The sequence below is a fragment of the Dendrobates tinctorius genome, unplaced genomic scaffold (assembly GCF_039654945.1).
Source record: "Dendrobates tinctorius isolate UK_male_01 unplaced genomic scaffold, ASM3965494v1 ptg000367l, whole genome shotgun sequence".
In the NCBI taxonomy this organism is placed as follows: Eukaryota; Metazoa; Chordata; class Amphibia; order Anura; family Dendrobatidae; genus Dendrobates; species Dendrobates tinctorius.
In genome coordinates this window covers 4107925-4180013 of record NW_027362033.1, presented here as the reverse complement: position 1 = coordinate 4180013, position 72089 = coordinate 4107925, and the positions used below count along the sequence as shown (strand labels likewise).

Genomic DNA, 72089 nt, shown 5'->3' with positions numbered 1-72089 from the left:
CACCATCACTCTACTCACCCCACAACTGTAGGAAACAGAGATAAAGAGAAGCTGGAGGAATCATAGAGAGAAAGAGAGAAGCTGGAGGAATCACAGAGAGAGAGAAGCTGGAGGAATCACAGAGAGGGGAGCCGAGTGCTGAGGATGGGAAATATCACCATTGCTCTACTAACCCCACAACTGCAGGAAACACAGAGAGAAAAAGAGAAGATGGAGGAACCACAGAGACAGAGAGGAGCTGGAGGAATCTCAAAAAGAAATAGAGCAGCTGGAGGAATCATTGAGATAAAAAAGGAGTCAAAATAAAAGAAACTAAAATAAAAAAAAGAACTGGATAAAGGAGGAGCCAAAAATAAAGGGAGAAGCTTAAATAAAAGGAGAAAAAAGGAGGGGCCAAAATAAAAGGCGACTAAAATGAAAGAAGCCTAAAAAAAGGAGAGACAAATTAAAAGAGAGAAGCAAATTAAAGGGAGTAGCCTCAATAAGAGGAAAAGGGACTGCTAGCAGTAACTGGTGGCTATTACTGCTCTCTCAGGACTATGAATGGGCAAATTTGCTCGATTTTAGCCAGGAAATTCTATTTGAATGAGCCCTAATTACAGACCCCAAAGTACAATAAGAGGATAATCTGGGAAGGAGATAAAATACAATACAATGTCCTCCTGACCTCGCCCCGCTGCTGTCGTTGCCTCTGGAGATCCCCAGCCGTCCTGCGCTTCCTCCTGGAGGCACCTGCTCCAGCTCATCCTTTCTTCACCGGTGTTTTTGACGCCACTGACTAGGCCTCAGCACATCGTGACGTCATGATATTATACCTATGTCGCCGCATGTACCACAATGTCATAATGTGCATCAAGACCTAATAGGTGGCCTGACAAAATGTCACAGAGGACTAAAGAGAAAACCAGAGCGGGTGCCTAAAGGAATGAGCGGAGGACGGGCAGGAGGCGGCAGCAGGGGCAGCTCAGGGTGGGTGACGAGGATATATTTTATAGCTTTTGTGTTCCATATGAATCCAGGAAAATGTAATCCCAAAAAAGCCGCAAATTTTGGGTAATTTTAACCTCATTTGATTAATTAAGAATTGATTCGTTCGTCCTCGTTCAGAACTGGCCTCACTTTCCGAGAAGCCTGAAAGGTTGATCTTCTAGGACTGTTGGGTGACAACAACACAGGGAAGATCTTATGGCTGTGCCCAGTTGTCACTCAATTCCGGCCACAAACATAAGTTCTTGCAGCAGAAGGCGATGGCGGCTCTCAAGACTGACAGATAGGAGGGGGAAGAGTCCTGATTACCAGACCCACCTGTGGACATTGGAGGTGATCGTCTTCTCCCGACTCTTCGTGTAGACACTGAAGTCACATGTCGTCCTAATCATAATAACCTGCCGACTCCACCTCCACCGCTGAGGATACGGAACAGTGTTATCTACAGACAAGACAGGGTGAAAGGTCTAACACGGGGGATGGTGGGATTCCTGCCCAGAAGTGCTGAACGCTTCCACACCCATTAACTCTTTTAGAACCTCTGGTAGATAAGACAATTTCTACACCTCACGTATTAATACCTCATCTCTATAAATGCCCTGAGAGCTGACAACCGAAGAATATAAGGGCGTATTAGCTGCAGTAACCCACTCAGAAGCTTCTTCATGCAACTCTGATGCACAGTGATGAGTTAGGAACCTGGAGGGAAAGAGGAGCCCGGAGAGGACAGGGGAGCCCGGAGAGGTCAGGGGAGCCCGGAGAGGTCAGGGGAGCCCGGAGAGGTCAGGGGAGCCCGGAGAGGTCAGGGGAGCCCGGAGAGGTCAGGGGAGCCCGGAGAGGACAGGGGAGCCCGGAGAGGACAGGGGAGCCCGGAGAGGTCAGGGGAGCCCGGAGAGGTCAGGGGAGCCCGGAGAGGACAGGGGAGCCCGGAGAGGTCAGGGGAGCCCGGAGAGGTCAGTGGAGCCCGGAGAGGTCAGGGGAGCCCGGAGAGGACAGAGGAGCCCGGAGAGGACAGAGGAGCCCGGAGAGGACAGGGGAGACCGGAGAGGACAGGGGAGACCGGAGAGGACAGGGGAGACCGGAGATGACAGAGGAGCCCATAGAAGACCGATGAGCCCATAGAGGACAGGGGAGCCCGGAGAGGACAGAGGAGCCCGGAGAGGACAGGGGAGACCGGAGAGGACAGGGGAGACCGGAGAGGACAGGGGAGACCGGAGAGGACAGGGGAGACCGGAGATGACAGAGGAGCCCATAGAAGACCGATGAGCCCATAGAGGACAGGGGAGCCCGGAGAGGACAGAGGAGCCCGGAGAGGACAGAGGAGCCCGGAGAGGACAGGGGAGCCCGGAGAGGACAGGGGAGACCGGAGAGGACAGGGGAGACCGGAGAGGACAGGGGAGACCGGAGAGGACAGGGGAGACCGGAGAGGACAGGGGAGACCGGAGAGGACAGGGGAGACCGGAGAGGACAGGGGAGACCGGAGATGACAGAGGAGCCCATAGAAGACCGATGAGCCCATAGAGGACAGGGGAGCCCGGAGAGGACAGGGGAGCCCGGAGAGGACAGGGGAGCCCGGAGAGGACAGGGGAGCCCGGAGAGGACAGGGGAGCCCGGAGAGGACAGGGGAGCCCGGAGAGGTCAGGGGAGCCCGGAGAGGACAGGGGAGACCGGAGAGGACAGGGGAGACCGGAGAGGACAGGGGAGACCGGAGAGGACAGGGGAGACCGGAGAGGACAGGGGAGACCGGAGAGGACAGGGGAGACCGGAGAGGACAGGGGAGACCGGAGAGGACAGGGGAGACCGGAGAGGACAGGGGAGACCGGAGAGGACAGGGGAGACCGGAGATGACAGAGGAGCCCGGAGAGGACAGGGGAGCCCGGAGAGGACAGGGGAGACCGGAGAGGACAGGGGAGCCCGGAGAGGACAGGGGAGCCCGGAGATGACACAGGAGCCCAAAGATGACAGAGGAGCCCATAGAAGACCGGAGTCCACAGAGGACAGGGGAGCCCGGAGAGGACAGGGGAGCCCGGAGAGGACAGGGGAGCCCGGAGACGACAGGGGAGCCCGGAGAGGACAGGGGAGCCCGGAGAGGACAGGGGAGCCCGGAGAGGACAGGGAAGCCCGGAGAGGACAGGGGAGACCGGAGAGGACAGGGGAGCCCGGAGATGACAGAGGAGCCCATAGAAGACCGATGAGCCCATAGAGGACAGGGGAGCCCGGAGAGGACAGGGGAGCCCGGAGAGGACAGGGGAGCCCGGAGAGGACAGGGGAGCCCGGAGAGGACAGGGGAGCCCGGAGAGGACAGGGGAGCCCGGAGAGGACAGGGGAGCCCGGAGAGGACAGGGGAGCCCGGAGAGGACAGGGGAGCCCGGAGAAGACAGGGGAGCCCGGAGAGGACAGGGAAGCCCGGAGAGGACAGGGGAGCCCGGAGAAGACAGGGGAGCCCGGATAAGACAGGACAAGAGGACCCTGGAGAGAAGAGCCTGGGGAGGACAGAGGAGACTGGGAAGGACAGGGGAGCCAGGAGACGACAGGGGAGCCTGGCGAGGACAGGGCACCCTGGGGAGGAGAAAGGAGCCTGGGGAGGACAGGAGAGCCTGGAAAGGACAGAGTAGCCTGGAGAAGACAGGGGAGCCTGGCTAGAACAGAGGAGCCTGGGGAGGACAGGGGAACCTGGGGAGGACAGAAGACCCTTGAGAGGACAGAGGAGCTTGGGAGGACAGAGGAGCCTGGAGAGGGCAGAGGAGCCTGGAGAGGACAAGGAACCATGGGGAGGACAGGAGAGCCTGGTAAGGACAAAGTAGCCTGGGGAGTACAGAGGAGCCTGGGGAGGAAAAAGGACCCTGGAGAGAAGAGCCTGGGGAGGACAGAGGAGCCTGGAAGGACAGATGAGCCTTGGGAGGACAGGGGAACCTGGAAAGGACCCAGGAGAGAAGAGCCTGGGGAGAATAGAGGAGCCTGGGGAGGCCAGGTGAGCCTGGGGAGGGCAGAGGACCCTGGCTAGAACAGAGCCTGGGGAGGACAGAAGAAAGTGGAAAAGACTGAGTAGCCTGGAGAGGACAGAGGAGCCTAGGGAGGAGAGGGGAGCCAGGGGAGGAAAGGCGGAACATGGGGAGGACAAATGAGCCTGGAGAGGTCAGGGGAGCCTGGGGAGGACATGGAAGCCTGGAGAGGACAGAGGAATCTGGGACAGGGGGACGGACGACTGAAGAGTCTGGAGGAACCACAAAGCATAGAGAGGATAAAGGAATGTGGAGTAGTCAGAGAGGTGGGGGAGGGTGATAATTGAAGAGTCTGAAGGAACCAGGGAATATGGAGACGACAGAGTAGTCTGGAGACATCAGTCTTGAGAAACCTACAGAAGACTCTCGATTCTTTATGGCAGTTGTCCACACAGGATACACACCACACTAAGCCTACGTCACGTGTACTGAGCATTTAAGAAAGAAAACCTGGGTGTGAAGTCATCAGTGGTGTCTTTGGATCACTTTGTTCTCCATCAGAAGCTGATGACACTCAAGACAAACCTCGAGCTTCTAATACACATATCTTACTGAGGTTCATCAGAAATATAGAGGGTCCTCCGATGTGAAACAACTCACCCATGGGTATCCAGCTGATATGCTGCTCCTCACAGATGAGAGCTCTCAGCCTTCATGGTTATGGAGAAGCCAGCGATCATGGGTGTTGGTGGGATCTGCAATCTCTGTATATATCAGAGAAATGATCTGACAACACTAAAAGCAGAACTTAGGAGAGATTTTCCCAAGAAAGTAAGTTATTCCCTATTGATAGGACCCCAGCGATCCTGAGAAAGGGGCTCAATCTTTGCGGCTGCTGGAAGAAGCCACTGCTTACCGTTTTTGGGATCTTTGGGGTTCAGTTGGACCTCCAAAGATCAGTAAGTTACGTCTATTCTATGGCTGGAAAAAACGCATTATATAAGAAAACCCCTTATATTCATAGCATAAAATATGAAGACAAAACCAACAGATATACAGTGGATCCAAAGCTGGACACTATGAGAAAAGGGCGATCAACTCTCTGGAGGTAAATTTCTGCCTTTCATCGTGCTCATCTTATAGAATGTAATGTATTAATGTCTCATTACTAGAGTTGAGCGAAACAGGTCGGCCAGATTCATGTCGCCGACTTATGCTAAAGTCAGGTTTCGCCGACCGAAACCCGACCATAGCGTGAGGTCGGCCATGCAGTCGTCGACCCGAGCGACAAAGTCGCGTTTCCTATAATGTTTGCAGGCACCTTTTCTCAGCCAATGAGCAAGGGCGCACACTGTGGGCAACGAGATGACATGTGTAGGAGAGAGTTTTCACGCACTTTAAAAAAGCTGTCCGGCATGTAGGTGTGTTTACTGTCCTCCACTCCCTGCCGACTTTGCTTCCCCATTGACTTGCATTGGGTTTCGTGTTTCAATCGGACCGTCGACTTTTCACAATAGTCGGCCGATTTCGTTCGACTCGACTTTTGAGAAAGTAGGGTTTCATGAAACCCGACTCTACCCTAAAAAAGGCAAAGTCGCTCATCTCTACTCATTTTACATGATTTCTGCATTTCTGGTCATGATCGTGGTGGTCCTGTTCTTGCTTCCATTCTCAGAGCATTGGTGTTCATGGTCCTGCCTCCATCCTCATAGCATTGATCTTCATATGACCCTGAATTCATCGCGTGACACCACCATTAACCATTTCAGACTCCGCTCAACACACAGGATATTTTTTATTGATAAGTTTTTACTAACATCAGTTACGACTGTGGAAAATAAAATCTGTGCTCAGAAGTGTCATCCGCCCTCAGCTGTGATGGGATCATGGGGACCTCATCACTTATATGAGGTGAACCGCGTCGCCCGCCATATTGCCGGACTTTCTGTACTTTGCCTTCAAGCAATGGTATTATTGGTTGGTATCAGTCCAGCATTCGGTCCATGAGACGTCTCTGTCCCACTAGTCTTTAATCTGATATTCATAGGTCTGGATGGAGAAATTGGTGAATCTTCCAATCAGTGATGGAACGATCTTCACATCTGTTTTTTCGAAGCCTAATTTTTCATACAATTTATGAGCAGCGACTTGTATCATTGACGTTTCCAGAGTCACCATAACCGCCTATAGTACCCTGCAGTGCCCAAGAAGGACTTCACCTGTTTCTTGGTCCTGGGGGTGGGCCAGGACGCGACTGCGTCCACCTTTTCCGGGTGTTGGTGGAATCTGCAATCTCTGTGTAAATCAGAGAAATGATCTTATAAACACTAAAAGCAGAACTCAGGGAGATTTTCCCAAGACAGTAGTTATTCCCTATTGAGAGGACCCCCAGAGATCTTGAGAAGGGGGCTGACCCATTTTTGGGATCTTTGGGGTTTGCAGTCGGAGCTCCTACGATCAGTACGTTACCTCTATTCTATGGTTGGAAAAAACATATATTAAGAAAACAATGTTACACAAATGCCCAAGATATCATAAACAACAATGAGATTAACTTATGAGATAGAACATAATAACACCAAAGAAAGAACAGACAAAGCTCTGAGTATAATCCTTAAAATAGTTTTTATTAAAGTTGAATAAAGTCAGCAACAGGTAAAAACAGAGACCACTGTGCAATGTGCAAAAAGATTGATCAACTAAAGTGCATAGTGCAGCACAATAACTAAGTCAGCCATACACAATAGCTGAAAATAGTAAGAACAAAATTAAAAAATGGAGTCCGCCTAATAAATGCACAGGTTAAACCACCTGCTAAGACCTAACACAGAGTGACTGGCTAAACCCAGGCATAATAGTGGCCGGCAGAGAGAGATCTCTAAACGGAGTAAATCACGTGCATAGGAGGAAATACTACACCAAGAAAAAAAGTCAAAAAGGCTTATTAAATAATAGTGTACTTACAGCAGAAGTGTCAGTCTGGATGGTCACCGTCGCCCCAACGCACGTTTCGTCAGAACTTCATCAGGAGGCCCTGTAGTGGTCTCTGTTTTCACCTGTCTCTGAGTTTATTCAACTTTAATAAAAACTATTTTAAGGATTATACTGTGAGTTTTTTTCTGCTCTTTCTTTGGTGCTATTATATTAAGAAAACACCTTATATTCATAACATAAAATATGAAGACAAAACCAACAGATATACAGAGGATCCAGAGCTGGACACTATGAGCAAAGGGCGATCAACTCTCTGGAGGCAAATTTCTGCCTTTTATCATGTTCATCTTATAGAATGTAATGTATTAATGTCTCAATCATTTTACACGATTTCTGGATTTTTGGTCATGATCGCACCGGTGATGGTCCTGTTGTTGCCACCATCATCATAGGATTGGTCTCCAAGATCCCTCCTCCATCCTCATAGCAATAGTCTCCATTGTCCCTTCTCCATCCTCTTAGTAATGGTGTTCATGGTCCTGTTGTTGCCTCCATCCTCATAGCTTTGGTGTTCATGGTCCTGCCTCCATCCTCCTAGCATTGATCTACATTGTCCCTCCTCCATACTCATAACATTCGTCTTCATGGTCCTGCCTCCATCCTCATTGCACTGATCTTCATGGTCCTGCCTCCATCCTCATAGCATTGTACTTCATGGTCCTGCCTCCATCCTCATAGCATTGGTCTTCATGGTCCTGCCTCCATCCTAATAGCATTGGTCTTCATGGTCCTGCCTCCATCCTCAGAGCATTGGTCTTCATGGTCCTGCCTCCATCCTCATAGCATTGGTCTTCATGGGCCTGTCTCCATCCTCAGAGCATTGGTCTTCATGGACCTGCCTCCATCCTCATAGCATTGGGCTTTATGGTCCTGCCTCCATCCTCACAGCATTGGTCTTCATGGACCTGCCTCTATCCTCATAGCATTGGGCTTCATGGTCCTGCCTCCATCCTCATAGCATTGGTCTTCATGGTCCTGCCTCCATCCTCATAGCATTGGTCTTCATGGTCCTGCCTCCATCCTCAGAGCATTGGTCTTCATGGTCCTGCCTCCATCCTCATAGCATTGGTCTTCATGGTCCTGCCTCCATCCTTACAGCATTGGTCTTCATGGTCCTGCATCCATCCTCAGAGCATTGGTCTTCATGGTCCTGCCTCCATCCTCAGAGCATTGGTCTTCATATGACCCTGAAGTCATCACGTGTCACCACCATTAACCATTTCAGACTCTGCTCAACACACAGAATATTTTTTTATTGGTATTTAATAACATTTACCACTGTGGAAAATAAAACCTGTGCTCAGAAGTGTCATCTGCCCTCAGCTGTGATGGGACCATGGGGACCTCATCACTTATATGAGGGGGCAAATAATGCAATAATGTGATAGAAAAATCCACAAGTCCATCTGAACTGCGTCGGCAGCCATATTGCCGACTTTCTGTACTTTGCCTTCATGCAATGGTATTATTGGTTGGTATCAGTCCAGCGTTCGGTCCATGAGACGTCTCTGTCCCACTAGTCTCTAATCCGATATTCATAGGTCAGGATGGAGAAATTGGCGAATCTTCCAATCAGTGATGGAACAACCTTCACATCTGTTTTTTCAAAGCCTAATTTTTCATACAATTTATGAGCAGCGACTTGTATCATTGACGTTTCCAGAGTCACCATTTTGTAGCCACGTTGTCGAGTGAAGTCCATGACCTTCTGGCACAAAGCGCTGGCGATTCCTAGATGTCTTTTGTCCTTAGCCACTGACAGCCGTCTCAACACCATGACTTCAGTAGAGTGGGGGGCTGACTGGACGCCCACCATGCCTATGACCCTGCCATTATTCTCCACCACCCAGAAACAAGAGTTGTTACTTGACATGTAGGACTCCTCAATGTCAAGCAAGTCTTCTCTCTGACACTTGTCCACATACTGGTGGTACTCGGAGGTCAGTAAGCGCCGTCCCGCAGTGAACACAATGGCCAGGCTTACTAGAGAGAGCAGGTAGGACCTGGAGATTAGGAGCAGGGTGATGAAGGATATGAAGAGCACAAACTGGCCCCGGGGAAGCTTCAGCAAGTAGGCACAAGTGGCCGGGATGTGCTCCACCATGCCTTCAGAAAACAGCATACGGACGGCATTGTAGTCCCGGTTCTTGTACACTCGTATGGTGTAATCAGCCATGGTCCGACAGTGCTATACGTGGAAGAACCTGTGGAGACAGAAGACAGGTAGGAGAACCTCAATCTCAGACTTATATGTACCTTCATGATGAAATTATGTAATACTTACACAATGCTGAGCATAAATGAGTACACCCCCTATCAATAACTCCTCCATCTAATGTGTGTGACCTCCAAGATGTGTGAGGAGGCACCGAACCTTCTCTGCCTGGAGGGTACAAGGTGGCGACATATTACAGTATCCATCTTTCTCCATCTCCAGCACGAGCTCTAGAGCCTGGATGCCGGATGGAGAGGGATGACAACTTGTCTCCAGAACTTCCCATAGGGGTCTGGTTGTCAGGAGACATTTGGCCACTGAGTCATTTGGGAAAATGCCGTCTACTGAGGGCCGGAGTGACGGCGGCATCTTCTGTCACTATAGAGCAGCACATCTGTGACTTCATGATGCCATCAATGACATGCAGCCCCTGACACCGGCAGTTCATGAGCCCCCCCGACACCAGCAGTTCATGTGCCCCCCCAACACCAGCAGGGATCATGTGTCCCCCCGACACCAGCAGCTCATGTGCCCCCCGACAACGGTAGCTCATGTGCCCCCCCCCCCCCCCCCGACACCAGCGGCTCATGTGCCCCCCCCCGACATCAGCAGCTCATGTGCCCCCTGACACCAGCAGCTCAAGTCCCCCCGACACCAGCGGCTCATGTGCCCCCACCAAAACCAGCAGCTCATGTGCCCCCCCCGACACCAGCGGCTCATGTGCCCCCCCCCCCCCCCCCGACACCGGCAGCTCATGTGCCCCCCCCGACACCAGCAGCTCATGTGCCCCCCTGACACCAGCAGCTCATGTGCCCCCCGACACCAGTGGCTCATGTGCCCCCTCGACATCAGCAGCTCATGTGCCCCCCGACACCAGTGGCTCATGCGCCCCCCCTGACATCAGTGGCTCATGTGCCCCCCCGACATCGGCGGCTCATGTGCCCCCCGACACCGGCGGCTCTTGTGCCCCTTGACACCAGCGGCTCATGTGCCCCCCGACACCAGCGGCTCATGTGCCCCCCGACACCAGCGGCTCATGTGCCCCCCGACACCAGCGGCTCATGTGCCCCCCGACAACAGCAGCTCATGTGCCCCCGACACCAACAGCTCATGTGCCCCCCGACACCAACAGCTCATGTGCCCCCCGACACCAGCAGCTCATGTGCCCCCCCGACACCAGCAGCTCATGTGCCCCCCCGACACCAGCAGATCATGTGTCCCCCGACACCAGCAGCTCATGTGCCCCCCCGACACCAACAGCTCTTGTGCCCCCCGACACCAGCAGCACATGTGTCCCCCGACACAAGCAGATCATGTGTCCCCCGACACCAGCAGATCATGTGTCCCCCGACACCAGCAGATTATATGTCCCCCCGTAAGGACACTACCACCAGGTCTCACTGGAGTCATCAGGCATTTTTTCATCCTCACCTATGTCATGTCATTTCTCTTGGTCTCACCCCCCGGAGCAGAGACCCAATGTCTCCATATTTCTCACCCTGGCCCCGGCACATTGTAGGAGGCTTTTTTGGGTCTGGGCTTTAGGAGCAGTGTCTCAGTGGACGCCCCCCATGCTGTTGCTCCTCTGCAGTGTGCTCAGGATAGTGTTCCCCGGCTCGGCTTTCCACTTCTTTAGATAATGGCAGGGAGCTTACAGATGGATTTTCTTCGCCCTTCTCACCAGAAGACTCTCCTCTTAGGTGGTCAATTTCATGGTCGCTTGACCACCTCGGTGAGATTCTGCAGCTCCAGCTTTCTTACATTTTCTATCTCTTTTGCTCCAGTATCTGACTGATCAGTAAGGTTTCGCTGATCTTCTAGTAGCCTTCACCTTTCTTGTGTACAATGAGAAATGATTTTTCTTTCTCAGGCTTTGTGACATTTCTCTTCCCTGTGGTGCCATTGCTGACAGTATGAAATGGTAAAAGGTTTTCTTTTTCAGTGTCACCCTCTTATGGTCGCCCATGTTCTGGACACCAGTGTAATGAAGAATACCGATCTGCGGGGACATTCTTGCTTAATTAGAATTTTGGAGTCTAAACTTTATCTCTTCTGCTAAGACTTTCATTGGGGTGTACTCATTTTTGCAACATTGTCTGGAATCAATTTGTTAGTAAAATTTCTTCTTGGGGTCCAAAATAACAAATAGTGTTTGCAATCAATGGCCGACATTTGTGGGAGTATTCTGTAGTATTGTATCCCAGAGAAAATGTGGAACTAATGGCTTTCTAAAAATTCTGTTCGGGTGTACTCATTTATGCTGAGCACTGTATGTGGAAAGCTGAGGAGAATGTTCCTGGTATACTGGCCATGATGAAAATCATACAAAAGTAAGGAGCCATGAGTAAATCAGGATGGATCTCGGAAGATCTACCTCATCATGGAAGGAGGAGAAGAAGTGGAAGATCATGAAATGGCAGAGGACAGAAAGAAAAGGCGAAGGAGGACACAATGAGAAGGCGGAGGAGGACAGAACGAGAAGGCAGAGGACACAATGAGAAGGCGGAGGAGGGCAGAAAGAAAAGGCGGAGGAGGACAGAACGAGAAGGCGGAGGACACAATGAGAAGGCGGAGGAGGGCAGAAAGAAAAGGCGGAGGACGACAGAACGATAAGGCGGAGGACGACAGAACGATAAGGCGGAGGACGACAGAACGATAAGGCGGAGGACGACAGAACGATAAGGCGGAGGACGACAGAACGATAAGGCGGAGGACGACAGAACGATAAGGCGGAGGACGACAGAACGATAAGGCGGAGGACGACAGAACGATAAGGCGGAGGACGACAGAACGATAAGGCGGAGGACGACAGAACGATAAGGCGGAGGACGACAGAACGATAAGGCGGAGGACGACAGAACGATAAGGCGGAGGACGACAGAACGATAAGGCGGAGGACGACAGAACGATAAGGCGGAGGACGACAGAACGATAAGGCGGAGGACGACAGAACGATAAGGCGGAGGACGACAGAACGATAAGGCGGAGGACGACAGAACGATAAGGCGGAGGACGACAGAACGATAAGGCGGAGGACGACAGAACGATAAGGCGGAGGACGACAGAACGATAAGGCGGAGGACGACAGAACGATAAGGCGGAGGACGACAGAACGATAAGGCGGAGGACGACAGAACGATAAGGCGGAGGACGACAGAACGATAAGGCGGAGGACGACAGAACGATAAGGCGGAGGACGACAGAACGATAAGGCGGAGGACGACAGAACGATAAGGCGGAGGACGACAGAACGATAAGGCGGAGGACGACAGAACGATAAGGCGGAGGACGACAGAACGATAAGGCGGAGGACGACAGAACGATAAGGCGGAGGACGACAGAACGATAAGGCGGAGGACGACACAATGAGAAGGCGGAGGAGGACAGAATGAGAAGGCGAAGGAGGACAGAATGAGAAGGCGAAGGAGGACAGAATGAGAAGGCGGAGGAGGACAGAATGAGAAGGCGGAGGAGGACAGAATGAGAAGGCGGAGGAGGACAGAATGAGAAGGCGGAGGAGGACAGAATGAGAAGGCGGCGGAGGACACAATGAGAAGGCGGCGTAGGACACAATGAGAAGGCGGCGGAGGACACAATGAGAAGGCGGCGGAGGACACAATGAGAAGGCGGCGGAGGACACAATGAGAAGGCGGCGGAGGACACAATGAGAAGGCGGCGGAGGACACAATGAGAAGGCGGAGGACACAATGAGAAGGCGGAGGACACAATGAGAAGGCGGAGGACACAATGAGAAGGCGGAGGACACAATGAGAAGGCGGAGGACACAATGAGAAGGCGGAGGAGGGCAGAAAGAAAAGGCGAAGGAGGACAGAATGAGAAGGCGGAGGAGGACAGAATGAGAAGGCGGAGGAGGACAGAATGAGAAGGCGGAGGAGGACAGAATGAGAAGGCGGAGGAGGACAGAATGAGAAGGCGGAGGAGGACAGAATGAGAAGGCGGAGGAGGACAGAATGAGAAGGCGGAGGAGGACAGAATGAGAAGGCGGAGGAGGACAGAATGAGAAGGCGGAGGAGGACAGAATGAGAAGGCGGAGGAGGACAGAATGAGAAGGCGGAGGAGGACAGAATGAGAAGGCGGAGGAGGACAGAATGAGAAGGCGGCGGAGGACACAATGAGAAGGCGGCGTAGGACACAATGAGAAGGCGGCGTAGGACACAATGAGAAGGCGGCGGAGGACACAATGAGAAGGCGGCGGAGGACACAATGAGAAGGCGGAGGACACAATGAGAAGGCGGAGGACACAATGAGAAGGCGGAGGACACAATGAGAAGGCGGAGGACACAATGAGAAGGCGGAGGACACAATGAGAAGGCGGAGGACAGAATGAGAAGGCGGAGGAGGGCAGAAAGAAAAGGCGAAGGAGGACAGAATGAGAAGGCGGAGGAGGACAGAATGAGAAGGCGGAGGAGGACAGAATGAGAAGGCGGAGGAGGACAGAATGAGAAGGCGGAGGAGGACAGAATGAGAAGGCGGAGGAGGACAGAATGAGAAGGCGGAGGAGGACAGAATGAGAAGGCGGAGGAGGACAGAATGAGAAGGCGGAGGAGGACACAATGAGAAGGCGGAGGAGGACACAATGAGAAGGCGGAGGAGGACACAATGAGAAGGCGGAGGAGGACACAATGAGAAGGCGGAGGAGGACACAATGAGAAGGCGGAGGAGGACACAATGAGAAGGCGGAGGAGGACAGAATGAGAAGGCGGAGGAGGACACAATGAGAAGGCGGAGGAGGACAGAATGAGAAGGCGGAGGAGGACAGAATGAGAAGGCGGAGGAGGACAGAATGAGAAGGCGGAGGAGGACAGAATGAGAAGGCGGAGGAGGACAGAATGAGAAGGCGGAGGAGGACAGAATGAGAAGGCGGAGGAGGACAGAATGAGAAGGCGGAGGAGGACAGAATGAGAAGGCGGAGGAGGACAGAATGAGAAGGCGGAGGACAGAATGAGAAGGCGGAGGAGGACAGAATGAGAAGGCGGAGGAGGACAGAATGAGAAGGCGGAGGAGGACAGAATGAGAAGGCGGAGGAGGACACAATGAGAAGGCGGAGGAGGACACAATGAGAAGGCGGAGGAGGACACAATGAGAAGGCGGAGGAGGACACAATGAGAAGGCGGAGGAGGACACAATGAGAAGGCGGAGGAGGACACAATGAGAAGGCGGAGGAGGACACAATGAGAAGGCGGAGGAGGACACAATGAGAAGGCGGAGGAGGACACAATGAGAAGGCGGAGGAGGACACAATGAGAAGGCGGAGGAGGACACAATGAGAAGGCGGAGGAGGACACAATGAGAAGGCGGAGGAGGACACAATGAGAAGGCGGAGGAGGACACAATGAGAAGGCGGAGGAGGACACAATGAGAAGGCGGAGGAGGACACAATGAGAAGGCGGAGGAGGACACAATGAGAAGGCGGAGGAGGACACAATGAGAAGGCGGAGGAGGACACAATGAGAAGGCGGAGGAGGACACAATGAGAAGGCGGAGGAGGACACAATGAGAAGGCGGAGGAGGACACAATGAGAAGGCGGAGGAGGACACAATGAGAAGGCGGAGGAGGACACAATGAGAAGACGGAGGAGGACACAATGAGAAGGCGGAGGAGGACACAATGAGAAGGCGGAGGAGGACACAATGAGAAGGCGGAGGACACAATGAGAAGGCGGAGGACACAATGAGAAGGCGGAGGACACAATGAGAAGGCGGAGGACACAATGAGAAGGCGGAGGACACAATGAGAAGGCGGAGGACACAATGAGAAGGCGGAGGACACAATGAGAAGGAAAAAGAAAGAATTACCATAGGAGGAAAGAAATGAATGAGAAAGGGGAGGAATGAAGCAACATGGGAGGAGAAAAGAAAGAAATAAGAAAACAGAAGAAGAGGCGGAAAGAAAAAAAATATAACAAGTGGAAAGAAGAGGAAGGGAGAAGTCAGAAGTAGTATAAGAAAAAAAAAGAAGGGAAATGATTGTGAAGGGGAATGAATGAAAGGAAAAAGAGGAAGAAAGTAGAGGAAAGAAGAAAGATCGTGAACAGGAAAGACAAAGAAGAAGAAAGGAAAGATAAGTAAGAGGAAAGTGTCCCTGTGATCAGGATTGTGCACGGTGTCGTTATACTGATTACACTGACACCTGGTGATGGAATCCGTCTTATGGTTGTTGTGGAATCGCTATTTTCAGTTTTGAGTTAATAATATGCTCGTGCTCTGGGGCGGGGCTGTGGGTGGAGCTTCCTGTGGTGCTCTGATTAGGTATTCATAATGCAGCCTGCTGACAGGTCACTGATCCCTCATTGATCCGCCCCCTAGTTTACATAATGAATATATGTACATACTGGGAAAACCCCCTTCTGCAGGCACCGGCGCTGCAGCAGCTACCGGCGTATATAGAGGTGATCCAATAACTGCACCGCGCAGGTGCCGGCGCCGCCATCTTGGAGGAGGAAATTTTTTTTTCTCTAGCAAGATGGCGCCTGAGTGGTAGCAGCTATCGGATCACCTCCATATACGCCGGCAGCTGCTGCAGCGCAGGCGCCATTCATAGAATCATAGAATCATAGAGTTGGAAGGGACCTCCTGGGCCATCTGGTCCAACCCCCTGCTCAAAGCAGGATTCGCTAAATCATCCCAGTCAGATGTCTGTCCAGCCTCTGTTTGAAGACTTCCATTGAAGGAGAACTCACCACTTCTCGTGGCAGCCTGTTCCACTCATTGATCACTCTAACTGTCAAAAAGTTTTTTCTAATATCTAATCTGTGTCTCCTCCCATTCAGTTTCATCCCATTGCTTCTAGTCTTTCCTTGTGCAAATGAGAATAAAGTTGATCCTTCTACAATGTGACAGCCCTTTAGATATTTGTAGACAGCTATTAAGTCTCCTCTCAGTCTTCTCTTTTGCAAAAATACATTTTCAAATGTATTTTTTTAATGAATATCAGGATTACATTAAACCAATGAATTCCATACACATCACTCCCGCGATCATGCTGCACCGCTGGTGCCACCGCCGAGCCGGCCTGCAGAAGGGGGATTGTATTTTTCCAAGATAGATGTATAAAATACTCATTATGTAAAGTAGGGGGCGGGTCTGTGAGTGACCAGTCAGAAGGCATACTGGTGGATACCTAATCAGAGCACCACATGAAGCTCCGCTCACAGCCCTCACCCCCACAGGCCGCCCACATCCCCCCAACAGGCTGCTCCGGAGCATGAGCAGATCATTACCTGCAAACTGAAAGTCTAGAATCCACAATAACCAGCAGTGAGAGCTAGACCCTGTAGGATCTGGTGGGGGGACCCTGCAGGATCTGGTGGGGGGACCCTGCAGGATCTGGTGGGGGGACCCTGCAGGATCTGGTGGGGGGACCCTGTAGGATCTGATGGGGGGACCCTGCAGGATCTGGTGGGGGGACCCTGCAGGATCTGATGGGGGGACCCTGCAGGATCTGATGGGGGGACCCTGTAGCATCTGATGGGGGGACCCTGCAGGATCTGATGGGGGGACCCTGTAGCATCTGATGGGGGGGACCCTGTAGCATCTGATGGGGGGGACCCTGTAGCATCTGATGGGGGGACCCTGCAGGATCTGATGGGGGGACCCTGCAGGATCTGATGGGGGGACCCTGCAGGATCTGATGGGGGGACCCTGTAGGATCTGATGGGGGGACCCTGCAGGATCTGATGGGGGGACCCTGTAGGATCTGATGGGGGGACCCTGTAGGATCTGATGGGGGGACCCTGCAGGATCTGATGGGGGGACCCTGCAGGATCTGATGGGGGGGACCATGTAGCATCTGATGGGGGGGACCCTGTAGCATCTGATGGGGGGACCCTGCAGGATCTGATGGGGGGACTCTGTAGCATCTGATGGGGGGACCCTGTAGCATCTGATGGGGGGGACCCTGTAGGATCTGATGGGGGGGACCCTGCAGCATCTGATGGGGGGGACCCTGTAGGATCTGATGGGGGGGACCCTGTAGCATCTGATGGGGGGACCCTGTAGCATCTGATGGGGGGGACCCTGTAGGATCTGATGGGGGGGACCCTGTAGGATCTGATGGGGGGGGACTCTGTAGGATCTGATGGGGGGACCCTGTAGCATCTGATGGGGGGGACCCTGTAGCATCTGATGGGGGGGACCCTGCAGCATCTGATGGGGGGGACCCTGTAGGATCTGATGGGGGGGACTCTGTAGGATCTGATGGGGGGACCCTGTAGCATCTGATGGGGGGGACCCTGTAGCATCTGATGGGGGGACCCTGTAGCATCTGATGGGGGGACCCTGCAGGATCTGATGGGGGGACCCTGCAGGATCTGATGGGGGGGACCCTGTAGCATCTGATGGGGGGGACCCTGTAGCATCTGATGGGGGGGACCCTGTAGGATCTGATGGGGGGGACCCTGCAGGATCTGATGGGGGGACTCTGTAGGATCTGATGGGGGGACCCTGTAGGATCTGATGGGGGGACCCTGTAGGATCTGATGGGGGGACCCTGTAGGATCTGATGGGGGGACCCTGTAGGATCTGATGGGGGGACCCTGTAGCATCTGATGGGGGAACCTGTAGCATCTGATGGGGGGACCCTGTAGCATCTGATGGGGGGACCCTGTAGCATCTGATGGGGGGACCCTGCAGGATCTGATGGGGGGACCCTGCAGGATCTGATGGGGGGGGACCCTGTAGCATCTGATGGGGGGGACCCTGTAGCATCTGATGGGGGGGACCCTGTAGCATCTGATGGGGGGACCCTGCAGGATCTGATGGGGGGGACCCTGCAGGATCTGATGGGGGGGACCCTGCAGGATCTGATGGGGGGACTCTGTAGGATCTGGTGGGGGGACTCTGTAGGATCTGGTGGGGGGACCCTGTAGCATCTGATGGGGGGGACCCTGTAGGATCTGATGGGGGGGACCCTGCAGGATCTGATGGGGGGACTCTGTAGGATCTGGTGGGGGGACTCTGTAGGATCTGATGGGGGGACCCTGTAGGATCTGATGGGGGAACCTGTAGCATCTGATGGGGGGACCCTGTAGCATCTGATGGGGGGACCCTGTAGCATCTGATGGGGGGACCCTGCAGGATCTGATGGGGGGACCCTGCAGGATCTGATGGGGGGGGACCCTGTAGCATCTGATGGGGGGGACCCTGTAGCATCTGATGGGGGGGACCCTGTAGGATCTGATGGGGGGACCCTGCAGGATCTGATGGGGGGGACCCTGCAGGATCTGATGGGGGGACTCTGTAGGATCTGGTGGGGGGACTCTGTAGGATCTGGTGGGGGGACCCTGTAGCATCTGATGGGGGGGACCCTGTAGCATCTGATGGGGGGGACCCTGTAGGATCTGATGGGGGGGACCCTGCAGGATCTGATGGGGGGACTCTGTAGGATCTGGTGGGGGGACTCTGTAGGATCTGGTGGGGGGACCCTGTAGCATCTGATGGGGGAACCTGTAGCATCCATGGAAGAAGAGAACAGAGGCACAAACCTGATCTCCTCCCTGTGCAGCCCTGCGCTCCCAGCATGCCCAGCGCGGCCCTCCTCGACCCACAATGCCCCGCACAGTCTTCCGCTCCCAGCATGCCCTGCGCGGCCCTCCTCGACCTACAATGCCCCGCACAGTCTTCCGCTCCCAGCATGCCCTACGCGGCCCTCCTCGACCCACAATGCCCCGCACAGTCTTCCGCTCCCAGCATGCCCTGCGCGGCCCTCCTCGACCCACAATGCCCCGCACAGTCTTCCGCTCCCAGCATGCCCTACGCGGCCCTCCTCGACCCACAATGCCCCGCACAGTCTTCCGCTCCCAGCATGCCCTGCGCGGCCCTCCTCGACCCACAATGCCCCGCACAGTCTTCCGCTCCCAGCATGCCCTGCGCGGCCCTCCTCTACCCACAATGCCCCGCACTAGTCTCAGCCAGGGGGAGAGGAGCACTGTGCGGCCCCCATATACAGTGCGCGTCTCTATACACGTGGCCGGGTGTCGGAGAGCTGCAGCACCGATCACATCTACACCCTGCACAGCCTCATCAGGAGCCCAGCAGGGTTCATACCGACCACCGCACCACTGACCACATCTACACCCTGCACAGCCCCATCAGGAGCCCAGCAGGGATCATACTGACCCACCGCACCACTGACCACATCTACACCCTGCACAGCCTCATCAAGAGCCCAGCAGGGATCATACTGACCCACCGCACCACTGACCACATCTACACCCTGCACAGCCTCATCAGGAGCCCAGCAGGGATCATACTGACCCACCGCACCACTGACCACATCTACACCCTGCACAGCCTCATCAGGAGCCCAGCAGGGATCATACCGACCCACCGCACCACTGACCACATCTACACCCTGCACAGCCTCATCAAGAGCCCAGCAGGGATCATACTGACCCACCGCACCACTGACCACATCTACACCCTGCACAGCCTCATCAGGAGCCCAGCAGGGATCATACCGACCCACCGCACCACTGACCACATCTACACCCTGCACAGCCTCATCAGGAGCCCAGCAGGGATCATACTGACCCACCGCACCACTGACCACATCTACACCCTGCACAGCCTCATCAGGAGCCCAGCAGGGATCATACTGACCCACCGCACCACCGACCACATCTACACCCTGCACAGCCTCATCAAGAGCCCAGCAGGGATCATACTGACCCACCGCACCACTGACCACATCTACACCCTGCACAGCCTCATCAAGAGCCCAGCAGGGATCATACTGACCCACCGCACCACTGACCACATCTACACCCTGCACAGCCTCATCAGGAGCCCAGCAGGGATCATACTGACCCACCGCACCACTGACCACATCTACACCCTGCACAGCCCCATCAGGAGCCCAGCAGGGATCATACTGACCCACCGCACCACCGACCACATCTACACCCTGCACAGCCCCATCAGGAGCCCAGCAGGGATCATACCGACCCACCGCACCACTGACCACATCTACACCCTGCACAGCCCCATCAGGAGCCCAGCAGGGTTCATACCGACCCACCGCACCACTGACCACATCTACACCCTGCACAGCCCCATCAGGAGCCCAGCAGGGATCATACTGACCCACCGCACCACTGACCACATCTACACCCTGCACAGCCCCATCAGGAGCCCAGCAGGGATCATACCGACCCACCGCACCACTGACCACATCTACACCCTGCACAGCCCCATCAGGAGCCCAGCAGGGTTCATACCGACCCACCGCACCACTGACCACATCTACACCCTGCACAGCCCCATCAGGAGCCCAGCAGGGATCATACCGACCCACCGCACCACTGACCACATCTACACCCTGCACAGCCCCATCAGGAGCCCAGCAGGGTTCATACTGACCCACCGCACCACTGACTACATCTACACCCTGCACAGCCTCATCAAGAGCCCAGCAGGGATCATACTGACCCACCGCACCACTGACCACATCTACACCCTGCACAGCCCCATCAGGAGCCCAGCAGGGTTCATACCGACCCACCGCACCACTGACCACATCTACACCCTGCACAGCCCCATCAGGAGCCCAGCAGGGATCATACCGACCCACCGCACCACTGACCACATCTACACCCTGCACAGCCTCATCAAGAGCCCAGCAGGGATCATACTGACCCACCGCACCACTGACCACATCTACACCCTGCACAGCCCCATCAGGAGCCCAGCAGGGATCATACCGACCCACCGCACCACTGACCACATCTACACCCTGCACAGCCTCATCAAGAGCCCAGCAGGGATCATACCGACCCACTGCACCACTGACCACATCTACACCCTGCACAGCCTCATCAGGAGCCCAGCAGGGATCATACCGACCCACCGCACCACTGACCACATCTACACCCTGCACAGCCCCATCAGGAGCCCAGCAGGGATCATACCGACCCACAGCACCACTGACCACATCTACACCCTGCACAGCCTCATCAGGAGCCCAGCAGGGATCATACCGACCCACCGCACCACTGACCACATCTACACCCTGCACAGCCTCATCAAGAGCCAAGCAGGGTTCATACTGACCCACCGCACCACTGACCACATCTACACCCTGCACAGCCTCATCAAGAGCCCAGCAGGGTTCATACCGACCCACCGCACCACTGACCACATCTACACCCTGCACAGCCTCATCAGGAGCCCAGCAGGGTTCATACCGACCCACCGCACCACTGACCACATCTACACCCTGCACAGCCTCATCAAGAGCCCAGCAGGGATCATACTGACCCACCGCACCACTGACCACATCTTCACCCTGCACAGCCTCATCAAGAGCCCAGCAGGGATCATACCGACCCACCGCACCACTGACCACATCTACACCCTGCACAGCCCCATCAGGAGCCCAGCAGGGTTCATACCGACCCACCGCACCACTGACCACATCTACACCCTGCACAGCCTCATCAAGAGCCCAGCAGGGATCATACCGACCCACCGCACCACTGACCACATCTACACCCTGCACAGCCCCATCAGGAGCCCAGCAGGGTTCATACTGACCCACCGCACCACTGACCACATCTACACCCTGCACAGCCTCATCAGGAGCCCAGCAGGGATCATACCGACCCACCGCACCACTGACTACATCTACACCCTGCACAGCCCCATCAGGAGCCCAGCAGGGTTCATACTGACCCACCGCACCACTGACCACATCTACACCCTGCACAGCCTCATCAAGAGCCCAGCAGGGTTCATACCGACCCACCGCATTACTGACCACATCTACACCCTGCACAGCCTCATCAAGAGCCCAGCAGGGTTCATACCGACCCACCGCATTACTGACCACATCTACACCCTGCACAGCCTCATCAAGAGCCCAGCAGGGTTCATACTGACCCACCGCACCACTGACCACATCTACACCCTGCACAGCCCCATCAGGAGCCCAGCAGGGTTCATACCGACCCACCGCACCACTGACCACATCTACACCCTGCACAGCCCCATGAGGAGCCCAGCAGGGATCATACCGACCCACCGCACCACTGACTACATCTACACCCTGCACAGCCCCATCAGGAGCCCAGCAGGGTTCATACCGACCCACTGCACCACTGACCACATCTACACCCTGCACAGCCTCATCAAGAGCCCAGCAGGGTTCATACCGACCCACCGCACCACTGACCACATGTACACCCTGCACAGCCTCATCAAGAGCCCAGAAGGGATCATACCGACCCACCGCACCACTGACCACATCTACACCCTGCACAGCCTCATCAAGAGCCCAGCAGGGTTCATACCGACCCACCGCACCACTGACCACATCTACACCCTGCACAGCCTCATCAAGAGCCAAGCAGGGATCATACCGACCCACCGCACCACTGACCACATCTACACCCTGCACAGCCTCATCAAGAGCCCAGCAGGGTTCATACCGACCCACCGCACCACTGACCACATCTACACCCTGCACATCCTCATCAAGAGCCCAGCAGGGATCATACCGACCCACCGCATTACTGACCACATCTACACCCTGCACAGCCTCATCAAGAGCCCAGCAGGGTTCATACCGACCCACCGCATTACTGACCACATCTACACCCTGCACAGCCTCATCAAGAGCCCAGCAGGGTTCATACTGACCCACCGCACCACTGACCACATCTACACCCTGCACAGCCCCATCAGGAGCCCAGCAGGGTTCATACCGACCCACCGCACCACTGACCACATCTACACCCTGCACAGCCCCATGAGGAGCCCAGCAGGGATCATACCGACCCACCGCACCACTGACTACATCTACACCCTGCACAGCCCCATCAGGAGCCCAGCAGGGTTCATACCGACCCACCGCACCACTGACCACATCTACACCCTGCACAGCCTCATCAAGAGCCCAGCAGGGTTCATACCGACCCACCGCACCACTGACCACATGTACACCCTGCACAGCCTCATCAAGAGCCCAGCAGGGTTCATACCGACCCACCGCACCACTGACCACATCTACACCCTGCACAGCCTCATCAAGAGCCAAGCAGGGATCATACCGACCCACCGCACCACTGACCACATCTACACCCTGCACAGCCTCATCAAGAGCCCAGCAGGGTTCATACCGACCCACCGCACCACTGACCACATCTACACCCTGCACATCCTCATCAAGAGCCCAGCAGGGATCATACCGACCCACCGCACCACTGACCACATCTACACCCTGCACAGCCTCATCAAGAGCCAAGCAGGGATCATACCGACCCACCGCACCACTGACCACATCTACACCCTGCACAGCCTCATCAAGAGCCAAGCAGGGATCATACTGACCCACCGCACCACTGACCACATCTACACCCTGCACAGCCCCATCAGGAGCCCAGCAGGGTTCATACTGACCCACCGCACCACTGACCACATCTACACCCTGCACAGCCTCATCAAGAGCCCAGCAGGGTTCATACTGACCCACCGCACCACTGACCACATCTACACCCTGCACAGCCTCATCAAGAGCCAAGCAGGGATCATACTGACCCACCGCACCACTGACCACATCTACACCCTGCACAGCCCCATCAGGAGCCCAGCAGGGTTCATACTGACCCACCGCACCACTGACCACATCTACACCCTGCACAGCCTCATCAAGAGCCCAGCAGGGTTCATACTGACCCACCGCACCACTGACCACATCTACACCCTGCACAGCCTCATCAAGAGCCCAGCAGGGTTCATACCGACCCACCGCATTACTGACCACATCTACACCCTGCACAGCCTCATCAAGAGCCCAGCAGGGTTCATACCGACCCACCGCATTACTGACCACATCTACACCCTGCACAGCCTCATCAAGAGCCCAGCAGGGTTCATACTGACCCACCGCACCACTGACCACATCTACACCCTGCACAGCCCCATCAGGAGCCCAGCAGGGTTCATACCGACCCACCGCACCACTGACCACATCTACACCCTGCACAGCCCCATGAGGAGCCCAGCAGGGATCATACCGACCCACCGCACCACTGACTACATCTACACCCTGCACAGCCCCATCAGGAGCCCAGCAGGGTTCATACCGACCCACTGCACCACTGACCACATCTACACCCTGCACAGCCTCATCAAGAGCCCAGCAGGGTTCATACCGACCCACCGCACCACTGACCACATGTACACCCTGCACAGCCTCATCAAGAGCCCAGAAGGGATCATACCGACCCACCGCACCACTGACCACATCTACACCCTGCACAGCCTCATCAAGAGCCCAGCAGGGTTCATACCGACCCACCGCACCACTGACCACATCTACACCCTGCACAGCCTCATCAAGAGCCAAGCAGGGATCATACCGACCCACCGCACCACTGACCACATCTACACCCTGCACAGCCTCATCAAGAGCCCAGCAGGGTTCATACCGACCCACCGCACCACTGACCACATCTACACCCTGCACATCCTCATCAAGAGCCCAGCAGGGATCATACCGACCCACCGCATTACTGACCACATCTACACCCTGCACAGCCTCATCAAGAGCCCAGCAGGGTTCATACCGACCCACCGCATTACTGACCACATCTACACCCTGCACAGCCTCATCAAGAGCCCAGCAGGGTTCATACTGACCCACCGCACCACTGACCACATCTACACCCTGCACAGCCCCATCAGGAGCCCAGCAGGGTTCATACCGACCCACCGCACCACTGACCACATCTACACCCTGCACAGCCCCATGAGGAGCCCAGCAGGGATCATACCGACCCACCGCACCACTGACTACATCTACACCCTGCACAGCCCCATCAGGAGCCCAGCAGGGTTCATACCGACCCACCGCACCACTGACCACATCTACACCCTGCACAGCCTCATCAAGAGCCCAGCAGGGTTCATACCGACCCACCGCACCACTGACCACATGTACACCCTGCACAGCCTCATCAAGAGCCCAGCAGGGTTCATACCGACCCACCGCACCACTGACCACATCTACACCCTGCACAGCCTCATCAAGAGCCAAGCAGGGATCATACCGACCCACCGCACCACTGACCACATCTACACCCTGCACAGCCTCATCAAGAGCCCAGCAGGGTTCATACCGACCCACCGCACCACTGACCACATCTACACCCTGCACAGCCTCATCAAGAGCCAAGCAGGGATCATACCGACCCACCGCACCACTGACCACATCTACACCCTGCACAGCCTCATCAAGAGCCAAGCAGGGATCATACTGACCCACCGCACCACTGACCACATCTACACCCTGCACAGCCCCATCAGGAGCCCAGCAGGGTTCATACTGACCCACCGCACCACTGACCACATCTACACCCTGCACAGCCTCATCAAGAGCCCAGCAGGGTTCATACTGACCCACCGCACCACTGACCACATCTACACCCTGCACAGCCTCATCAAGAGCCCAGCAGGGATCATACCGACCCACCGCACCACTGACTACATCTACACCCTGCACAGCCTCATCAAGAGCCCAGCAGGGATCATACCGACCCACCGCACCACTGACCACATCTACACCCTGCACAGCCTCATCAAGAGCCCAGCAGGGATCATACCGACCCACCGCACCACTGACTACATCTACACCCTGCACAGCCTCATCAAGAGCCCAGCAGGGTTCATACCGACCCACCGCACCACTGACCACATCTACACCCTGCACAGCCTCATCAAGAGCCAAGCAGGGATCATACTGACCCACCGCATTACTGACCACATCTACACCCTGTACAGCCTCATCAAGAGCCCAGCAGGGTTCATAGTGACCCGCCGCACCACTGACCACATCTACACCCTGCACAGCCTCATCAAGAGCCAAGCAGGGATCATACCGACCCACCGCACCACTGACCACATCTACACCCTGCACAGCCTCATCAAGAGCCCAGCAGGGATCATACCGACCCACCGCACCACTGACCACATCTACACCCTGCACAGCCTCATCAAGAGCCCAGCAGGGATCATACCGACCCACCGCACCACTGACCACATCTACACCCTGCACAGCCTCATCAGGAGCCCAGCAGGGATCATACTGACCCACCGCACCACTGACCACATCTACACCCTGCACAGCCTCATCAAGAGCCCAGCAGGGATCATACCGACCCACCGCACCACTGACCACATCTACACCCTGCACAGCCTCATCAAGAGCCCAGCAGGGATCATACCGACCCACCGCATTACTGACCACATCTACACCCTGCACAGCCTCATCAAGAGCCCAGCATGGTTCATACTGACCCACCGCACCACTGACCACATCTACACCCTGCACAGCCTCATCAAGAGCCCAGCAGGGTTCATACCGACCCACCGCATGTGCTCTCTCCCCCGAGCTCACACACTGCGCTGTTCTCTTCTCCATGCTCATATAGGTACGTGTGCAGACTAGGGGGTGGTCCGTTTTCCGCTGCAGACAGACTTAAGACAGAGAATGTGAAAAATGAGGATGAATGAACTCATGGAGATCAACATCCAACACTGCGGAGACACCATCACGTGTTTCTCAACGCAGTGATTCTAGAGCACTGCCCCCATCCCTTATGGGAAATATGTAAAACATGCAAAACACAAGTCACGGAGACACCATCACATGTTTCTCAACCTGAGCAATGACTAGCCAGGTCTTTCCCCGGGAAGGAACAACCACGGGAAGGGCAGTCTCCAATGAAGGAAACACCTATGCCAAAACATGGTATCCATCCACAGACAGCTGTTTCGGGGTATTGCTCCTCATCAGTGTGGTGTAGGAAACACAGAGTTCATCAATGTTTTTGCATATTTCCCATAAGGGATGGGGGCAGTGCTGTAGAATCACTGCGTTGAGAAACACGTGATGGTGTCTCCGCAGTGTCGGATGTTGATCTCCATGAGTTCATTCATCCTCATTTTTCACAGTCTTCTACTAGGCATTGCTCCTACTAGCCAGTTTCCTACTCCACACTGATGAGGGGCAATACCCCGAAACAGACTTAAGGCAGAGACTGATGAGTGTTCAACAGATCCTTCTTTATTGGCCGTCCTCTCAATGACCCCAGCATTACAGCTTCGACACACAGACCCGGGTACCTCTGCTCTCTGCCCTGCACTCACATACTGCGCTGCTCTCTGCCCTGCACTCACATACTCCTCTGCTCTCTCCCCCACGCTCATCGCTCACATACTGCGCTGCTCTCTCCCCCTGCAATTTTTCCTCCAAGCAGGAAAAGCCTCTTTATATGTTTTATCACTTTGCCAGAATACTTTTAACCTATACTTTATTTTATGTTGTTTTTGCACTTGGTATGGTAATTGCTGTTGTGCAATGATGTTAAGATCTTCATTTCCTTTCTTTTTCCCTTCTCTCCTCTTCCTCCCTCACCCTTTCCTCTTTTCCTTTCCCTTCATCCCTTTCCTGACCCCTGATCTCCTATACTGAAAAATCCCCTAATAAAATCATTTTGAAACAAACAAGGCATTGCTTCCTCTGGACCATCCCACCACCATCTCCCCAGTCATTGTTGATGGGAATCTGGAATTTCAAATAGATAAGAATTCTCACTTGGTTCCTCGGCCTCTTCAGTGTCTGGTACACTGGATACGGTCCTGAGGAGACAATGTGGGTACCAACGTCTGACATCCATGCAATCAGGTTGGTCCAGTCTTTTGACATGGCAGTCCCTGATAAACCCGGCCCTGAGGTTCCGAAGGTCCCTCTTGGAAGGGGGGGGGGGTAATATCACGGGGATACTGCGACAGAGAAAAGCTAGAAAACCGCAGCATCCGGCTTCACAAACTCCTGCACTGATTATAAGCACTTTACCTTCTTATTAAATGGTGCAGTTTTTTTCTTGCTGGCAGTGCAAGGGTTAATCTGTTCAGTTGATCTCCTGGAACTTTCCTACCTGGATTGTCTCAGCTGTTCAGTGTTGATCAGTCCCCTCTGCTATATATGCTTACCTCTGTCACTTAGGAATTGCCAGTGTTAGTACTTGCTGCCTGGTTTGGAGTTGGTTGTGAGGTTCGTGGTTGGAGTTGGTGTTTAGAGATTTGTTCAGGAGATTGTTCCTTGGAGTTTTGTTTGTGTGCATATCCTTATCCTCTCCTATTTGGTTTTCCCTTCCTTTCCCTCCCCTGTGTTCCACTCTGTTGTTTGATGAGTGAATTTTGTTTGATTATTTTCATTTATCCCTGTCCATCTTCCCTTGTTTGTCTGGTTAGTGTTATCCTATATACTTTGGGTTTCTACTACCTTGCTCAGGGTCGATATAGAAGCATAGAAAGGCACATGAACCCAGCATCTCCACCTTCAGGAGTATCCAGGGGACAAGGATAGACTAGGGCGCCTGTAGTTCTAGGCACCTGGTTAGCGTCCACAATCCCAAGGCACTGCATGACAAGAAGTCTTTAAACAGAGTGTCATGATCTGCTGTGTTTGTGTGATCAGGTAGTTCAGAGGTTAATCTGGACCGCCTCACTCTGAGATACTGGGAGGCTTTTTATAGCCTCATTGTGGGCTCTTTCCTCGTCGCTTATACTCAGACCCTTGGCCGAGTGTGTGACCCTGGTGTGCTTTGTGGCTGTGATACTTTGTGCTAGCTTGGTTTTGATCCGGTTCTGTCCCTGTTACGAGTTCTGCCTGTTCCTTTTGTACTGCTCTGCTATTCCCGTGTATGACTCTTTTGCCTTGGACCTGGCTACTCTCTGACTGCCTCCCTTGTACTGCGTTGCTATCTCTGTACAACCAATAGCAGATTCATCGTAACATTAACACCGGGTATACACACACCCTATAAGTGCATTTAACCACTCCACTGTGAAATATTAAAGAGCCAGAGAACCACAGGAGTTTTTAGAATAAAATGTAGTCTTTATTAACATATACAAGAGATAAAATTACAAGACACATGCATAGACAATGAATTCAATGTGTACACCAAAGCCGGGAAAATGTGATGCTGCGCTCAGCATAAATACCAGCCACAATAGTGTGACCCCAGTAGCCAATCTCCCATGTCTTAAAGATCAAAAATAGACCAAATAGAATCCCATTGTGAAAGTAACTCATGGTGCCATAATAGGATCAGGCTTACCATATAACCTGATTATCCTGCTTTAAAGTATAAGCAACCACCATGTAAAGGTAGATGCACGAATGGGGCAAAAAAGTGGAAGAGACAGCATGAGGGGCGGCAGAAAATACGTCAAGGAGTGCAGACACCTCAGCCCGGGACACCCCAACGCGCGTTTCGCCAACCAGCGTTTAGCTTTCTCGAGGGGAAGTGCACTGGACGTGGGTGCAGGGCCTTTTAACAACGTCACAATTAGGTCACCTGATCATCAGCTGATCTGTTCCTCAAGCACCGTGTGTAGGCGGCGCATGCGCAGTTCCCCGGCATCCCCCAACCCCGAACACCCGGCGGTGCCTGGCTGGAAAGTGAGTGAGGACGGGAAGTACCCAGTCACGAAGAGACACAGGCTGTGCCGGATAGTCAGGGCCGGGAAGACCCGCGGAGACGCGCAGGCGCACAACAACAGCGCCAACCATAAACCCAGTGCCATAGTGAATCCATATAAGGCAAAGACAATAATGCTAAAAAGGAAAAGAGACAAACAAGTCCTCTGAAGAATCATTATCCGCTGAATATATCTTCATATTAATTGTTTCCAATGTTTTTCCAGTAATCAGCTTCACTTGTGCAGGAATCAGCTCTCACCAATAGATGTAATAGATTTTCTAGCGTCAACTGACATATAATCACAAATAACTAAAGGAAAAGGAAAAGAAAGATTATATGATTAAAACCACACAAACAACCCACACATCAATTAAAAATACAAAAGTGGAGGAAATAAATCCGCAAATGCTCTTTACAAAAAAGGGCCAAAATTCAGGGAGTCATTAAGGCCAGCAGGCTCCATTGTTCCTAAAGTCACCACCCATTTTAATTCTCGTTGGGCGAGCAGTTTTTTTACATTACCCCCCCCCCGATCCCAGTGTGGACTAGATCAATTCCCCTTACCATAAAGCTAGACGGGTCACAACCGTGAGCCGCCCTGAAGTGTCGGGGAATGGTTCTCTGCTTTTTTAGCTGCCACTATATCACGGACATGTTCCCGTACGCGGAATTCCCTTGATGTTAATCCAACATAAATAAGGGAACCTCCACAAGGGGCCTAATAAATCACATTTACGCTACTACACGAGATATCCATTAATCATGAGACCATCAGCAGAGAGAAACGAATCCGGTCGCAGGATGTTATTGCACGCCATGCAGTGCCCACATTTAAACCAGCCCCTCACCTGTCTAGTGTGTCCAAAAAGGCTTTCCCTTGGGGGCACATAATGACTCTTAGTGAGTCTTTTAAATTTTTAGACCTCCGGGGGGTCATTTGTGGCCAATCAGTCAGAAAAGGTCTCAGAGAGGGCTCGGTGTACAGAGTGGGCCAATGTTTTTGAAGGACACCTCTCATACTGTCCCATTCGTGCCTCTTTGGGCACTTTTTTGAGTATAACAGCTGATCGCGTGTTGTGAACTTGGCCCTCCGGTACCCATTCCTAATATTTCTTCTACTATAACCACGTTGCCTGAATCTTTCCCTCATATCCAACGCCTGCTTCTCAAATCTACTCTCAGCGGAGCAGATGCGCCGTATCCTCAAAAACTGTCCGACCGGCACGGCCCTCACCGTGGCTTGGCCGCGTGTAATAATGCATTCCGAAAAACATCAGTCTGGATCAAAGATGAGTCATCTACCTCCAGACTGATGTCCAAAAAAATCTATATTTTTATAGTCATATTTATAAGTCAAATGTATATTAAAAGAATTATTGTTCAACACAGCCATGAAATCCTCCAACTGCCACTCCGCCCCCCACCAAAATAACAAAACATCATCTATATAACGCAACCAATGCAGCACATGGTCAGTGGCCTCCACACCCGCGTCCCCAAACACCAACCGCTCCCAAAACCCCAAGAGAAGGTTGGCGTACGCGGGTGCACAGGCCGCCCCCATGGCTGCACCGCGTTTGCTATCTCTGTGTATGACTCATTGCTTACGTTCTGACTGTTCTCTGCTTGTCCCCCTGGTACCGCGCCGCCCTCCCCGTGTATGACCCCCGTTTGTCTGACCTGAGGTTTCCGAGCCTGTACTCCAGGATTCCTGTTATAGAACTCTATTGCCATCTCCAGCAGCAGGACGCTAAGCCACGCCCCCTGTGGTCACATGATCGCAGGTCCTGGTGCTGCTAAGCTACTTTCAGTGTCGCAGGTCCTGGTGTCAGAATTCTCCCTACAGTATCGGACCCCGTGTCTCCCCATAGTCTGGGTGAGTTACCCTGTCAGCCGCGGCAGTCCGCCGGCGCTGACAGGATCCTGATACAGAGGCTGGACAGACCTCTATTTGAGCAGGGGGTTGGACACGATGACCCTGGAGAGCCCTTCCATGGATACTGGAGGCTTATTCTGTGGGCTCCACAGTTGATCTGCCCCTTTATGATGGGATTTCACCCAGTCTGACCCTGCTTTATGGCCTGATTTGTAAGGACATGTTTTGGTCCTGCTCTTCAGAGATACAGTCTGCAGGATGTGAGGATTTACTCCACAGGCACAGCCAGATGTCCAGCCAGGTACGGACTGGGGCCGAAATTCAGCCCTGGCACATGAAATCACACAGGTCCAGCTGTCCCTGCCCCCGAGCACCAGATGGGATATATTACTAATATTACCCTGGATGGAGGAAAGGAAGATTTACTACAAGACCAATGTCTCTAATGATCCCCGTGGCTGCTGGGTAAGTGACGGGGTCAGCGACTTTGGGCTCCGTCACACCTCTTCACAGTATGGGAGTCTTGAGAACACTGATTCTGTTAACAACATAGCAGACAAGGCGGCCCATGACCAGACAGGCCCTTCTGACATTTGCCAGAATTGCCAGATGGCCAGTCCGGCCCTGTGTCCAGCTGAGCCCAGGGGTGATATGGTGGCTCGTGCACTAGTCGTGCTCCACAGTGAAGCACACGGCCCCACGTGACACTGTTTCCGGCAGTTCTCCATCCTGCTGACCGGCCCCTTATATACAAGTGATATCAGATTCCTCCATCTATCGCTCTTCTCTTCGGCCATAGCTGCTGTTATCTATGACCCGGGACACCATGATCTACAGATCTCCATTGTTCTGTGCTCTCCTGCCCGTAACATCTGTGATCTCTCAGGATCTTATGAGGAACGAGGTTTCTCGTTGGAAAGTTGTGTCGTAAGTGACGTAAGTGGAGCTGAACACTTCTGATCGTCATTACTCTGCCTTTACCGCGTGATACAATGTAACGCTCTGCGAGACTTCTTGGTTTGTCTGCTCTCGTCACCGAGGCTCAGGTAGGACGGTGGGTATGAGAGTCCAGCATGCCACCCGAGAGGGGAGCAGTGGTCAATAAACTAAAACAGTCAAAACGGAGACATTAGAAGACCCTACAGCTGCACGGTGGCTCAGTGATTAGCACTGTACTATATATAGGACAGAACGGTGGCTCAGTGATTAGCACTGTACTATATATAGGACAGAACGGTGGCTCAGTGGTTAGCAGTGTACTATATATAGGACAGAACGGTGGCTCAGTGGTTAGCAGTGTACTATATATAGGACAGCATGGTGGCTCAGTGGTTAGCAGCGTACTATATATAAGGCAGCATGATGGCTCTGTGATTAGCACTGTACTATATATAGGACAGCACGATGACGCAGTCGATAGCAGTGTACTATATAATATAGGGCAGCATGATGGCTGAGTGGTTAGCAGTGTACTATATAGGGCAGTATGGTGGCTCAGTGGTAAACACTGCAGCCTTGCAGTGCTTGGGTCCTGGGTTCAAATCCCATCAAGGATGTATGTTCTCCCCATGTTTCGTGGCTTTCCCAAGGTTCTCTGTTTCCTTCCAAAGACAAAGTGATAGGGAAATTATAGTGTGATCCCCGATGGGGACAGTGATGATAATGTCTGTACAGCGCTGTGGAATAAGATAGCGCTATATAATCATGAATTAATGGAAGAGGACAAACCCCATGAATGAGCTGGACAGTTCTGTAGTGTACCTGTGTTCCTGATGAAAGAGATTCCTCATGATCTTATACACAATCGATCCTGATCTACTGAGTTACATGCATGAACTTATATCTATGGACCAAGGAGCAGGTGTGGACATCTCTGGCATCGCTCCTCTGCAGGACCATGGACAGAGATTATTATTCTCAGAGAGTGGGATCCACCTGCAAGATCTGATGTCCTTGGGAAACTTTAAGGCTGGGTTCACACGTAGCGAAACTCTCGCGGAAATTACCGCCGGAATTCCATCCAAAATCGCATTTTAAATTCCCGTGATTTTCCCGTGGAAAAACTAGCATTTTGGAAGCGTAATTAGCTTGCAGAATTGCTAGCGTTTTCCAAGCGATATAGAGCATCACTTGGAGAACTGATTGACAGGTTGGTCACACTCGTCATACATAGTGTTTGACGAGTGTGACCAACTGTTTACTATTGAGGCCGCCTATGCGGCATCAATAGTAAAAGATAGAATGTAAAAAATAATAATAAAAAATATATATTGTTATTCTCACCTTCCGACGTCCCGCGCAGCCTTCCCGCCTCTCTCCACGCTCCCGGTCCCAGTAATCCTTTGCGAGAATTACCGCAATGACGTCTGTTCTCGCGGGATCGCGACGTCTCGCGGTCATTTGCAATGACGTCGTGCGAATGACCACAAGACTTCTCAATCCCGCGAGAACGGACGTCATCGCTCGCAAAGGCTTACTGGGACCGGGAGCGTGGAGAGAGGAAGGAATGCTGCGCGGGATGTCGGAAGTTGAGAATAACAATATTTTTTATTTTAAATTCTATTTTTACAGGGATATGGTACCCAAAGCCCGGGGGACAGTCTCCTCTCCTCCGGACCGTGGGTACCATCCGCAAATGTTCTGCTTACTTTTCGCATGGTGTGCACAGCCACATGCGGAAAATAAGCGGAACAATGCATTCCTATGGGTGCAGGATCGCAGCCATTCCGCAAAATTAATGAGCATGCTGCGGTTTTACCGCGAAGCGATTCCGCCGCGGTAAAAACCGCAGCATTAGCACAGCATTGCGGAATCCCATAGGAATGCATGGGATGCTTATTTTTCGCGTTTTCACGGCAAAATCGTGCGGTTAAAACCGCCGCGGAAACGCGAAAAAAACAGCACGTGTGAACTCAGCCTAGGCGGCCTCAATAGAAATAAGTTGGTCACACTCGTCAAACACTATGTTTGACGAGTGTGACCAACCTGTCAATCAGTTCTCCAAGCGATGCTCCAGATCGCTTGGAAAACGCTAGCAATTCTGCAAGCTAATTGCGCTTGCAAAATGCTAGTTTTTCCACGTAAAAATCACGGGAATTTAAAATGCGATTTTCCGGCGGAATAGAATTCCGGAATTCTCACGGTAATTTCCGCGAGAGTTCCGCTACGTGTGAACCCAGTCTAAGAGAAACTCATTCATGTTGAAGGCACCAGACTTGGCCAAACAAGGAGCGACTCATATCAGGTCTGAAGAAAGAGGACGGAGGAACCATGGAAGCGACACAAGGAGGACTCGACACTTACACAATGAAGAAGGAAGCTTTTTACAAAGAGATGTCAGAATGCAAAGACAAGACGTTGGGTCACCTCTTGGGTCATGGTGGAGGAACCTTTCTGTTATTTGGGTTTATTAGATACAACCTGAAATCTGGAGCTTGTTAGGACTTTTCAAGAGAAGACAATTTGATGTTTTTAGTCTGGTTTGAAGACTTTTCTATGGAATAAGATGTTGCTTTCTCTTAGTCCCTCAGATGAAGGTTGTAATGACTGAACGTGTTCTCAGGACCATCCATTCCCGGAGGTCATCAACCCAATGTCCTGTCATGTCCCAGCGCTAGACGCCATGTACACCTTCCTAAATGTCAGACACTTCTACTTACACTATTAACAGGGCCGTCTGGTGACAAAGGCTCAGGTGTCAGAGGGGATGTCGTATCGGTAGCTCACCCAGGCCATTCCAACCAGGCCGAGCCATGCATTGTATACTGTTGGGGCTGTTCGCCTGAAGCCCACCTTCTCATACATGTTTACAGCATGGACCTGGACGTTGGTGGTGGACAGGACGACGGCCTTACAACCACTCCTCCGAGTATAGTCAATCACCGTCCTGCACAGCACTTTAGCGATCCCTTTGCCTCGGTGGTGATCAGCTACAAACATCCTCTTCAGCTCGATGTTCTTCTCGTGAGGGGTCATGGCAGGGATGGCGGCCACCATGCCGATGACTTCTCCTTCCAGGTCCACCACCCAGAAGCAGTGATATTCCCTCTGCAGATAATGTTTTCTGATGTCCTTCAAGTCTCCGGCCAGACCATGCCTGATGTGGTAAAGGTAAAACTCTCTGCCGGGCAGCCATAAAACCATCAGCACCCCGGTCACACCCAAGATGGAGAGCGCGATGGACCCCAGAGTGACCAGAGGGAGAATGAGCCCCACCAGCAGGAGCAGCCAGTTGTGAGGTTGTCTTAAGCCCCGGTAGAAGGCTCTAGGGATGTGCTCATGGCAGCCAGAGATGAAGATCTCCTGGATCCTGCGGTGGTCACTGTCCTGGTACAGACGGATACTGTAGTTCGACATGTGGCCTCCTGGAGAAGAAGGAAAACGATCGCAAGAAACCATGAGAACAGGAAAAAAATCTGTATTCTTAAAGTAACATCACAGGATATCATTCTGCATCACAAAGGTCCTTAAAGGCAATGTGACAGCTGCAGGTGTGCACACACTCTACAGGAGGTCACTATATAGGTAGGAGGAGGTGAGCTGTGTCCATCACTACTGACATAGGGGAGAGGATTGTGGGAATGTCCTGAGCCTGACGGCATTATACAGGGAGGAGGAGGAGGTGAGATATGTCCATCACTACTGACAGGGAGAGGATTGTGGAAATGCCCTGAGCATGAGGTCATTATACGGGGAGGAGGAGGAGGTGAGATATGTCCATCATTACTGTCATAGGGGAGAGGATTAAATTCAAGCTCTGTGATCAGTGGTGAGGAGAGGAGGATGGAGGCGGTGAATTGTGACATCACCAATGGTGAATGCTGAATCCTGTGTTATCTACCTTATATAGAGGTGTTATTATCAGTCATTGTACAGGAGGAGGAGGAGGTGAGCTGTTACATCACCTATTGTGAATGGTGGATCCTGTGTTATCAGTTGTATATAGAGGTGTTATCAGTTATTGTGCAGGAGGAGAAGGTGAGCTGTGAGATCATCTATTGTGAATGGTGGATCCTGTGTTATCTTCTGTATGTAGAGGTGTTATCAGTCATTGTACAGGAGGAGGGGGTGAGCTGTGACATCACCTATTGTGAATGGTGGATCCTGTTTATCTACTGTATATAGAGGTGTTATCAGTCATTGTACAGGAGGAGGTGAACTGTGACCAGGCTTGGTCTGGCCCTCCGGAGAACTGGAGGATTCTCCCGTGGGCCCAGGCAGGCACTGACACCTGCTGGCATACTGGCCAGCAGCTGCCTAGGGCCCCTAATGCTCCAGGGGCCCCCAACTAGTGGCTATGGGGCCCTGGAGTCAAGGGGGCCCGCTCTGTGCCAGCTTAGCAGCAGCTGGAGACAGGATCCTGTCCCTGCTGCTAAAGCGAAATGAATAGTCACGCTTCCCCACTCCCCTATGGGCATGGAGAGGAGTGAATACCATTTCTCTTTAATAGCGGGCATCGTTAGCCGCAGGTTGAGGCTCACACTGCCCGCATGTAAAGCCCGACCACCGCACCACATACACACACGCAGGCACACAGACACACAGCGCAGCACATCCCGGCGTCCTGCTTCCTGTCCGGCGCTTCCTGTCTGAGACAGCCCAGCTGGATGATGTCATCATCCAGCGTGCTGCCTCAGACAGAAAGCTGCCGGCGAGGAAGAGGTTGCCAGGTGCTGCGGCTGCGGGGAGATGAGTTGTACTGTGTGTCTGTGTGCCTGTGTGTGTGTATGTGGTGCGGTGCTTTGTGTGTGGGTGAGAGAGAGGGGTGGTGGGGAAGGACAATGATATTGGTGGGGGGAGGCAATGATGGAGTTGATTGGCAATGAAGGTGGTGGGGTGAGTGTTGTGAATTCTCTTGATCTGACTTCTGAGTCGGGGCTCCCTCTGGTTGTTACTGCGGGTAGTGGAGCTGGCCGGGTTGACAGAAGTCTGCCGCCTGACGACGATGATTGGAAATCAGGGATTACTGACTGAGAGGATATAAGTGAGCAGGCTTCCCTCAGTTGTTGCTGGTGATTAGTTCTTCCTGTGCATTTTGAGATCTGCTGTCTCCTGCCTGATCCTGCATTTTTCAGTTAAGTTGTTCATTTGCTAATCCTTTGCATCTGATCTGGTTTTGCCTCTTTCTGCTTTGCTGTGAGGGTTCAGCGTGCTCCCTGCTCGGGCAGTGCTGGACCCCGCTCCATATGTTACAGCTTGTGTCAGTTTGTTCAGTCCCCTGTTATATTAGTCTCTTTTGCTTTGCTGCCAGTTTACACCAGAATGCTGATATAGTGGGGGAGAGGTCGTGAGACCTCAGTGTTTTTTGTACATCAGACGTGTTGGATTTTTTAGGGTTTTTGCGTGATTGCAGACAGTGTCTTTCCTTTCCTATCCTATCTAGACAGTTTGTACCCCACCATTTGCGCAGTCTTTTTTTTGCCTGTGTTTGTGCCTCATCTTGTCTCACCGACAATATATGTTTGGGGGCTACGTATTTCTTTGGGGTCTGCTCCGGGGCAGTTTAGATTTCACCTTTCTTGCTTTAAGCTTAGTTAGTTCTCCGGCTGTGCCGAGGCGTCTAGGGCATCATAGGTACACCTCACGGCTATTGCTAGTTGTGTTGTTAGGATTAGGGGTCTGCAATCCGCTGAGTTACCAACCTTTCTGGTTTCCTGGTGGCCTAGCCTATTCCTGCTATCCTCCTCAGTGACCTATTCATAACAGGTGAGGCAATGATGGAGGTGATGGGCAATGAGGGTGGTGGGAGGGAGGCAATGATGGAGGTGATGGGCAATGAGGGTGGTGGGGGAGGCAATGATGGAGGTGATGGCCAGTGATGGTAGGGGGAGGCAATGATGGAGGTGATGGGCAATGATGGCAGTGGGGGAGGCAAAGATGGAGGAGGAGGAGGTGATGAAATGGGCAATGATGGTGGTGGGGGAGGCAATGATGGAGGTGATGAGCAATAATGGTGGTGGGGAGGAGGCAATGATTGAGGTGGTGGAATGGGCAGTGATGGGGGTGGTGGGGGAGAATGATAGGGGTGGTGGGGGAGAAGGCAATGATGGAGGTGGTGATGAGGACAATGATGGGGATGGAGAGGGGCTACATCATACTTTATGAGGGGGCTACAGTATTCTCAGGGGACTACATTATATTCTGGGGGGCTACATCATACTATATGAGGGGGCTACAGTATACCCTATGGGGGGCTGCATTATATTCTGTGGTGGGGCTGCATTATTTTACTAGGGGACTACGTTATATTCTGTGGGGGGACTGTATTATTCTCAAGGGACTACATTATATTCTGGGGGGCTACATCATACTATATGGGGGCTGCATTATATTCTGTGGTGGGGCTGCATTATTCTCTCAGAGGACAACATTATATTCTTGGAGCTACATATTACTATATGAGGGGGCTACAGTATACTCTATGGGGGACTGCATTATATTCTGTGGTGGGGCTGCATTATTCTCTCAGGGGACTACATTATATTCTGGGGGGCTACATCATACTATATGAGGGGGGCAGCAATATGCCCTATGAGGGGGCTACAATATACTCTATGGTGGGGCTGAATTATATTCTGTGGTGGGGCTGCATTATACTATATGAGGGGGGCTGCGTTATACCCTATGAGGGTGCTACATTATATTCTATGGTGGGGACTGTGTTATACCTTATGAGGGGGGGGCTATATTATTTTATGAGGGTGGCTACATTATATTCTATGAGAGGCTACATTATATTCTATGAGGGGGCTACATTATATTCTATGAGGGGGCTACATTATATTCTATGAGAGGGCTATCCCTCTATGATTCCACCCCAACCCCTGCTACATAATTAAGACGTGTACTACCTTATATTATACCCTGATATTAGCGTGTTATATCGCACAGTTGGTGGTCTTGTATTTATTTCTATGTAGCTACATAATGGGCCTCAAGAATGATTTTCTCTGGTGGGCCCAAGGTGCTCCAGCCCGACGCTGGCTGTGACATCCATTGTGAATGATTGCTGTGTTAACAGCTGTATATAGAGGTGTACCAGTCATTGTAGAGGAGGAGGAGGTGAGCTGTGACATCCATTGTGAATGGTGTTATCACTGAGAAGTGATTTGTACGGAGCAGCAGCCTAATATTTGGCTTAATAGAACAATCCTCATATCCACAAGTCTTCACTCTATGTGTAGACCGCGGCATTGGAAATAAAAAGCTTCACTATGAGATCTCCTGAGTTGCCCCCGACGTGGTGTGACGTGGCTGGTGAAAGCGCTGCTCTGGAGAATGGGGCTGGTGAGAATGCTGCTCTGGAGGTTACGAGGCTGGTGAGAGTGCTGCTCTGGAGGAGACGGGGCTGGTGAGAGTGCTGCTCTGGAGGAGACGGGGCTGGTGAGAGTGCTGCTCTGGAGAAAACGGAGCTCGTGAGAGTGCTGCTCTGGAGGAGACGGGGCTGGTGAGAGTGCTGCTCTGGAGGAGACGGGGCTGATGAGAGTGGTGCTCTGGAGAAGACAGGGCTGGTGAGAGTGCTGCTCTGGACCAGACGGGGCTGGTGAGAGTGCTGCTCTGGAGGAGATGAGGCTGGTGAGAGTGCTGCTCTGGAGGAGACGGGGCTGGCGAGAGTGCTGCTCTGGAGATGACTGAGCTGATGAGAGTGCTGCTCTGGAGATGACGGAGCTGATGAGAGTGCTGCTCTGGAGGAGACGGGGCTGGTTAGAGTGCTGCTCTGGAGGAGACACAGCTGGTGAGAGTGCTGCTCTGGAGGTTGCGGGGCTGACGAGAGTGCTGCTCTGGAGGAGACGGGGCTGGTGAGAGTGCTGCTCTGGAGGAGACGGGGCTGGTGAGAGTGCTGCTCTGGAGGTTACGGGGCTGACGAGAGTGCTGCTCTGGAGGAGACGGGGCTGACGAGAGTGCTGCTCTGGAGGAGACGGGGCTGGTGAGAGTGCTGCTCTGGAGGTTATGGGGCTGGGGAGAGTGCTGCTCTGGAGGAGACGGGGCTGGTGAGAGTGCTGCTCTGGAGATTACGGGGCTGACGAGAGTGCTGCTCTGGAGGAGACGGGGCTGGTGAGAGTGCTGCTCTGGAGGTTATGGGGCTGGGGAGAGTACTGCTCTGGAGGTTACGGGGCTGGTGAGAGTGCTGCTCTGGAGGAGACGGGGCTGGTGAGAGTGCTGCTCTGGAGGAGACGGGGCTGGTGAGAGTGCTGCTCTAGAAGTTATGGGGCTGATGACACTGCTGCTCTGGAGGTTACGGGGCTGGTGAGAGTGCTGCTCTGGAGGAGACGGGGCTGGTGAGAGTGCTGCTCTGGAGGTTACGGGGCTGGTGAGAGTGCTGCTCTGGAGGTTACGGGGCTGGTGAGAGTGCTGCTCTGGAGGTTACGGGGCTGGTGGGAGTGCTGCTCTGGAGGTTACGGGGTTGGTGGGAGTGCTGCTCTGGAGGAGACGGGGCTGGTGAGAGTGCTGCTCTGGAGGAGACGGGGCTGGTGAGAGTGCTGCTCTGGAGGAGACGGGGCTGGTGAGAGTGCTGCTCTGAAGGAGATGGGCTGGTGAGAGTGCTGCTCTGGAGGAGACGGGGCTGGTGAGAGTGCTGCTCTGGAGGAGACGGCGGCAGCGCTGAGCTCTGTTCTCAGGGTTCACTGGCTCCTGACCTGCGGTCCGTCATTCTCTGCAGATGGTCTGTGATGAGGGTGAGATACATTGTGACGCCGGACCCCATTATTCGTATTATTTGGCTTCTTGGAGCCGATACATCTTTACACTGAAAGAAATCTGCTTCTAAATCAGAAAGTCGCACAAGAAAGTGAGAAATCCCCGGGAGATACGCCGGAAGAGTCCGCAGGTCATCGGCATATAGAGAATATAGAGATGTGACAAACCTGGGGCGTCAGGGCTTTGGGGGCTTCAGGGGCTTCTGGAGCTCGCGCCTCGGTCTGCAGCTTGGGGACAGCACAGTATCCAGCTCTCACAGCCTCCAGTAATCATTAATGCGCCCTGTCTGAAGTGACTGTCAGCGCCCCGTCCTTTCCACCCAGGTCTATTAATGTATTAACTGTGTCCTAATAATTCCAGGAACTGAGGTCACTCATCGGCCGCTCCGCAGAGAGGAGTCACGCACCTGCGACTCCAGGGAACGTTCTATGGACTTACTGTATGTCCAGGAGCATCACCACCATTGCTGGGAGGAGGAGGTGATGTCTGATCTACTCATTAAATGGGAGAAACCCACCAGGTCCAGACGTGCCTAGCACTGGGTGGTCCGGGGTACTGGTTGCAATCAGCCTCGGACTGGCCCACTGGAGAACAGGAGAATCCTCGGGTGGGCCCCCATGCAGGAGTGGCCACCGCCCACTTATAAGAGCAATACTTGGCACTATATACACGAATCACGATGTACAGACAGAGGCGGCGTCTCATTCATTCACAATCTGCCCCGGTCATTGTTATATAGATTTGTGAATGAGGAGAATGTCACATTTGCCTGTAGTGGGAAAGTGGGGCCCTGGAGTTGGATACTGGTGGGCCCTTGGCACCCCACCCCATTCCGACACTAGTTGTCGTAACTGAGGTACCACCAGCATAGGTCAGAGGAAGTAAAAGCCATAGGGGTCCTAGAGCCCCTGATATCATCCTGAGGGTAAAATGCGCAGCGTTCTCCTGCCATTAGACGTTAGGCAAGCAAACAAGATGGTAATGGAAAAAGCTGTGCTGCAGAGAAAGCCTGCATAATAGCTAGCTAGAAAGTGAGGCAGAGTAATCCTCGCTCTACTTCCCCCAATGGGAGGCGAGGTGCCACATCAGAGATGTCTGGAAACTGGTGTCATGGACTGATACACAATAACGAAGAAGATTAGTCAGCAAGTGTGTGCAAAGTGCAAGCAGCTCCAGCACTGCATTGCTGCCACATAGAGACACTGAGAGGGGCCCTGGCCAGTACCGTGAGTGACAAAGAGGCTGTGACACAGCGATGGAGGTGCTGGCACGAGAAGCGCAAGAGACAGTGTGAACCCACTTTTACCAATAACGATTGACTATCTCTGTTCTATCAACTAGAAGACCGATAAAACCCATTGCGTTGTCCCCTCCCTGTGAAGCTGAACGGTTTCCTCAGCATACCTGCACCTCTCCACCGTACCTGCACCTCTCCACCGTACCTGCACCTCTCCACCATACCTGCACCTCTCCACCATCCCTCCACCTCTCCATCGTACCTGCACCTCTCCACCATACCTGCACCTCTCCACCGTACCTGCACCTCTCCACCGTACCTGCACCTCTCCACCATACCTGCTTCTCTCCACCATACCTGCACCTCTCCACCATCCCTCCACCTCTCCATCGTACCTGCACCTCTCCACCGTACCTGCACCTCTCCACCGTACCTGCACCTCTCCACCGTACCTGCACCTCTCCACCATACCTGCACCTCTTCACCATACCTGCACCTCTCCACCGTACCTGCACCTCTCCACCGTACCTGCACCTCTCCACCGTACCTGCATCTCTCCACCATACCTGCACCTCTCCATCATCCCTCCACCTCTCCACCGTACCTGCATCTCTCCACCGTACCTGCACCTCTCCATCATCCCTCCACCTCTCCACCGTACCTGCATCTCTCCACCGTACCTGCACCTCTCCACCATCTCTCCACCGTACCTGCACCTCTCCATCATCCCTCCACCTCTCCACCGTACCTGCATCTCTTCACTGTACCTGCACCTCTCCACCGTACCTGCACCTCTCCGTCATCCCTCCACCTCTCCACCGTACCTGCATCTCTCCACCGTACCTGCACCTCTCCATCATCCCTCCACCTCTCCACCGTACCTGCATCTCTCCACCGTACCTGCATCTCTCCACCGTACCTGCACCTCTCCACCATCTCTCCACCGTTCCTGCATCTCTCCACCGTACCTGCACCTCTCCACCATCTCTCCACCGTACCTGCATCTCGCCACCGTACCTGCACCTCTCCACCATCTCTCCACCGTACCTGCATCTCTTCACTGTACCTGCACCTCTCCACCGCACCTCCACCTCTTCATCAAACCTGCACCTCTCCACCGTACCTGCATCTCTCCACCATACCTGCACCTCTCCACTGTACCTGCACCTCTCCACTGTACCTGCACCTCTCCATCATCCCTCCACCTCTCCATCGTACCTGCACCTCTCCACCGTACCTGCACCTCTCCACCTCTTCACTGTACCTGCACCTCTCTACCATACCTGCACCTCTCCATCATCCCTCCACCTCTCCATCGTACCTGCACCTCTCCACCATACCTGCACCTCTCCATCGTACCTGCACCTCTCCACCGTACCTGCATCTCTCCATCATCCATCCACCTCTCCACCGTACCTGCATCTCTCCACCGTACCTGCACATCTCCACCATCCCTCCACCTCTCCACTGTACCTGCACCTCTCCACTGTACCTGCACCTCTCCACCATACCTGCACCTCTTCATCAAACCTGCACCTCTCCACCGTACCTGCATCTCTCCACCATACCTGCACCTCTCCACTGTACCTGCACCTCTCCACTGTACCTGCACCTCTCCACCATCCCTCCACCTCTCCACTGTACTTGCACCTCTCCACCATCCCTCCACCTCTCCATCGTACCTGCACCTCTCCACCGTACCTGCACCTCTCCACCGTACCTGCACCTCTCCACCATACCTGCACCTCTCCACTGTACCTGCACCTCTCCACTGTACCTGCACCTCTCCACCATCCCTCCACCTCTCCACTGTACCTGCACCTCTCCATCATCCCTCCACCTCTCCACTATACCTGCACCTCTCCACCATCCCTCCACCTCTCCACCATACCTGCTTCTCTCCACCATACCTGCACCTCTCCACCATCCCTCCACCTCTCCATCGTACCTGCACCTCTCCACCGTACCTGCACCTCTCCACCGTACCTGCACCTCTCCACCGTACCTGCACCTCTCCACCATACCTGCACCTCTCCACCATACCTGCATCTCTCCACCGTACCTGCACCTCTCCACCGTACCTGCACCTCTCCACCGTACCTGCATCTCTCCACCGTACCTGCACCTCTCCACCATACCTGCATCTCTCCACCGTACCTGCACCTCTCCACCATACCTGCACCTCTCCATCATCCCTCCACCTCTCCATCGTACTTGCACCTCTCCACCATACCTGCACCTCTCCACCATACCTGCACCTCTCCACCATACCTGCACCTCTCCACCTTTCCTGCACCTCTCCACCATACCTGCACCTCTCCACCTTTCCTGCACCTCTCCACCATACCTGCACCTCTCCACCATACCTGCACCTCTCCACCATACCTGCACCTCTCCACCTTTCCTGCACCTCTCCACCATACCTGCACCTCTCCACCATACCTGCACCTCTCCACCATACCTGCACCTCTCCACCTTTCCTGCACCTCTCCACCATACCTGCACCTCTCCACCTTTCCTGCACCTCTCCACCATACCTGCACCTCTCCACCATACCTGCACCTCTCCACCATACCTGCACCTCTCCACCTTTCCTGCACCTCTCCACCGTACCTGCACCTCTCCACCATACCTGCATCTCTCCACCGTACCTGCACCTCTCCACCATACCTGCACCTCTCCACCATACCTGCACCTCTCCACCATACCTGCACCTCTCCACCATACCTGCACCTCTCCACCATACCTGCACCTCTCCACCTTTCCTGCACCTCTCCACCATACCTGTGTAGGGTCGTGGGCTGGACTGGGGGGTGGTCCATCTGTATACCGCACAGTGACGTAACAGACACAAGATGGAGGCAACTTTCGGGTGCAACAGGTCCAAGTTTATTTCTCGGTGTCCGTCTGACGGCCCCAGCAATACACCGCAATCCTTTTCACGGCCCTCCATTTCTAGGCCCCGTTACACACACCGTACTTTGCACTAGAGACGTAAATATACGCACCGTCCCTTTTTCAAACTTAGTGACGTTCCTGACAGCTCAGTCACTGTGGCTGCCTTAGGCCTGTACACCGACAGCAATTTTACTGATCTGTTGTCGTCCTTAATTCGGTATGTTTTCCCCCGGGGCCTCGTCTGTGCTGCGGTACTTTGTGTCAGGACCACCCCCCTGACTTCCTTTCTCCTCAGTCCCCTGGTTTAGCTCTCCTCACAACACTCCAATTGTCACAGACTTCTTGTCTCTTGAGCTCCTCCCGGGGACTGGAACTTTCTGGAACCCTCCTGTCAAATTTATATCTTTCCCGCTTCCCTGTAACTCCGCCCCCCATGACCAACGGTTTCTAAAGCCCTAAGCTGCTGTCAAGTCCTTTGCTCACACTCCTCCCTGCCATCTTGTGGTCAACCCAAGGTACTGCACGTCATCTACACTTTCCTAACTATTTCCCACTGTCATAACTGATATCTGTCTAAAGTGTGCAACCCTTCTCTTTCTAGTCTGACAAGTCCGTCCGTCCGTCAGGTCACCTTCCCTACACTTGCACCTCTCCACCATCCCTCCACCTCTCCACCATACCTGCACCTCTCCACCATCCCTCCACCTCTCCACCATACCTGCACCTCTCCACCATACCTGTACCTCGTCATCATCCCTCCACCATTCCTGAACGTCTCCATCATTCCTGCACCTCTCCACCATACCTGCACCTCTCCACCTTTCCTCCACCTCTCCACCACACCTGCACCTCTCCACCATCCCTCCACCTCTCCACCATACCTGCACCTCTCCACCATACCTCCACCTCTCCACCATCCCTCCACCTCTCCATCATATCTGCACTTCTCCACCATTCCTGCATCTTTCCACCATTCCTGCACGTCTCCACCATACTTGAACCTCTCCACCATCCCTGCACCTCTCCACCATACCTGTACCTCTCCATCATCCCTCCACCTTTCCTGCACCTCTCCACCATTCCTGAACCTCTCCACCGTACCTGCATCTCTCCACCATACCTGCACCTCTGCACAGTACCTGCATCTCTCCACCGTACCTGCACCTCTCCACCATCTCTCCACCTCTTCACTTTACCTGCACCTCTCCACCGTACCTGCACCTCTCCATCATCCCTCCACCTCTCCATCGTACCTGCACCTCTCCACCATACCTGCACCTCTCCATCATCCCTCCACCGGAACCTGCACCTCTCCACCATACCTGCACCTCTCCATCATCCCTCCACCTCTCCACCGTACCTGCATCTCTCCACCGTACCTGCACATCTCCACCGTACGTGCACCTCTCCACCATACCTGCACCTCTCCATCATCCCTCCAACTCTCCACCGTACCTGCACCTCTCCACCATACCTGCACCTCTCCATCATCCCTCCACCTCTCCACCGTACCTGCACCTCTCCACCATACCTGCACCTCTCCATCATCCCTCCACCTCTCCACCGTACCTGCACCTCTCCACCATACCTGCACCTCTCCATCATCCCTCCACCTCTCCACCGTACCTGCACCTCTCCACCATACCTGCACCTCTCCATCATCCCTCCACCTCTCCACCGTACCTGCATCTCTCCACCGTACCTGCACCTCTCCACCATCTCTCCACCTCTTCACCGTACCTGCATGTATCCACCGTACCTGCATCTCTCCACCATCTCTCCACCTCTCCAACGTACCTGCACCTCTCCAACGTACCTGCACCTCTCACGTGTCTTCACCTCTCCACCGTACCTGCACCTCTCCACCACACCTGCACCTCTCCACCATCCCTCCACCTCTCCATCATACCTACACCTCTCCACCATCCCTCCACCTCTCCATCATACCGGCACCTCTCTACCATACCTGCACCTCTCCACCATCCCTGGACCTCTCCACTGTACCTACACATCTCCACCATCCCTCCACCTCTCCACTGTACCTGCACCTCTCCACTGTACCTGCACATCTCCGCCATCCCTCCACCTCTCCACTGTACCTGCACATCTCCACCATCCCTCCACCTCTCCACCAAACCTGCACCTCTCCACCATACCTGCACCTCTCCACCATCCCTCCACCTCTCCACCATCCCTCCACCTGTTATGAATGGGTCACCGAGGAGGAAAAAAGCAACACACGCTAAGTCTCAGAAAACCAGAGAAGTTGGTAACTATGCAGACTGCAGAGCCCTGATCTTAACACACAACTAGCAGCAGTCGTGGAGCGTGCCTACGGTGGTCCTGGACATCTCGTCACAACCGGAGCACTAAATAAGCCGAAAGTAAGAAAAGAGGAAAACTAACTCCCCAGAGCAGACCCCAAGGAAAGACAGCCCCCCACATATATTGACGGTGAAGCAAGATGAAAACACAAACAAAGGCAGAAAAATAGGCTGAGCAAACGATGGGGCCAAACTAGCTAGAAAGGAAATGAAAGGAAAGATACTGTCTGCAATCTGCCAAAAAACCCTACCCAAAATAATGTCCAACATTTCTGATAACAAAATTAACCCTGAAGTCACTAGACTTCTCCCACTATATCAGCACTCTGGAATATTCTGAGAAAGAGCTAAAAGAGGCCAATCTAATAAAGGACAAAAAGACAAATTGGCAAATACAGATAAATAAGAGTGGAAATTCAGCACAGCCCAGCCGGGCTGGCTGCCCACACAAAAACTGAGTTGACAAACAAGAGCAAGTGTGAACATTAGCAAAAAACAAACTTAACTTGAGATGACTGGAGCAGAGCTGAGTCCAAGACCTGAGAAACAGACTGAATCACCAGCAACAGGATAGGGCGTCGGCTGTCTTATATCCAGTCTGATATCCAGAGATCCAATCACTATCCTCCTCGTCAGGTGGCAGACCATTACCAATTAAACTAACCTCACTACCTCCTGTCACTACCAGAGGGAGAACGGAAGGAGAACTCCCAGCTGGTGGAGCAGAAAATGAGCTCATAACAGTACCGCCCCCTTGAGGAGGGGTCACGGAACCCTCATCCACGCCACCAGGCCGATCAGGATGGGCCCAGTGAAAAGCACAAACCAATCTATCGGCATGAATATCCGAGGCAGAGACCCAAGAATTATCCTCCTGGCCATAATCCTTCCATTTGACCAAATACTGGAGTCCCCGTCTGACCAAGCGAGAATCCAATATTTTCTCTACCTCATATTCCACATTGCCTTTAACCAAAACAGGGTCAGGAGGAGCAGCCACAGGAACTACTGGCTCAACAAACCTCTTCAACAGTGATTTGTGAAATACGTTATGGATTTTGAACGTAACTGGAAGAGTCAACCGAAAAGAAACAGGATTAAGAATCTCCAAAATCTTATAAGGTCCAATAAATCTTGGCTTAAATTTTGGAGATGCAACTTTCATAGGAATATTCTTAGACGACAACCAAACCATATCACCCACTTTAAACCGGGGACCAATGGTCCTATGCCAGTTGGAAAAACGCTGGGCCTTTTCCTGAGAGAGTGACAACTTATCCACCACTTGGTCCCATATCTGCTGCATTCTCACAACCACAGTGTCCACACCTGGGCAGGACGAAGATTCCACTTATCCCGAAGAGAATCGAGGATGAAACCCAAAATTACAGAAAAAGGGTGACATTAAAGTGGCAGAACTAGCTCTATTGTTCAGCGCAAATTCGGCCAAGGGCAAAAATGAGACCCAATCATCTTGATCAGCAGATATAAAACATCTTAAATAACACTCCAAGGTCTGGTTTGTTCTCTCAGTCTGCCCATTGGTCTGAGGATGAAACGCGGAGGAGAAGGAAAACTGAATTCCCAGATTGGAACAAAAGGCTTTCCAGAATCTGGAAACAAACTGGACCCCTCTGTCGGACGCAATGTTCTCAGGAATCCCATGTAACCGAACCACCTGTTGTAAAAACAAGAGTACCAACTCAGCGGAAGATGGCAACTTTGGGAGTGGTACAAGATGGACCATCTTTGAAAATCTATCACAAATCACCCAGATAACAGTCATTCTCTGAGAGACAGGAAGATCAGAAATAAAATCCATTGAGATATGGGTCCATGGCCTCCTGGGCACCGGGAGGGGCTTCAGCAACCCACTAGAACGAGAACAGGGTTTAGACCGAGAACAAGTCCCACAGGACTGTACAAAATTCCTGACATCACGAGACAAGGCAGGCCACCAAAACGACCGACTCACCAAATCTCTGGTACCAAAAATACCTGGATGACCAGCCAATGCGGAGCAATGGACTTCAGACATCACTCTCTTTCTCCACTGGTCAGGAACATACAATCTTCCCATAGGGCAACGCTCAGGTTTATCCTGAAATTCCTCCAGGGCGCATCTCAAATCAGGCGAAATGGCTGAAAGAACTACCCCCTCACCTAGGATAGTAGTAGGCTCAGTCACATTAAGAGAATCAGCAAAGAAACTCCTAGAAAGGGCCTCTGCCTTAACAATCTTAGTGCCCAGAAGAAAAGAGACCACAAAATTAAAACATGTGAAAAACAAGGCCCATCTAGCCTGTCTAGGATTCAAGCGTTTAGCCGACTCCAGATAAATCAAATTCTTGTGATCGGTGAGGACCACAAATTGATGTCTAGCTCCCTCCAACCAATGTCTCCATTCCTCAAATGCCCATTTCATGGCCAGCAATTCCCGATTCCCCACGTCATAGTTGCGTTCAGATGGGGAGATCTTTCGTGAAAAGAAAGCACAGGGATTCATCTTAGAAGTCGCAGGATCTTTTTGGGACAAAACAGCTCCTGCACCAATCTCAGAAGCATCTACCTCCACTTGAAATGAAAGTAAGACATCAGGTTGCTGTAGAACTGGAGCTGAAGTAAATCTCCGCTTAAGCTCCTGAAATGCTGAGACAGCCTCAGGAGACCAATTCAGCGCATCAGCTCCCTTCTTGGTCAGATTAGTCAGTGGTTTGACAATACTAGAAAAATTACCTATAAATTTACGATAGAAATTAGCAAAACCCAAAAACTTCTGGAGAGCCTTCAAAGAAGTAGGCTGAACCCAATCATAAATGGCCTGTACCTTGGCCGGGTCCATTTCAATAGTCGATGGAGACAAGATAAATCCCAAAAATGAAATCTTCTGTACACCAAAGAGGCATTTCAATCCCTTAACAAACAGGGAATTCTCCCTCAAAATCTGGAACACAGTCCGGACATGTTCCACATGAGAATCCCAATCACTAGAAAGGATCAAAATATCATCCAGATAGATGATCAAAAACTTATCCACAAAGTCACGGAAAATATCATTCATAAAGGACTGGAAGACAGAAGGGGCATTAGAGAGCCCAAAAGGCATCACCAGGTACTCAAAATGTCCCTCCGGAGTATTAAACGCCGTATTCCATTCATCCCCATGCTTAATGCGAATAAGATTATACGCCCCCCTGAGGTCAAGCTTAGTAAACCAGCAGGCACTCTTAACTCTGGAGAATAAATCAGACATCAGAGGTAACGGGTACTGATATTTAACCGTCATCTTGTTAAGGGAGCGATAATCAATACACGGTCTTAATGAACCATCTTTCTTGGCCACAAAAAAAACCCAGCGCCCAAAGGCGACGAGGATGGTCTAATATGACCCTTCTCCAACGACTCCTTAATATAGGATCGCATAGCATCATGTTCGGGTACTGATAAGTTGAAAAGCCGACCCTTGGGAAATTTACACCGAAGCATCAACTCAATTGCACAGTCATAACTCCTATGAGGAGGCAAAGACGCAGACTTACTCTCACTAAATACATCAGAAAAATCGGCCAGATAATCAGGAATATCATGAGACTGAGGAGAGGTGGAGAAAACAGGAGCGTTCTAAGAACACACTGACAACCCCAACTCACCACAGACACTGATTTCCAATCTAAAACTGGGTTTTGAGTTTGCAACCAGGGAAAACCCAGAACAATAGTATCATGCAAAGTATGCAGAACCAAAAATTTACAATTTTCTTGGTGGTCTGGGGCAACTCGCATTATCACCTGGGTCCAAAACTGAGGTTTATTCTCTGCCAAAGGAGTAGCATCAATACCCCTCAAAGGAATAGGCGTCTGCAGAGGCATCATGGGCAAACCACAATGTTTAGCAAAGTCCAAATCCATCAGATTCAGAGCTGTTCCTGAATCCACAAAAGCCTTAGCGGAAAATGTGGACAAGGAGCAGATCAGAGTAATTGCCAAAAGGAACTTAGGTTGTATACTGCCCACAGCAAATGTGTGTGCAAAACGTTTCTCTCGTTTAGGGCAGACAGAAATTATATGAGAGGCATTTCCACAGAAAAAACACAGCTTATTACGCCTTCTAAACTCCTGACGTTGCGCCCTAGACAACACCCCATCACATTGCATAGGTTCAGACATTTGTTCAGAAAGTGGCAGCGCCTCCCGTGTAGTCTTATGTTCACGTAAACGCCGATCAACTTGAATGGCTAATGACATAGAATCAACCAGACCAGAGGGAACAGGAAATCCCAGCATAACATCCTTTACAGTCTCTGATAAACCTTTCCGAAAGAGAGCTGCCAATGCACTATCATTCCATGTAGTAAGGACCGCCCACTTTCGGAATTTTTGACAGTATAACTGCAGGATCCTGACCCTGGTTTAATGCCAACAGGGTTCTCTCAGCTTGATCAATATCATTAGGTTCATCATACAACAACCCCAAAGCCTGAAAAAATGCATCCACATTAGTCAGAATAGGATTTTCAGGTGTCAGAGAAAAAGCCCAATCCTGGGGATCGCCGCGCAGCAAGGAGATGACAATTTTAACCTGCTGCACAGAGCTCCCCGATGAGTTAGGCTTCAAGGCAAGAAATAATTTAAAATTATTCTTAAAATTAAGAAATTTAGACCGATCCCCAGAAAACACATCAGGAGTAGGAATCTTAGGTTCAGCAACATGTGCCTGAATGAGGTAGGTAGAAATTCCCTGTACTTCAGCAGCAAGTTGCTCCACACGATCAGACAGTTGCTTAATCTCCATTAGGAGAGAAAACAAAATCCTCCTACGGCCCCAGAGAAAAAGAGGAAAAAATATTAAAAAAAAAAAAATTCTGACACTTTTTTCCCCCTTTTTTTCTTAAACAATTCCTTCCTGCTTTTGAGTACCCTAGAATCTGCAGTATGGCTGGTGATTTTGTTATGAATGGGTCACCGAGGAGGAAAAAAGCAACACACGCTAAGTCTCAGAAAACCAGAGAGGTTGGTAACTATGCAGACTGCAGAGCCCTGATCTTAACACACAACTAGCAGCAGTTGTGGAGCGTGCCTACGGTGGTCCTGGACACCTCGTCACAACCGGAGAGCTAAATAAGCCTAAAGTAAGAAAAGAGGAAAACTAACTCCCCAGAGCAGACCCCAAGGAAAGACAGCCCCCCACATGTATTGACGGTGAAGCAAGATGAAAACACAAAGGCAGAAAAATAGGCTGAGCAAACGATGGGGCCAAACTAACTTGAAAGGACAGGAAAGGAAAGATACTGTCTGCAATCTGCCAAAAAACCCTACCAAACATAATGTCCAACGCTTCTGATAACAAAATTAACCCTGAAGTCACTAGACTTCTCCCACTATATCAGCACTCTGGAATATTCTGAGAAAGAGCTAAAAGAGGCCAATCTAATAAAGGACAAAAAGACAAATTGGCAAATACAGATAAATAAGAGTGGAAATTCAGCACAGCCCAGCCGGGCTGGCTGACCACACAAAAACTGAGTTGACCAACAAGAGCAAGGGTGAACATTAGCAAAAAACAAACTTAACTTGAGATGACTGGAGCAGAGCTGAAGTCCAAGACCTGAGAAACAGACTGAATCACCAGCAACAGGATAGGGCGTCGGCTGTCTTATATCCAGTCTGATATCCAGAGATCCAATCACTATCCTCCTCGTCAGGTGGCAGACCATTACCAATTAAACTAACCTCACTACCTCCTGTCACTACCAGAGTGAGAACGGAAGGAGAACTCCCAGCTGGTGGAGCAGAAAATGAGCTCATAACATGCACCTTTCCACCATTCCTGCATCTTTCCACCATTCCTGCACCTCTCCACCATCCCTCCACCTCTCCACCATAACTGCACCTCTCCACCATCCCTCCACCATACCTGCATTTCTCCACCATTCCTGCATCTTTCCACCATTCCTGCACATCTCCACCATACTTGAACCTCTCCACCATACCTGCACCTCTCCACCATCCCTCCACCTCTCCACCATCCCTCCACCTCTCCACCATCCCTCCACCTCTCCACCATTCCTGAACCTCTCCATCATTCCTGCACCTCTTCACGATCCCTCCACCTCTCCATCATCCCTCCACCATACCTGCACCTCTCCACCATACCTGCACCTCTCCAACGTACCTGCACCTCTCACGTGTCTTCACCTCTCCACCTTACCTGCACCTCTCCACCACATCTGCACCTCTCCACCATCCCTCCACCTCTCCACTGTACCTGCACATCTCCACCATACCTGCACATCTCCACCATCCCTCCACCTCTCCACTGTACCTGCACCTCTCCACTGTACCTGCACCTCTCCACCATCCCTCCACCTCTCCACTGAACCTGCACCTCTCCACCATACCTGCACCTCTCCACCATCCCTCCACCTCTCCACCTTTCCTGCACCTCTCCACCATACCTGTGTAGGGTCGTGGGCTGGACTGGGGGGTGGTCCCTCTGTATACCGCACAGTGACGTAACAGACACAAGATGGAGGCAACTTTCGGGTGCAACAGGTCCAAGTTTATTTCTCGCCATCCTTCTGACGGCCCCAGCAATAAACCGCAATCCTTTTCACGGCCCTCCGTATCTAGGCCCCGTTACACACACCGTACTTTGCACTAGAGACGTAAATATACGCACCGTCCCTTTTTCAAACTTAAGGCCCCGTCTCACTAAGTCACAACTTTTTCACAACTTTTGTGACGTAACAGCGATCTCACCAGCGAGATCGCTGTGTGTGACAGCGATCAGCGAGCGGCCCCCCTGCCGGTATCGCTGATCGCTGGAAGAAACCTCTGGACATTTCTTTGGTCGCTGGTCTCCCGCTGGCCAGCACGCATCGCTGTGTGTGACAGCGGGAGACCAGCGATCAGGTGTAAAAAATAATAAAAAAAATAAAAAATATATTTATTCTCACTTTCCGATGTCCCGCAAAGTCTTCCGGCCTCTCTCCACGCTCCGGTCCCAATGATCCTTTGCACGAATGACCGCGAGACTTTGTTATCCCTCGAGACCGTGACATCTTGCGGTCATTCTCGCAAAGGATCACTGGGACCGGAGCGTGGAGAGAGGCCGGATGGCTGAACGGGACGTCGGAAGGTGAGAATAACAATATTTTTTATTTTTTTTATTATTTTTTACAGCGATGGCCAGCGATGCCGAGCGCTCGGCATCGCTGTGCTGATCGCTGGTGAAGCTGTCTGTGTGACAGCTCACCAGCGATCACATAGCGACTTACTAGCGATCCTGACACCTTGATATAGGTGTCGGGATCGCTGGTAAGTCGCTTAGTGTGACGGGGCCTTAAGTGACGTTCCTGACAGCTCAGTCACTGTGGCTGCCTTAGGCCTGTACACCGACAGCAATTTTACTGATCTGTTGTCGTCCTTAATTCGGTATGTTTTCCCCCGGGGCCTCGTCTGTGCTGCGGTACTTTGTGTCAGGACCACCCCCCTGACTTCCTTTCTCCTCAGTCCCCTGGTTTAGCTCTCCTCACAACACTCCAATTGTCACAGACTTCTTGTCTCTTGAGCACCTCCCGGGGACTGGAACTTTCTGGAACCCTCCTGTCAAATTTATATCTTTCCCGGTTCCCTGTAACTCCGCCCCCATGACCAAAGCCCTAAGCTGCTGTCAAGTCCTTTGCTCACACTCCTCCCTGCCATCTTTTGGTCAACCCAAGGTACTGCACGTCATCTACACTTTCCTATCTGTTTCCCACTGTCATAACTGATATCTGTCTAAAGTGTGCAACCCTTCTCTTTCTAGTCTGAAAAGTCCGTCCACCCTTCAGGTCACCTTCCCTACACTTGCACCTCTCCACCATCCCTTCACCATACCTGCACCTCTCCACCATCCCTCCACCTCTCCACCATACCTGTACCTCTCCATCATCCCTCCACCATTCCTGAACGTCTCCACCATACCTGCACCTCTCCACCATCCCTCCACCTCTCCACCATACCTGCACCTCTCCACCATACCTGTACCTCTCCATCATCCCTCCACCATTCCTGAACGTCTCCACCATACCTGCACCTCTCCACCATCCCTCCACCTCTCCACCTTTCCTGCACCTCTCCACCATACCTGCACCTCTCCACCATACCTCCACCTCTCCACCATCCCTCCACCTCTCCACCATACCTGCACCTCTCCACCATACCTCCACCTCTCCACCTCTCCACCATACCTGCACCTCTCCACCATCCCTCCACCATATCTGCACTTCTCCACCATTCCTGCATCTTTCCACCATTTCTGCAAGTCTCCACCATACTTGAACCTCTCCACCATCCCTCCACCTCTCCACCATACCTGTACCTCTCCATCATCCCTCCACCATTCCTGAACCTCTCCACCATCCCTCCACCTCTCCACCATTCCTGCACCTCTCCACCATCCCTCCTCCTCTCCACCTTTCCTGCACCTCTCCACCATCCCTCCACCTCTCCACCATCCCTCTACCTCTCCACCATTCCTGCACCTCTCCACCATCCCTCCTCCTCTCCACCTTTCCTGCTCCTCTCCACCTTTCCTGCTCATCTCCACCATCCCTCCATCTCTCCACCATCCCTCCATCTCTCCACCATCCCTCCACCTCTCCACCATAACTGAACCTCTCCACCATCGCTCCACCTCTCCACCATAACTGAACCTCTCCACCATCCCTCCACCTCTCCACCATACCTCCACCATAACTGAACCTCTCCACCATCCCTCCACCTCTCCACCATACCTCCACCTCTCCACCATACCTGCGCCTCTCCACCATTTCTCCACCATTCCTGCATCTTTCCACCATTCCTGCACGTCTCCACCATACTTGAACCTCTCCAGCATCCCTCCACCTCTCCACCATTCCTGCATCTTTCCACCATATCTGATGGAGAACAAGTTACCACCATATTGTATCTCTCTTCTGTGCGGAGAGAAAGGCAGTATTATCCAACCTGACAGACTATGCATGCATTCAGGAAGTGCAAAAAGAGGGCCCAAGCTAATGGAGGGCGGCTGGTGGGGGTGACTGAGCCATGATGCCCACAGTGAACAAAATGTCTCCTGAGCTTCCTCTATAGATCGTTGTATCCAAGATTATGGTTATTCCTTAAAGGGACCCTGTCCGGTCCCCGTGCCCTCCAGCATTTGTGTATCTACTGCTAAAGGGACCTATCAGGTTTCCTTTAAAAGGTGGAATCAGCCGGGAGGTAAAGACTACAAGGGCCCAAAACCTGTCCTATCCTGTGAAAGCCGCATTAGCAGCAGGCGGATTCCGGAAATGACCGTGACCTGCAGATTTATCTAATAGGGCTCATTCCCACTTGCGATGAAATTGGGCGAATGTAATCCGACAAAAAGTCAGACTGAATTCACACCGATGTTATTCTATGATTGTGGCTCATCTGCATTTTTTTTTCCAGCTCAGATCGGATCACGATCGGACTAGAAAAAAATTGCAGCATGCTGCGAATGTCATCAGAAAACGGATCCATCCCGCAATAGAAGTCAATGGGAGCGCGAAAGAAATCACACAGCACTCGGACCATGCGAGCGCCGTCCGATTTATACGCTCCGGTGTCCTTTGAAAAGCCGGAAAATCATATGTGGGTCCAGTAAGACCACAGTGTGACAGGTTAGAATAGATATACAGTGGGGCAAAAAAGTATTTAGTCAGTCAGCAATAGTGCAAGTTCCACCACTTAAAAAGATGAGAGGCGTCTGTAATTTACATCATAGGTAGACCTCAACTATGGGAGACAAACTGAGAAAAAAAAATCCAGAAAATCACATTGTCTGTTTTTTTTTTCATTTTATTTGCATATTATGGTGGAAAATAAGTATTTGGTCAGAAACAAAATTTCATCTCAATACTTTGTGATATATCCTTTGTTGGCAATGACAGAGGTCAAACGTTTTCTGTAAGTCTTCACAAGGTTGCCACACACTGTTGTTGGTATGTTGGCCCATTCCTCCATGCAGATCTCCTCTAGAGCAGTGATGTTTTTGGCTTTTCGCTTGGCAACACGGACTTTCAACTCCCTCCAAAGGTTTTCTATAGGGTTGAGATCTGGAGACTGGCTAGGCCACTCCAGGACCTTGAAATGCTTCTTACGAAGCCACTCCTTCGTTGCCCTGGCGGTGTGCTTTGGATCATTGTCATGTTGAAAGACCCAGCCACGTTTCATCTTCAATGCCCTTGCTGATGGAAGGAGGTTTGCACTCAAAATCTCACGATACATGGCCCCATTCATTCTTTCATGTACCCGGATCAGTCGTCCTGGCCCCTTTGCAGAGAAACAGCCCCAAAGCATGATGTTTCCACCACCATGCTTTACAGTAGGTATGGTGTTTGATGGATGCAACTCAGTATTCTTTTTCCTCCAAACACGACAAGTTGTGTTTCTACCAAACAGTTCCAGTTTAGTTTCATCAGACCATAGGACATTCTCCCAAAACTCCTCTGGATCATCCAAATGCTCTCTAGCAAACTTCAGAGGGCCCGGACATGTACAGGCTTAAGCAGTGGGACACGTCTGGCACTGCAGGATCTGAGTCCATGGTGGTGTAGTGTGTTACTTATGGTAGGCCTTGTTACATTGGTCCCAGCTCTCTGCAGTTCATTCACTAGGTCCCCCCGCGTGGTTCTGGGATTTTTGCTCACCGTTCTTGTGATCATTCTGACCCCACGGGGTGGGATTTTGCGTGGAGCACCAGATCGAGGGAGATTATCAGTGGTCTTGTATGTCTTCCATTTTCTAATTATTGCTCCCACAGTTGATTTCTTCACTCCAAGCTGGTTGGCTATTGCAGATTCAGTCTTCCCAGCCTGGTGCAGGGCTACAATTTTGTTTCTGGTGTCCTTTGACAGCTCTTTGGTCTTCGCCATAGTGGAGTTTGGAGTCAGACTGTTTGAGGGTGTGCACAGGTGTCTTTTATACTGATAACAAGTTTAAACAGGTGCCATTACTACAGGTAATGAGTGGAGGAAAGAGGAGACTCTTAAAGAAGAAGTTACAGGTCTGTGAGAGCCAGAAATCTTGATTGCTTGTTTCTGACCAAATACTTATTTTCCACCATAATATGCAAATAAAATGAAAAAAAAAACCAGACAATGTGATTTTCTGGATTTTTTTTTCTCAGTTTGTCTCCCATAGTTGAGGTCTACCTATGATGCAAATTACAGACGCCTCTCATCTTTTTAAGTGGTGGAACTTGCACTATTGCTGACTAACTAAATACTTTTTTGCCCCACTGTATATAGATATATACACATAGAATAGGTGTATGTGTATACATATATATGTCATTGACACATATATATATATATATATATATATACAGTAGATATGTCAGTGACACACACACATATATATATATATATACAGTAGATATGTCAGTGACACACACACATATATATATATATACAGTAGATATGTCAGTGACACACACACATATATATTGTGAAAGGTTTATTTTCTGTGATATGGGTTTGGAAGTTTTGTTCCAGCATTTCATGTTCGGAGGGGTTAATCCTTCATTTTCTGGGCCAAGCTTAGTGGGGGTGCAGTGCAGGAGGGAGCTGCCCACCATGTCTCCTCACTGGGTGTTGCCTGTATGTAATCAGGTGTGTTTGGGAGTCTGTCAGTGAGGACGGATTTCCATGAGTCTAGGCTGGACACTGCAGAGTGGTCTGTGTGCTGAGAGGGAGAAGTCCTCCTGTGTGTGGCTCCACACCGAGCCTGCGTGCTGGACATTGCCCAGCCTGTGTGCCCACAGGCCTGAGGGAGCAAAACCCGGCTAAGGACATGTGTTGTTGCTTATGGGTTTTATGAAGTAAATAAACCTGCATGGACTTTGTCAAGAAACGCGCCTCCTGTTTTCATCCTGCCGCACCTGAGTGCGTACAACCCCGTACAATATGTATTTATAGTACATAGAAGAAAAGCCGGCAATTCATCTGCCATGTACTGTAAAATCACTGCAGGAGCCGACAGGATAGAAGAGATGGATTACATACGGTAAATACACATAGAATAGGTAGATATATACAGGTCAGTGACAAATATAATTAGTGCAGTGTGTGTACAGAATTCTGGACATGAATTTAATTATTAAAAGATTAGTTTTGGGGAAAAAATGGCGTGGGCTCCTGTGCAATTTTCGTAACCAGCAGAGGGAAAGGTGATGGTTGGTGGGCAGATAGTTGTGAGCTGATATTAATAGCCTGGGAAGCTCCATGGGTATTACCCCTTCCCAGGCTATAAACAGCGGCCCCCAGCCGTTGGTTTTCCCTCTGCTTGTTAGAAAAATTATACGGGAGCCCACATCATTTTTTTCGGAAAAATAATCTTTTATTAAATAAATACATGTCCAGAATTCTGCACACACTGTACTAATTGTATTTGTCACTGACATCTATATATATATCTACCTATTCTATGTGTATTTACCGTATGTGATCCATCTCTTCTATCCTGTCGGCTCCAGCAGTGATTTTACAGTACACGGCAGATGAATTGCCGGCTTTTCTTTTATCTATCTATCTATCTATCTATCTATCTATCTATCTATCTATCTGTTTTGTAGAATATTTCCTTTGATGATGTGTAAATGACAGAGAATTGCCGTATGTTAAACTCTCACTGCAATCAGATGCTAGATATGAAAAATCGGATTGTACTCGCACAAAGAACGCCTGACCCTTGTATTACATTCGTCCGACTCTCCTGCATCAAAATCGGACCAATTTTAACCCCTTTCCTACACTGGATGTACTATTCCGTCCATGTGACCTGGGACCTAAGTCCCAAGGACGGAATAGTACGTCTCATGCGATTAGCGGCGCTCACGGGGGGAGCGCAGCTGATTGCGGCCGGGTGTCAGCTGATTATCACAGCTGACACCCGGCACAATGTGTCAGGGGTGGTCACGGACCGCCCCTGACACGTTAACCCCTGGCACACCGTGATCAAACATGATCACGGTGTACCGGGGGTTAAAGGGAAGCATCGGCAGGGAGGGGGCTCCCTCTGTGCTTCCCTGTGACCCACACAGCAGCGCGATGTGCAGCGCCGCTGTGGGGGTCGCCTTCCCTGCATGTCCCCGGATCCAATATGGCAACGGGGACCTTCGGGGGGCCTGCAGGGAGCTGGCTTCCTCACTGCTCGCAGAGCGCAGGCATGAGGAAGTCTGCAGTAGTGCCTGTGACAGATCGCTGATCTGTCACAGGACAGTGATGTCCCACCTGGGACATTATAATAAAGGAAAAAAAAAAGTGTAAAAATAATTTAAAAAAAAATATTCCCTAATAAATTGATTTTTTGAAAATAAAAAAAACAAAAAAACAATAAAAGTACACATATTAGGTATCGCCGCGTCCGTAGCGACCCGCCCTATAAAACTGTCCTATTAATTAACCCCTTTAGCAAACCCCTTAAAAAATAAAAAAAAACGAAGCAAAAAATAATGTTTTATCATCATACCGCTGAACAAAAAGTGCAATAACGCGCGATCAAAAAGACGCATATAAATATCCATGGTACCGCTGAAAACGTCATCTTGTCCCGCAAAAAACGAGCTGCCACACAGCATCATCAGCGAAAAAGTAAAAAAGTTATAGCTCGCAGAATAAAGCGATGCAAAAATAATTATTTTTTATATTAAATAGTTTTCATTGCATAAAACCGACAAAACATAAAAAAACGACCTAAATGAGGTATCGCTGTAACCGTACTGACCCAAAGAATAAAACCGCTTTATCAATTTTACCGCACGCGGAACGGTGTAAACGCACCCCCCCCAAAAGAAATTCATGAAACGCTGGTTTTTGTTCATTCTGCGTCCCAAAAATCGGAATAAAAAGTGATCAAAAAATGTCACGTGCCCGAAAATGGTGCCAATAAAAACGTCAACTCGTCCCGCAAAGAATAAGACCTCACATGACTCGGTGGGTCAAAATACGGAAAAATTATAGCTCTCAATATGTGGTGATGCAAAAACTATTTTTACAATAAAAAGCGTCTTTTAGCATGTGACAGCCGCCAAACATAAAACCCGCCATAAATAGTAAATCAAACCCCCCGTTATCACCCCCTTAGTTAGGGAAAAATAATAAAATAATTTTTTTTTTATTTATTTCCATTTTCCCATTAGGGTTAGGGCTGAGATTAGGGTCAGAGCTAGGGTTGGCATTAGGGTTGGAGTTAGAATTGGGGGTTTCCACTGTTTAGGTACATCAGGGACTCTCCAAACGCAAAATGGTGTCCGATCTGAATTCCAGCCAATTTTGCATTGAAAAAGTCAAACGGCGCTCCTTCCCTTCTGAGCTCTGCCATGCGCCGAAACAGTGGTTCCCCCCCACATATCAGGTATCAGCGTACTCAGGACAAATTGCACAATAACTTTTGCAGTCCAATTTCTCCTGTTACCTTTGGTAAAATAAAAAAATTGAACCTGAATTATTTTTTTTGTGAAAAAAAGTTAAATGTTCATTTTTTTTTTAAATATTCAAAAAAATTCCTGTGAAGCCCCTGAAGGGTTAATAAACTTCTTGAATGTGGTTTTGAGCACCTTAAGGGGTGCAGTTTTTAGAATGGTGTCACTTTTGGGTATTTTCTATCATATAGACCCCTCAAAGTGACTTCAAATGTGATGTGGTCCGTAAAAATAAAATGGTGTTGTAAAAATGAGAAATCGCTGGTCAACTTTTAACCCTTATAACTTCCTAACAAAAGAAAAATTTTGGTTCCCAAATTGTGCTGATGTAAAGTAAACATGTGGGAAATGTTAGTTATCAAGTTTTTTGTGTGCCGTATCTCTGTGATTTAAGGGCATAAAAATTCAAAGTTGGAAAATTGCGAAATTTTCAAAATTTTTGCCAAATTTCCGTTTTTTTCACAAATAAACGCAAATTATATGAATGAAATTTTACCACTAACATGAAGTACAATATGTCACGAGAAAACAATGTCAGAATCACCGGGATCCATGGAAGCTCCGGAGTTATGACCTCATAAAGGGACAGTGGTCAGAAGTGTAAGAATTGGCCCGGTCATGAACGTGCAAACCACCCTTGGGGGTGAAACCCCGAGTGTCTCCAGCCTTAGTCCGCCCTTCTTCGGACCACGCTGATGTTCCCCCCCTATAGAAAGCCTCGGTCACACGCCGCTCTCCCTCCAAACCGCTGCAGGACCAGAAATAAAAATAATATTTATTACAGATTATTAATACTATCATCAATTATTATCATTTATTAGTAGTCGGACATTATTCTATTACCATGTATTTATTTATCATTACACATCATATAATATTATATATTGGGATCTTTAACCCTTCACCAGCGCGGCACAGGATCACATATGTTTCTCTGGCCGCTGAGATATGGGAGGGCAGAGCGTCTGATTGCAGCAGGTTCCCTCACAGGGGCATTAGTAATACCCTCACCCCACAGGGCATCAACAACTACAAGTCCCAGCATTCCCACACAGTCAGAGCCCCCGTTACCTGTGGTCGCTGAGCTGTAACCAGAGGTTAGTGCTGGGACTGGATATCAGGGCGTCCTCAGGTGATCGCAGCTCTGGGATCAGACCCAAGCCTGCTGATGTCACCACGATTAACCCCTGCAGGGCAGCAGTCAGCCTCAATATCCTAATATAACAGCTGGCAGAGGAGACGGAACCTTCACCTCCAGAGCTGCACTCCATATTCTGCTGCGAGGGCTCATACTGACATGTGAGAAACTCAATACCCAGCACTGCCGCCGGCACTCGGGAGCATGTATTTCTATGTCGCTGAATGCTCCGATCCGAGTGCCAGGTATTGACGAGCGAGACTCGTCCGAGTTTCAAACATGTGAGTATGAGCCCTTACATTGTGTCTTACCCTCCAGTCACCCCCAGAGCTGCAGTCACTATTCTGCTATTACGGTACATCATGTCTTATCCTCCAGTCACCTCCAAATCTGCACTCACTATTCTGCTGTTACATCATGTCTTATCCTCCAGATATCTCCAGAGCTGCACTCACTATTCTGCTGTTACATCATGTGTTATCTTCCAGAGCTGCACTCACTATTCTGCTGTTACATTGTGTCTAAAGGCCCTTTTACATTTAGCGATGCACCAGCGATCCGACCAGCGATACGACCCGGTCAGGATCGCTGGTGCATCGCTAAGTGATCGCTCGTGAGCTGTCACACAGGCAGACCTCACAGCGATGCAGCAGCGACGCAGCGCACGATACTCACCTTTCACACTCAGCGATCCTGGCGTCCTCCCGCCCGCGTCCAGCGTCGCACGTCTCACACAGCAGGAAGCTGACGACGAGAAATGAAGCCCGACATTCTCGCACCATCAGCGATGGACAGCGGGGGAGCCGGTCAGAGGTAAGTATCACACATAGCAATATCGCTATGTGTAAAACCCTCTTTATTCTCCAGTCACTCCCAGAGCTGCAGTCACTATTCTGCTGTTACATCATGTCTTATACTCCAGTCACCTCCAAAGAAATGCCACCCCACCCCATTACTGACCCACTGCCAAACCGGTCATGCTGAAGGATGAAGCAGGCAGCAGATCGCTCTCCACGGTGTCTCCAGACTCTGTCACATCTGTCACATGTGCTCATTTGCCAATCCTGGTGTTCTGTAGCAAATGCCAATTGTCCTGCATGGTGTTGGGCTGTGAGCACAACCCCCATCTGTGGACGTTGGGCCCTCAGACCATCCTCATGGAGTCGGTTTCTAACCGTTTGTGCAGACACATGCACATTTGTGGCCTGCAGGAGGTCATTTTGCAGGGCTCTGGCAGTGCTCCTCCTGTTCCTCCTTGCACAAGGGCAGAGGTAGCGGTCCTGTTGCTGGGTTGTTGCCCTCCTACGGCCCCCTCCACATCTCCTGGTGTACTGGCCTGTCTCCTGGTAGCGCCTCCAGCCTCTGGACACTACGCTGACAGACACAGCAAACCTTCTTGCCACAGCTCGCATTGATGTGCCATCCTGGATGAGCTACACTACCTGAGCCACTTGTGTGGGTTGTAGAGTCCGTCTCATGCTACCACGAGTGTGAAAGCACTTCCAACTCTACGATTCTATGATTCTATTATTGTTATTATTATTTATTGTTATAGCGCCATTTATTCCATGGCGCTTTACATGTAAGGAGGGGTATACATAATAAAAACAAGTACAATAATATTAAACAATACAAGTCATAACTGGTACAGGAGGAGAGAGGACCCTGCCCGCGAGGGCTCACAATCTACAAGGGATGGGTGATAATACAGTAGGCGAGGGTAGAGCTGGTCGTGCAGCGGTTTGGTGGATCGGTGGTTACTGCAGGTTGTAGGCTTGTTGGAAGAGGTGGGTCTTCAGGCTCTTTTTGAAGGTTTCGATGGTAGGTGAGAGTCTGATATGTTGTGGTAGACAGTTCCAGAGTAGGGGTGATGCGCGAGAGAAATCTTGTATGCGATTGTGGGAAGAGGAGATAAGACGGGAGTAGAGAAGGAGATCTTGTGAGGATCGGAGGTTGCGTGCAGGAAAGTACCGGGAGACGAGGTCACAGATGTATGGAGGACTCAGGTTGTGGATGGCTTTGTATGTCATGGTTAGGGTTTTGTACTGGAGTCTCTGGGCAATGGGGAGCCAGTGAAGGGATTGACAGAGGGGAGAGGCCGGGGAATAGCGGGGGGACAGGTGGATTAGTCGGGCAGCAGAGTTTAGAATAGATTGGAGGGGTGCGAGAGTGTTAGAGGGGAGGCCACAGAGCAGGAGGTTGCAGTAATCAAGGCGAGAGATGATGAGGGCATGGACTAGGGTTTTTGCAGATTTTTGGTTGAGGAATGAACGGATTCGTGAAATATTTTTGAGTTGAAGTCGGCAGGAAGTGGAAAGGGCTTGGATATGTGGTTTGAAGGAGAGATCAGCGTCAAGGATTACCCCGAGGCAGCGAGCTTGTGGGACTGGGGAGAGTGGGCAGTCATTTACTGTAATGGATAGGTTCATAAGGGGGGGTCACGTGAGATGGGGGAAAGATGATGAATTCTGTTTTGTCCATGTTAAGTTTCAGAAATCTAGCAGAGAAGAAGGATGAAATAGTGGACAGACATTGAGGGATTCTATGATTAAGAATATAACTACTATAATACTGCCCCTATGTACAGGAATATAACTACTATAATACTGCCCCTATGTACAGGAATATAACTACTATAATACTGCCCCTATGTACAAGAATATAACTACTATAATACTGCTCCCTATGTACAAGAATATAACTACTATAATACTGCCCCTATGTACAGGAATATAACTACTATAATACTGCCCCTATGTACAGGAATATAACTACTATAATACTGCCCCTATGTACAAGAATATAACTACTATAATACTGCCCCTATGTACAAGAATATAACTACTATAATACTGCTCCTATGTACAAGAATATAACTACTATAATACTGCCCCTATGTACAAGAATATAACTACTATAATACTGCCCCTATGTACAAGAATATAACTACTATAATACTGCTCCTATGTACAAGAATATAACTACTATAATACTGCCCCTATGTACAAGAATATAACTACTATAATACTGCTCCTATGTACAAGAATATAACTACTATAATACTGCCCCTATGTACAAGAATATAACTACTATAATACTGCCCCTATGTACAAGAATATAACTACTATAATACTGCCCCTATGTACAGGAATATAACTACTATAATACTGCCCCTATGTACAAGAATATAACTACTATAATACTGCTCCCTATGTACAAGAATATAACTACTATAATACTGCCCCTATGTACAGGAATACAGTATAACTACTATAATACTGCCCCTATGTACAGGAATATAACTACTATAATACTGCCCCTATGTACAAGAATATAACTACTATAATACTGCCCCTATGTACAAGAATATAACTACTATAATACTGCCCCTATGTACAAGAATATAACTACTATAATACTGCCCCTATGTACAAGAATATAACTACTATAATACTGCCCCTATGTACAGGAATATAACTACTATAATACTGCCCCTATGTACAAGAATATAACTACTATAATACTGCTCCCTATGTACAAGAATATAACTACTATAATACTGCCCCTATGTACAGGAATATAACTACTATAATACTGCCCCTATGTACAGGAATATAACTACTATAATACTGCCCCTATGTACAAGAATATAACTACTATAATACTGCCCCTATGTACAAGAATATAACTACTATAATACTGCTCCTATGTACAAGAATATAACTACTATAATACTGCCCCTATGTACAAGAATATAACTACTATAATACTGCTCCTATGTACAAGAATATAACTACTATAATACTGCTCCTATGTACAAGAATATAACTACTATAATACTGCTCCTATGTACAAGAATATAACTACTATAATACTGCCCCTATGTACAAGAATATAACTACTATAATACTGCTCCTATGTACAAGAATATAACTACTATAATACTGCTCCTATGTACAAGAATATAACTACTATAATACTGCCCCTATGTACAAGAATATAACTACTATAATACTGCCCCTATGTACAAGAATATAACTACTATAATACTGCCCCTATGTACAAGATTATAACTACTATAATACTGCTCCTATGTACAAGAATATATCTACTATAATACTGCTCCTATGTACAAGAATATAACTACTATAATACTGCCCCTATGTACAAGAATATAACTACTATAATACTTCCCCTATGTACAAGAATATAACTACTATAATACTGCTCCCTATGTACAAGAATATAACTAGTATAATACTGCCCCCTATGTACAAGAATATAACTACTATAATACTGCCCCTATGTACAAGAATATAACTACTATAATACTGCTCCCTATGTACAAGAATATAACTAATATAATACTGCCCCCTATGTACAAGAATATAACTACTATAATACTGCCCCTATGTACAAGAATATAACTACTATAATACTGCCCCCTATGTACAAGAATATAACTACTATAATACTGCTCCTATGTACAATAATATAACTACTTTAATACTGCTCCTATGTACAAGAATATAACTACTATAATACTGCTCCCTATGTACAAGAATATAACTACTATAATACTGCCCCTATGTACAAGAATATAACTACTATAATACTGCCCCTATGTACAAGAATATAACTACTATAATACTGTCCCTATGTACAAGAATATAACTACTATAATACTGCCCCTATGTACAAGAATATAACTACTATAATACTGCTCCCTATGTACAAGAATATAACTACTATAATACTGCCCCTATGTACAAGAATATAACTACTATAATACTGGCCCTATGTACAAGAATATAACTACTATAATACTGCTCCTATGTACAAGAATATAACTACTATAATACTGCCCCTATGTACAAGAATATAACTATTATAATACTGCCCCTATGTACAAGAATATAACTACTATAATACTGCTCCTATGTACAAGAATATAACTACTATAATACTGCTCCTATGTACAATAATATAACTACTTTAATACTGCTCCTATGTACAAGAATATAACTACTATAATACTGCTCCCTATGTACAAGAATATAACTACTATAATACTGCCCCTATGTACAAGAATATAACTACTATAATACTGCCCCTATGTACAAGAATATAACTACTATAATACTGTCCCTATGTACAAGAATATAACTACTATAATACTGCCCCTATGTACAAGAATATAACTACTATAATACTGCTCCCTATGTACAAGAATATAACTACTATAATACTGCCCCTATGTACAAGAATATAACTACTATAATACTGGCCCTATGTACAAGAATATAACTACTATAATACTGCTCCTATGTACAAGAATATAACTACTATAATACTGCCCCTATGTACAAGAATATAACTATTATAATACTGCCCCTATGTACAAGAATATAACTACTATAATACTGCCCCCTATGTACAAGAATATAACTACTATAATACTGCTCCTATGTACAAGAATATAACTACTATAATACTGCTCCCTATGTACAAGAATATAACTACTATAATACTGCCCCTATGTACAAGAATATAACTACTATAATACTGCCCCTATGTACAAGAATATAACTACTATAATACTGTCCCTATGTACAAGAATATAACTACTATAATACTGCCCCTATGTACAAGAATATAACTACTATAATACTGCTTCCTATGTACAAGAATATAACTACTATAATACTGCCCCTATGTACAAGAATATAACTACTATAATACTGGCCCTATGTACAAGAATATAACTACTATAATACTGCTCCTATGTACAAGAATATAACTACTATAATACTGCCCCTATGTACAAGAATATAACTATTATGATACTGCCCCTATGTACAAGAATATAACTACTATAATACTGCCCCTATGTACAAGAATATAACTACTATAATACTGCCCCTATGTACAAGAATATAACTACTATAATACTGCTCCTATATACAAGAATATAACTACTATAATACTGCTCCTATGTACAAGAATATAACTACTATAATACTGCCCCTATGTACAAGAATATAACTACTATAATACTGCTCCTATGTACAAGAATATAACTACTATAATACTGCTCCTATGTACAGGAATATAACTACTATAATACTGCCCCTATGTACAGGAATATAACTACTATAATACTGCCCCTATGTACAAGAATATAACTACTATAATACTGCCCCTATGTACAAGAATATAACTACTATAATACTGCCCCTATGTACAAGAATATAACTACTATAATATTGCTTCCTATGTACAAGAATATAACTACTATAATACTGCCCCTATGTACAAGAATATAACTACTATAATACTGGCCCTATGTACAAGAATATAACTACTATAATACTGCTCCTATGTACAAGAATATAACTACTATAATACTGCCCCTATGTACAAGAATATAACTATTATGATACTGCCCCTATGTACAAGAATATAACTACTATAATACTGCCCCTATGTACAAGAATATAACTACTATAATACTGCCCCTATGTACAAGAATATAACTACTATAATACTGCTCCTATATACAAGAATATAACTACTATAATACTGCTCCTATGTACAAGAATATAACTACTATAATACTGCTCCTATATACAAGAATATAACTACTATAATACTGCTCCTATGTACAAGAATATAACTACTATAATACTGCCCCTATGTACAAGAATATAACTACTATAATACTGCTCCTATGTACAAGAATATAACTACTATAATACTGCTCCTATGTACAGGAATGCTTTGAATGCACGGACTGGGAGGTATTCCAGGAAACATGCTCGGGTCTGGATGAATGGGTGGATGCAGTGTCCTCATATATCCGTTTTTGTGAAGACACGTTTATTCCATCCAAATCTGTCCACTTTCGGGGAAACAACAAGCCGTGGTTTACAAATAAAGTCAGGTTGATCCGTAAGAGAAAAGAGGAGGCTTATAAAGCAGGCGATATTACTGAATTCAAGAAACTTAGGAACTCGCTATCTAAAGAGATCAAGTTAGCCAAACACGAGTATGCAAAGATTCTGGAGGAAAGGTTCTCATCAAAAGATACTAGATCTGCATGGAGAGGATTAAGAGAGGTCACCAATTATAAAAGCCACCCCACTATAGTGAACCCCAGCAGAAGTCTGGCAGCAGAGTTAAATGAATTCTACCGCAGATTTGAGGCAAGCTCTACACACAGTGGCTGTTCATCTCTAAGCTCCTCAGTCTGTTCATATAAAGATCATTCATTGTGCAACACCCAAGTAGTGATCTCCGAGGCAGAGGTGATACGCATCCTGAAGGGACTTAAGGTCAAAAAGGCACCTGGCCCTGATGGTGTATCTCCAATGTGTCTGAAAGTATGTGCTACCCAGCTTGCCCCTATACTGACAAATATATACAATGTGTCACTGAAAGAGTGCGTTGTACTTCAGTGTTGGAAAAGTTCCACAATTATCCCTGTCCCCAAGAAAGTGGGATCCTCTGAGTTGAACGACTATAGACCAGTAGCACTCACATCTGTAGCTATGAAAGTCTTCGAAAGAATTATGATGTCCCACCTGATAAAATTCACGCAGAAGCTATGGGACCCGCTTCAGTTTTCCTATAAGGAGAATCGTTCGGCAAACGACACTGTCAATCTGGCACTGAAGTACATTTTGGATCATACAGATGAACGGCACTCATATGTCCGGATTCTTTTCATGGACTTTAGCTCAGCGTTCAATACCATTGATCCGAATTTACTTCATAAGAAAATGGTAGCTCTTGGAGTCCCTCTCAACTTATGCTTGTGGATTTATAACTTCCTGACAGCCAGGATACAGAGTGTAAAAGTTGGACCATTCACTTCGGACACCTTGGTCACAAACATCGGGGCACCTCAGGGGTGCGTTTTGTCCCCGTTACTGTTTTCTCTCTATACGAATGATTGCATCTCTTCAGCAGACTCAGTAAAAATCTTGAAATTTGCCGATGATATGACACTGATTGGACTCATCAGGGGAAATGCTGAAGACTTGTATCGGAGTGAGGTGGAAAGAATATGTGACTGGTGTAAAGCCAATAATCTTGTACTCAACACTAAAAAAAACTGCTGAGATGGTTGTGGATTTTAGGAAAGATCAACATGAGATACTTCCAATCTACATCCATGACGAAGTGGTTCTTAGGGTCACAGAGACCAAATTCCTTGGTGTTATCATCTCTCATGATCTTAAATGGGGGAAAAACGTGGATGCTGTTATAAGAAAAGCACAACAGAGGATGTTCTTCCTGCGTCAGCTGAAAAGATATGGTTTGTCTAAGAATCTGCTGATCTTATTCTTTAATGCTGTCATCAGATCTGTGATTTGTTCCTCTCTGATAGTCTGGTATTGGGGAGCCACTGCGCATGACAAACTCCGCTTACAAAGGACTTTCAGAACAGCAGAGAGAATTATAGGTTCACCCCTGCCTAAAATCCAGGATCTTTATGATAACAGTATTCGATCCCACGCATTGAAAATTTCATCCGATCCCTCTCACCCGGGACACTCCTCATTCCAACTACTCCCTTCAGGACGTCGCTTCAGAGTCCCCAAATGCAGCACCAACCGCCATATGAACAGCTTCTATCCACTCTCTGTTCAACAATTAAATCGTCATGTGTAGACTATATACTGTATCTGTCTTGTTAGATGTTACTTGTTGTATCTGTTGTTATATATTATGTTGCCTCTTTGCCACAAAGAATTCCTTGTATATATGTAATATGTACTTGGCGATAATAAATTTG

General features: G+C 50.1%; 2 protein-coding genes across 4 annotated transcripts in view; both read right to left on the bottom strand.

The window, feature by feature from the left end:
• Positions 1-19050, bottom strand: part of LOC141075706 (probable N-acetyltransferase camello) — a 20820-nt gene extending 1770 nt beyond the window's left edge. The window contains exons 1-3 of the mRNA XM_073562843.1: positions 18642-19050; positions 8795-9127; positions 4786-4795 (exon numbers count right to left, since the gene is read on the bottom strand). Of these exons, the coding sequence (XP_073418944.1) occupies positions 4786-4795; positions 8795-9099 (315 nt within the window). The 5' untranslated portion in view covers positions 9100-9127; positions 18642-19050. The remainder of the gene's footprint in view (positions 1-4785; positions 4796-8794; positions 9128-18641) is intronic.
• A 9988-nt stretch (positions 19051-29038) lies between these two features.
• On the bottom strand, positions 29039-63352 carry LOC141075705 (putative N-acetyltransferase 8B). 3 transcript variants are annotated; one of them, XM_073562841.1, is made up of 4 exons: positions 63223-63352; positions 62726-62899; positions 35184-35888; positions 29039-29957 (listed from the first exon to the last, which is right to left on the bottom strand). In XM_073562841.1, exon 3 carries the CDS (start codon positions 35878-35880, stop codon positions 35215-35217), a length of 666 nt encoding a protein of 221 aa, XP_073418942.1. In that variant the 5' UTR covers positions 35881-35888; positions 62726-62899; positions 63223-63352; the 3' UTR covers positions 29039-29957; positions 35184-35214. The 3 variants fall into 3 exon arrangements, with proteins under 3 accessions (XP_073418942.1, XP_073418943.1, XP_073418940.1); XM_073562842.1 differs by lacking the exon at positions 62726-62899 and having other exon boundaries at positions 63223-63344; XM_073562839.1 differs by lacking the exons at positions 62726-62899; positions 63223-63352 and adding an exon at positions 41388-41491.
• Positions 63353-72089: the final 8737 nt, after the last annotated feature.

Bases quoted from the DNA above. Each gene is read 5' to 3' on its own strand.
- LOC141075705 (XM_073562841.1), bottom strand. From the start codon at position 35,880: ATGTCGAACTACAGTATCCGTCTGTACCAGGACAGTGACCACCGCAGG.